Source organism: Abramis brama, assembly GCF_963993115.1.
Source record: "Abramis brama genome assembly, chromosome: 2".
Lineage (NCBI taxonomy): Eukaryota > Metazoa > Chordata > Actinopteri > Cypriniformes > Leuciscidae > Abramis > Abramis brama.
This window is the reverse complement of record NC_139964.1, coordinates 68,989,168-69,061,256: the sequence shown is the minus strand read 5'-3', so window position 1 is coordinate 69,061,256 and position 72,089 is coordinate 68,989,168. Positions and strand designations below refer to the sequence as shown.

The window sequence follows — 72,089 nt, the reverse complement described above, 5'->3', positions numbered from 1 at the left end:
AATGGGACTTTTTTGGCCGCTTTTTCGTCCGCTGTGCGAACATCGTACACCCGATCGCTTAGAAAAGTCATAGCACACCTCTCCTCAATGAGGCGGTCGATTTGACACCTCACTCAGGGGTCTGAGACAAACGATGCGGGGCGCATTACGCGCCAAACTTTGTCCAGAATAATAAGAAGAAGAATAACTAGAATGTACATTTCCTGAAGAAAATGTGAAGTGGTGCTTGCAGTGGCAAAACTCGCCACTCGGTTGCTAGGGTGTTGTACATGATTGCATACGAGCCAACAACCATGTCTGTACGATGTTGTGGAGCTGAAATATGGCTTCTATATGTTGCAATATGGTTGCTAGGTGGCTCTAAACGGTTGCTAGGGTGTGAATTCAGTTACCATGGTGATAGTTACAGACTGTTTCCCAACCAAAACAAAAGAGCCAACCCCCATCTCTATACGATGTTCTGATGCAGAGACATGGGTCTTGATAAACGGTTGTTAGGGTCCTCTGTTTGGTTGCTAAGGAGTGGCTTGGCAGCTGCCAATCATGAAACTCCAAAGGCTGCTTGTCAGTATGAATGATTCAAACCAAATCCCATGCCTCTGTGACATTCAGAATGGAAGATATCCCTCTTTGGATTTTGGTTGCTAGGGTACTCTTTTTGGTTGCCATGGAGTTGCTTGGCAGCTGCCAATGATGAAACTGCAAAGGCTTCTTGTCACTGTGAATAATATAAACCAACTCCCATGCCTCTGTGACATTCAGAATGGAAGATATCCCTCTTTGGATTTTGGTTGCTAGGGTTCTCTGTTTGGTTGCTATGGATTTGCTTGACAGCTGCCAATGATGAAACTGCAAAGGCTTCTTGTCACTATGAATGATATAAACCAACTCCCATGCCTCTGTGACTTTCAGAATGGAAGATATCCCTCTTTGTATTTTGGTTGCTAGGGTTCTCTGTTTGGTTGCTATGGATTTGCTTGACAGCTGCCAATGATGAAACTGCAAAGTCTGCTTGTCAGTATGAATGATATAAACCAACTCCCAGGCCTCTGTGACATTCAGAATGGAAGATATCCCTCTATGGTTTTGGTTGCTAAGGTGATCGACAATGGTTGCTAGGGAGTGGCTTGGCAGCTGCCAATGATGAAACTGCAAAGGCTTATTGTCACTATGAATGATATAATCCAACTCCCATGCCTCTGTGACATTCAGAATGGAAGATATCCCTCTTTGGATTTTGGTTGCTAGGGTACTCTGTTTGGTTGCTATGGAGTTGATTGGCAGCTGCTAATGATGAAACTGCAAAGGCTTCTTGTCAGTATTAATGATATAAACCAACCCCCATCTCTATAAGATGTTCTGATGCAGAGATATAGGTCTTGCAAAACGGTTGCTAGGGAACTCTGTTTGGTTGCTAGGGAATGGCTTGGCAGCTGCCAATCATGAAACTCCAAAGGCTGCTTGTCAGTATGAATGATATAAACCAACTCCAATCTCTATACGATGTTCTGATACAGAGATATTCGTTTTGCTAAACGGTTGCTAGGGTACTCTGTTTGGTTGCTAGGGAGTGGCTTGGCAGTTGCCAATAATGAATCTGCAAAGGCTTCTTGTCACTATGAATGATATAAACCAACTCCCATTTCTCTGTGACATTCAGAATGGCAGATATCCCTCTTTGGATTTTGGTTGCTAAGGTACTCTGTTTGGTTGCTATGGAGTGGCTTGGCAGATGCCAATGATGAAACTGCAAAAGCTTCTTGTCACTATGAATGATATAAACCAACTCCCATGCCTCTGTGACATTCATAATGGAAGATATCCCTCTTTGGATTTTGGTTGCTAAGGTGTTCGACAATGGTTGCTAGGGAGGGGCTAGGAAGTGTTGAGGTGATTCATGATTGGCTGTTTGCTGCCCCGAGTCAAATGAGACCACCCCCATGTTTCTATGACAATTCAGTCCGGAGATATCTCTTTGAACTCTTTCAATGGAAGTCTATGGAACTTGTTGCTAAGGGGCTCTAAATGGTTGCTAGGGCGTGGCTTGATAGCTTCACAATGATCCTGAGAGACTGATTGGTCGTCTGAGTAAAATGAGCCCACCCCCTTGTCTCTATGACACTGTGATCAGGAGCTATGTTCAATACAAAATCCCTATGCAATTTACCATAGTAGGAAAAGCATGTGTGTTTCACAGGACGTTCCTTCCCCATAGTAAGTCAATGGGGCAACTTTGGGCAGCTTCTGCCCCCCAGGGGGGCAACTTTTACCCCATTGTGAGGTATGTTCTTACAGAGCCTGTCAGCCTCTCCAAATGTGGCAAATCACACGTTTCTGCGAAATCCTCGCTCAGAGCTACGTGTGGTCAAAGTTCGTCGCAATGTTAAGTCAATGGGACTTTTTTGGCCGCTTTTTTGCCCCTGGGGCGAACACCGCACCCCCGATCGCTTATAAAAGTCATAGCACACCTCTCCTCAATGAGCCGGTCGATTTGACACCTCACTCAGGGGTCTGAGACAAACGGTGCGGGACGAGTTACGCGCCAAACTTTGTCCAGAATAAAAATAAGAATAATAACTAGAATGTACATTTCCTGAAGAAAATGTGAAGTGGTGCTTGCAGTGGCAAAACTCGCCACTCGGTTGCTAGGGTGTTATACATGATTGCATACGAGCCAACAACCATGTCTGTACGATGTTCTGGTGCTGAGATATGGCTTATTCATGTTGTTCAGGTGGTTGCTAGGGTGTTCTGTGTGGTTGCTAGGGCTTTGCTAGGTGGTTGCTAGGGTGTTCTGGGTGGTTGCTATGGTGTTCTGGGTGGTTGCTATGGTGTTGCTAGGCGGTTGCTAGGGTATTCTGGGTGGTTGCTAGGCGGTTGCTAGGGTATTATTGGTGGTTGCTAGGGCGTTGCTAGGCAGTTGCTTGAGTATTCTGGGTGGTTGCTATGGTGTTGCTAGGCGGTTGCTAGGGTATTCTGGGTGGTTGCTAGGCGGTTGCTAGGGTATTATTGGTGGTTGCTAGGCAGTTGCTAGGGTGTTCTGGGTGGTTGCTATGGTGTTGCTAGGCGGGTGCTAGGGTATTCTGGGTGGTTGCTACGGCGTTGCTAGGCAGTTGCTAGGGTGTTCTGGGTGGTTGCTATGGTGTTGCTAGGCGGTTGCTAGGGTATTCTGGGTGGTTGCTAGGGCGTTGCTAGGCAGTTGCTAGGGTATTCAGGGTGGTTGCTAGGCGGTTGCTAGGGTATTCTTGGTGGTTGCTAGGGCGTTGCTAGGCAGTTGCTAGGGTGTTCTGGGTGGTTGCTATGGTGTTGCTAGGCGGTTGCTAGGGTATTCTGGGTTGTTGCTAGGGCGTTGCTAGGCAGTTGCTAGGGTGTTCTGGGTGGTTGTTATGGTGTTGCTAGGCGGTTGCTAGGGTATTCTGGGTGTTTGCTAGGGCGTTGCTAGGCAGTTGCTAGGGTATTCTGGGTGGTTGCTATGGTGTTGCTAGGCGGTTGCTAGGGTATTCTGGGTGGTTGCTATGGTGTTGCTAGGTGGTTGCTAGGGTATTCTGGGTGGTTGCTAGGCGGTTGCTAGGGTATTCTTGGTGGTTGCTATGCAGTTGCTAGGGTATTCTGGGTGGTTGCTAGGTCGTTGCTAGGCAGTTGCTAGGGTGTTCTGGGTGGTTGCTATGGTGTTGCTAGGCAGTTGCTATGGTATTCTGGGTGGATGCTAGGGCGTTGCTAGGGTGTTCTGGGTGGTTGCTAGGCAGTTGCTAGGTGTTCTGGGTGGTTACTAGGCAGTTGCTAGGTGTTCTGGGTGGTTGCTAGGCAGTTGCTAGGATGTTCTGGGTGGTTGCTAGAGTTTTTTGGTGGTTACTAGAGCATTTCTAGACGTTGCTAGGGTGTTCAGGGTGGTTGCTAAGGTATTTTTGTTAGTTGCTATGGTGTTACTAGGTGGTTGGTAGTTGTCAAATATGGTTACTATGGAGTTTTTATAGAGTTGTTAAAATCTTGAATAACGAGTGCCTTCAGTACGGCACTCGGCCTGCGGCCTCGTGCCTATGGCCGAATAGGCACAAGCATGGAGCGATATCGCAAGGCCACGAGAGTAAAATTGCTTTAAAAAATAAAATTTTTTTAAAAAAATGGTTTTTTTTGGTTTAGGGTGGTTGCTAGGGAGCTCTTAGTGGTTGCTAGGGTGCTGAAACTGGTTGCTAGGGTGTGGCTATGAAGATTTTAGGCCATTACTTATTGGCTGCTTGATAATATAAATCCTCTGAGGGAGAGAGAGAGGGAGAGACGCAGGGCTGTCAGGCCCTTTGGAGTCTGTGTGTGTGAAAACGTCGGTTGGGATTCAAATATTTTTAGAACTCCCAATGTAAAGTCAATGGGACTTTTTTGGCCGCTTTTTCGTCCGCTGTGCGAACATCGTACACCCGATCGCTTAGAAAAGTCATAGCACACCTCTCCTCAATGAGCCGCTCGATTTGACGCCTCACTCAGGGGTCTGTGACAAACGGTGCGGGGCGCATTACGCGCCAAACTTTTGTCCAGAATAATAAAAAGAAGTAAAAGAATAATAATAAGTATGAGCAATAACAATAGTGATGCTTTCAAAAAAGCACCACTAATAATAAGTATGCAAGAGAACACTAATGATGCCTTGCTTTCAGCAAGCACCATTAATAAGTATGAGCAATAACAATAGTGATGCTTTTAAAAAAGCACCACTAATAAGTATGAGCAATAACAATAGTGATGCCTTGCTTTCAGCAAGCACCACTAATTACCTGGGTGATGTACTAATTATCGCGAGATTCGGACTTAAGTGCGTCCGAATATGCCTACTTTCCTACTATATAGTAGGTGAAAACAGTACGTGAAGGAAGCAGTACGTTCGAAACATCAGTATTCATAAAAGAGTAGGCGAGAAGTTCCCGGATGGTTTACTGCTTCCGGACAGATTTTCGAGTGCTCAACCGATGGATACTCTTCTATCCCAGGAGGCCACGCGAGAGCATACGTCATTATCAAACATCGCAGAGATCAGCGACGCGGGTGCTTTCAAATGTGAGTAAACACGGTTCCTTGTGTTAAAATCGCATGTGTTGAACTACTGTAGAGTAAACTGTTGAATTGTTGAAGGTGTAAAGATGCTACACAGTATAGTATAGTTGTGATTTTGCTGTAAAAACACGTTTTATTATGTATAACGTTAGCTAACAGGGGAGCTCCAGTAAGGACACGTAAGTTACGTTTTACATAAACCATACATCTTAAAGACGCTTATTTTAAATGTCTATTTACATCTGACAGGAAAATCTTGAAATATCACAACATGAAATGGACATCTGAGAGATGAATGTGTGCTATTATGTAGAACAAATCTATAAAGTAATAAACATAAGTAGTTGATAAATTGAGGAACATTTATGTTGGATAAAAAGTTAAAACAACCTCAACATGTAAATGTAGTGTTGAGTTCATAAATCACAGAGGTAATGTGAGTCTGGTCTGGATGTTACAGGGACAGATGAACAGATGTGTGTGTTTATCCGGTGGAGAGTGGCTCATGAAGCTGAATGCTGCCATCAAAGGCTTTGAGTGAGTATACTACAGAAATGAATAACAACAACTATTTAAATATTAAGTTTATTTTAATTATTGTAATTTCAAACAGAGATATTACAGCACTTTTCTGATTCTTGATTTCTGTGCTTTTGCTGCAGATCTGTTGTGGTGGAGCAGGACCTGCAAGGAAAGATGATGGCGGCATTTGTGGAAAAAAAGCGTTTTTGTCTTCTAAATAATACTGAAATCAAATGACATTATGCGGTTGAAATTACTGCTTTTGTGTTATGTATTGTAGGATCTGAAATGTCAGCAGGCTGGTGTGAGCACTGAGGATGATGAGCCCAGAGCTGAATCCTGGAGATGGTCCCTCCATCACTCCACCTGCCCGTACGAGACCCTCCATCACTCCACCTGCCCGTACGAGACCCTCCATCACTCCACCTGCCCTTACGAGACCCTCCATCACTCCACCCGCCCTTACGAGACCCACCATCACTCCACCCGCCCGTACGAGACCCTCCATCACTCCACCCGCCCGTACGAGACCCTCCATCACTCCACCCGCCCTTACGAGACCCTCCATCACTCCACCCGCCCTTACGAGACCCTCCATCACTCCACCTGCCCGTACGAGACCCTCCATCACTCCACCTGCCCTTACGAGACCCTCCATCACTCCACCTGCCCTTACGAGACCCTCCATCACTCCACCTGCCCTTATGAGACCCTCCATCACTCCACCTGCCCTTACGAGACCCTCCATCACCTGCTCTTACGAGACCCTCCATCACTCCACCTGCCCTTACGAGACCCTCCATCACTCCACCTGCCCTTACGAGATCCTCCATCACTCCACCTGCTCTTACGAGACCCTCCATCACCTGCCCTTACGAGACCCTCCATCACTCCTCCTGCCCTTACGAGACCCTCCATCACTCCACCCGCCCTTACGAGACCCTCCATCACTCCACCCGCCCTTACGAGACCCTCCATCACTCCACCCGCCCTTACGAGACCCTCCATCACCTGCTCTTACGAGACCCTCCATCACTCCACCCGCCCTTACGAGACCCTCCATCACCTGCTCTTACGAGACCCTCCATCACTCCACCTGCCCTTACGAGACCCTCCATCACTCCACCTGCCCTTACGAGACCCTCCATCACCTGCTCTTACGAGACCCTCCATCACTCCACCTGCCCTTACGAGACCCTCCATCACTCCACCTGCCCTTACGAGACCCTCCATCACTCCACCTGCCCTTACGAGACCCTCCATCACTCCACCTGCCCTTACGAGACCCTCCATCACCTGCTCTTACGAGACCCTCCATCACTCCACCTGCCCTTACGAGACCCTCCATCACTCCACCTGCCCTTACGAGACCCTCCATCACTCCACCTGCCCTTACGAGATCCTCCATCACTCCACCTGCTCTTACGAGACCCTCCATCACCTGCCCTTACGAGACCCTCCATCACTCCTCCTGCCCTTACGAGACCCTCCATCACCTGCTCTTACGAGAACCTCCATCACTCCACCTGCCCTTAGAAGACCCTCCATCACTCCACCTGCTCTTACGAGACCCTCCATCACCTGCCCTTACGAGACCCTCCATCACTCCACCTGCCCTTACGAGACCCTCCATCACCTGCTCTTACGAGAACCTCCATCACTCCACCTGCCCTTAGAAGACCCTCCATCACTCCACCTGCCCTTACGAGACCCTCCATCACTCCACCTGCCCTTACGAGATCCTCCATCACTCCACCTGCTCTTACGAGACCCTCCATCACCTGCTCTTACGAGACCCTCCATCACTCCTCCTGCCCTTACGAGACCCTCCATCACCTGCTCTTACGAGACCCTCCATCACCTGCCCTTACGAGACCCTCCATCACTCCTCCTGCCCTTACGAGACCCTCCATCACTCCACCTGCCCTTACGAGACCCTCCATCACCTGCTCTTACGAGACCGTCCATCACTCCTCCTGCCCTTACGAGACCCTCCATCACTCCACCTGCCCTTACGAGACCCTCCATCACCTGCTCTTACGAGACCCTCCATCACTCCACCTGCTCTTACGAGACCCTCCATCACTCCACCTGCTCTAATTGCCTCAGATTGTGAAGCACAACACATCACGCAACAACCTCCGGCACGAGGGAACGGCTCACCTCTGGCGGTCAGCTGAGTCATCAGAATAAAGCTGCAGAATGGGAACCGCTGTGTTGAGATGGCAGAAGGATGTGGGGTTCAGCGCCTGTAGCCTACATACATGACTGTAGTTTGAATAAAGCTTTGCTTCATGTGTTGACTTGTATATGCATTTATTTATGAATAAATTGAAATATTAATAAATTAGTAAAAGAATGAGTGAAAGTCACCATCACACGGTGACTTTCATTCATTCTTTTACTAATTTATTAATATTTCTCATAGTGGTCAGTAAATAAAATATAATTATTTAATTAATGAATCTTCGCACAGCTGCCCTTTGTGCAGACATTACAAACGCTGAGGAAACCCGTTCTAGGTAGGGCTGTCGAGTTACTGATGTTATGAGGTATACATATATATGGGTGATTCTGCAACTACGGGCACTTTTGACTATCCCAATTTGAAAAAATCAACCTCTATGAATTTCAATTTTAACCATCACAGTCTGTAATACATATAAAAATGTCTTACTCGTTAAGATTTTAATCTGGAACATGTTTATTTTTTTTGTTTTTCGGGTCATCTTCTTAAAAAGTGTCCTTACCGCAACGTTACAATAACGTTCATTTTATACATTTTTCTTTAGTAATTTCTATAAAAAATGTAATATATTTAAATAGCTTTTTCAAATTTGATGCAGTTTTGTAAATACTGATATAAAAAAAATAATATACAAAATAGGGAATTTCATGTTTTTTTCTAAGCCATGTAAAAAATGTACAGTAACCTTAGATGTCAATTGTTTCCATACACACAAAATATAACATAATTAACTTTTTTGACAGATGTTGCAATTTCAATGTTTTAATCATCTCAACTTAAGTGTAAAAATATTTTTTTTGCAAATGAAAATGTGAAAAAAATGAAAATAGAGCAGTGCTGCGGTAATGACATTTTGTGTCGGTAAGGACAAAATTTAAAAAAATTACATAAAAAATGGCATGTTTATATATATATACTAATATATATACTAATATATACTTCAGTACTAATAATATACTGAATATTTGTAATTTAATATACAGTAAACCTTGAATTTGTCTCTACCGCAACACAAGGTCTTTACCGCAACACCTAAATTTGCTGCGGTAAAGACATGTTGCGGAAATGACATTTTTGCTAATATTTTAGCTAATTGGCAGCTAGCAAGGCCTACCACATTAGTTTTGACTCTTAGCACCTTAATATACATGAATTCAACAGTAATATACATTTATTTTTAAAATGTTAAAAAATACACAATTATTAAGCTGAATGGTAAGGACGCACAATAAATACTAGAGCAGAAAAGATGATGTTTACCTTATTTTTTTGGTATCTTGTGAGTGAGGTAGTGTGGTGGCCCAGTCTGTCAGCAATGTGCTCAAGTGATAATTTCTGTTTCCTTAGAAACTAGACTTCTTTGTGTTCGATAAAATTTCATAAAATTTAAAATTTCATTTATTCATAATAAAAGCTTTTTTTCATTGTTGCGGTAAGGACTCAAAAGTGTGGGACAGGCACGTTTAGTTAAAAAAATCATAAAAATGATCAGTAAATAATACAAAGAATTTTAAGTTGCTGTAAATTAATCTGAATATTAAACAATTCCATTTGAAATAATGTCATATTGTAAAAGAATGAGCTAATTTTAAGTATCTCAACATTGAAACCACGGGTGTGGGACATGAGCAAAAATGGTGTTTGGACCTATAAATGCTTCATAATTTTACATTAAATCATATTATTTATTCATAATTTTTTATGTCAAGGTGTGTATTGACACTACGTTTATATTTATGAAACATCAAATGACAAATTTTAACATAAATCTAAAATTTCACTCCTGGGAAAGTGCCTGTAGTTGCAGAAACACCCATATATATATATATATATATATTATGGGTATGCATACATATGAGATTTTTTACACAGGAAAAAAGAACCTACAAGGTTGAATATCTTAATATATATTTTCTTAAATAATTCATTATAATACATTTAAAAAAAAAAAAGCATTTTTTTTGTTGTTATTTATAGGCCTAGGCCTGAGGGATGAAATGAGAGTTAAATTCAACAAGAAAAAGAGGAAAACATAAAGCAGTAAGCCACTTTTGCTTGTGGATGAAAATGTTTGGATATTAAAATAAAATTAACAACATATTCAAGAGATGACAATTTTGGGATTTCGTAATAAAAATAAATAATATCGTTAAGGATAAAACGGTGGGTCACATTAGTAGGGTTAAATATAAGAACTTATACTACAGGGCCGTTGAATGCTTGAATCTGATTGGTTGACGAACGTTCTAAGGTGTGCATTATTTTCAGGGAAACGCACGGCTAAAGTAGTTCCAGGCAGGTCTTGACCGCATTACAGTTCCATATCACTTCGCGTAGTCAACTGTAATAACGGAAAGTAGGTTACTAGGTTACTAGGTTACAATTCATAACAAGAAACAAAAATGACATGCATGTTTGATTTTCCGGAAGTAAATTTTAATATTTATGGTGAATATGAAAATTTTGACAACTGGGAGTCGGCAGTATTTGATAACCCAGATGAAAAAACTAATAAACGGAAGAGGACATCAAAAGTAGCAGACAACAAAAGACATAAAACAATCAGCGAAGCACAGCTAGACAGACTCGAGGGCGAAAAACATGAAGAAAACACCAAAAAAACAACAGCTTGGGCTGTCAATGTGTTTAACGACTGGCTTAAGACCAAAAATACGTCTGTGGACAAAGTAGAGAGAGACGGGGCAGACGCTTTAAATACCCAGCTGCGGATTTTCTATGCCACTGTCCGAAACGCATCCGGCGCAGAGTATTCAGTGTCAAGTTTACTCTCCCTACGAGCTGGACTGAACCGCTATATATCCAAATACAACATCATTGGGCAGTCAGAATTCACATCATCCAACGACGTATTCAAGGCCGTCATCAAAAAGTTTCGCAAGGCTGGGAAAGACTCCAGTTCTCATCATCCTCCCATTTTGACCGCTGAAATAGAGCGCATTCGTAACTCTGCGTATCTGTCACCAGACACAGCAGCCGGGCTGGTTCGCAAGGTCTGGTTTGACATTCAGCTGAACCTGGCAAGGAGGGGGCGTGAAGGAAATCGAGAATTAAGAAAGCATTCATTCGTCATTAAAAAAGACGAAAATGATGATGAATATATATGCTTGTCTTATAATGCAGAAACAAAAAACCACAAAAAGCCCAGTGATCCCAACAAAGACTGCTACCGTGGATTCATGTTTGCCAATCCAGGCGACCCCCTTTGCCCTGTTAAAAGTTTCAGGAAGTACATCGCCAAATGCCCACCTGATGCCATATCCTTTTATCTTCATCCACTGAAAGCCCCACAGGAGGAGCTTGACAGGAGAGATTGCTGGTATTCCCACGAACCAATGGGTGTGAACTATCTTGGAAACATGCTTCCGCGCATCAGCGGGGCAGTCGGGTTATCCAAAAGATACACCAACCATTCACTAAGAAGCACTGCAGTTCAAATGCTGTCAGAGGCAGGGCTAGAGAGCAGGCAGATCATGTCTGTCACAGGGCACAAGTGTGAAACAAGCCTGAGAAGCTACTGGGCACCTTCCGCTACAGAAAGAAAGAAATGGAGCTTGATCCTCTCAGGAAACAAAAGTACAAACGAAAATCAAGCCAAGGATCACCAGGAAAAAAACCCCTCTGCTAACATACAGCCCTGTGCGCTTGATCTGCCATTTTCGATGTCTAACTTTACAATAAATGGAAATGTGCAGTTTAATTTGAATAAATAAAGTAGGCTATATAGTCCTATCTATAATCAATAGAAAATTTAACTGAATATACATAAATAGATAGTCCTGCTGCACGGGTTTTCGTTAGGCCTACAGCCTACTGTCAATAAAATAAAAATAAAATTAACAAATTAATTAAAACTAATGAATTAATAAATAAATTAAATATTGACGCACATGCTTTTCTGTCTCATTATTGCAACCTCTCTCTGTCTCAACTGCACTAATAACTGCATTAGTCTGCTCAGTGGCTCAAACCTCCGTTACTAACTCTAAAATGACGTTTTGGAATTAGCAACGGAGGCACTGGATTACATGCGTAAGAAATTAGTCCTACATACAAGAGCGTTTTAATGACAAAAACTTTACAAACGTCTTGAAATACATAATCTGAACAATGTTTCGAGGTGTGGTAACTGTAGTATAAGCGGAATAATTGACTTCAGGCCGTTGAATTATTCGAAAAATAATGCACACCCGAGGTGAACGGCCACTCCGCTTCGCGTCGTGACCGCATTACCACCTCGGGTGTGCATTATTTTTCTAATAATTCAACGGCCTGTCGTCAATTATTCCTTACTTAAATCAACCCTAAATGTATTCACAAAATAAATGGGCAGCAGTTTCTTCAAAAAGACCACAAAATGAGCAAGTTTAATCAATATCAAGATATTTACAGATAGATGAATTAAACGTGTCGTTCAAATCTTTAAAGTTGTTGCGCGTGTGATAACGCGTCGTAGGTCACATGATAACGTCAACATGGCAGATTTCCGGTTCGCATTCATACTCAACGAGATCTGGCTATAAAGTACCTACTCTTTTAGCGCTCGTTAAGTAAGTACTCATTGAGTATGCGGTTTCGCACGCAGCCCTCATCTTTAGAATAACTGAACAGGGCGCCGACATGTTTGTTTTTGTTGCAATGCATTATGGGAAGTGAAGTTTTTTCTGTCAACATCGACAGTAGCGCGGTACAAGCTAAGACGTCATATCCCAGAGTGCTTTGTAAAAAAAAAAAACATGGCCGCGCCCTCACAAGACCGCAATAACACACACATATCTCGGTGAAAACTCAACGGATTTGGCGAGCACCGAGCTCGTTGGAATCGTTTTGACGAACTGAAAAGAATTATATAAGTTTCATGATTTTGAGTGGTGTTTTCGCGTAGATCAGTGGGCGCGCGGTGACGTCACGATCGTCCATTCATTCAATAGGCTTGTTTGAGATGAGCAAAATCTGCGCAGAATCGATCACCGGTGATCAGCGCGAGATGCATGCCGGTTAGAAATGTGTCCGAGTGCGGTCCGCCTTGCTCTGATGTCATGCTGACGTATGTCAAAAAACTCTCGCGACCGCAAGGCGCACGTGTATGGCAAGGGTCCGTGTACTTTTTGATCATTCCATTTCCTGTTTGGAATGGAATAACGAGAAATGAAAACAAGCTCGTTTATTCGTTTTTTAGTTTAGTTTAAAAAACGAAAAATTCGATTTTGGCTCGATTTTTCATTTTTCGTTTGTGGTTTACAAATAGGTTTATGGGTTCGATATTTCATTCGGCTTGTTTAGGCTTGTTTGAGATGCGCCTTGCCTCGCCTGAAATGTACGCGAGAGTAGGGGCTGCAGTGAGGGGAGGAGCAACTTCTGCTGTTAGGTGTGTTCGACATCGGCTGCGGCTGGATGCAACCATAGACAGTATATAAACTGGACACAGCGACCCCATAGGTTTCAACGGAGAGAAAGTGAAGCACATTAGAAGCCCTCATTTCCTGATTGCCGAGCGTACTGCGCAGACTCAAACTGAGCTTGACGACGTGGATGTGACGTGAGCAGCCTGCCTGACAGTTGTAAGTTTTCTAGTAGCTGTGCCAAACGAAATCTGAACCATTCCCTTCCGAATCTCGCAGAGACGGAGAGTGTGAGTAGGATCTGTCCATGAGCTAGGAGCAGGAGCAACGTCATGACTCTCTATGGCCTTCTCCCTTGACTTTATCGGACTTTATGCCTCCACGTCCCCCCGATTGCATGCGAGCTTCTCTTCCTGTCTCTACGGTAATTTCCAGAGAGTCGCGTGGTTATGACGCAATCGTTAGCCTACTTTTACAAAAACTGCTTCTACGGGGGCATAACGTAAGATACAAGGTAATGGAGCCTTTTATACATTGTCGTGTTTCTTTAGAAATAAACCATGGACAAATGGAGTCTTTAAACGCCTCAGATGTAAAGTTATTCGCTGTCAAAGTGACGCCAAAATGAATGGGAGTCAATGGGATGCTAACAGCAGGTGAAGGCTTGTTAGCCAATGGCGGCTCCCGGGGGTACCTTCAAAGTAATATGAAACCCTTACCCACTGGATGCAACCGATCGGCGAGAGTAGCCGCGTGCCGGCGGGGAGGAGCTGCAAACGGAGACGTGAAGTCGGACACTTTCTGGTTCCCGTAGTGACCGCTCACGTGGTGTTTGCATACTTTACCACAGCTGCAGTGAAATAAATGCAATATTTGCCAAATAATACACAGATGTTTCAGAGACATTTTCATTCAATACTTTATTTATACAGCGTCTGTTTGAACAAGAATAAAGTTCAACATAAGCTACTATCAATGAAGTGGAGTCTACGTTTTTTAAGCAGTTTTAATTTGATAAACATGACACAATATAACATGACAACGACACGAAAAGAGTTTTCACTGTTATAATAAACTGATTTGAGAGCTTTAGAGGAACTAAAGGTGTTCGAATAAACATGAAACACACGTGATCGTTGTCATGCGGTGAATCCGGCCAATCGTGGAACAGCTGTGTCGTCATCAGCCAATCGTGGAACAGCTGTGTCGTCATCAGCCAATCGTGGAACAGCTGTGTCGTCATCAGCCAATCGTGGAACAGCTGTGTCGTCATCAGCCCTCGTGCAGCCGCTCTTGAGAAGCTGCGCTGGCTGAGTTCTCCGGCTACTCTCGAATTGCTCTCGCGGTACTTTGATGGCATACGTCACAGTCATGTGGCGTCGGTGCTGTATCAAGTCGGACAAAATTTCTAACCGGCATGCACTGCTTCAAGTCAGCCGCCGATCGGTCTGCGCAGAGCTGCATGAAGTCGAACAAGCCTGTTATCTTGATCGAGCACAAAGCTGTGCCATCTCTGAACCAATCAGTCTTTTCAAAACTATCAAACGCTGACAACGTTCTTCCTTCAGCTGATTCAGAGTTAAAGGGGTGGTAAAAAATTTTTTTCGAAGGCTCGATTGTGTTTGTGGGGTGCATTGTAACGTGTTCATGCTTCGTTTTTAAAAATTCGCATTATTTTTCACATATTTAACCATTATTCTACACTGCTCTGTCCCTAAAAACGGTCGAATGATTTCCGGGTTCTATGAAGGCCCCCCCCCCACCCCACCCCACCCCACCCCACCACTCCCCCACTAACACTCCCACTCCCACTGCCCACTCGTTTACTTCCTTGCTACAACGTACAATCAACAATACGAACTATTACAGGAAAACACATCAACGAAAAAATCATACTTACAGGTTGTGGCTCATAAACAACAGCTTCTGTTTTTAAAGTTGGAACTGCTCCATCTTTCAGGACAAGCCATTGTGCGAATCCTGCATTGAACACGCGTAGATTGAGGAAGCTTTCCTCCAGAAATTGTGCAGCACAGAGAGCGACATTTGGATTATAATTATGAGGGACCAAGTTAAAACTAAATTGTAACCATTGCTCCCTAACTCCACCGTCCTTGGGAAGACTGAACAAAGTGGACCTGCACTCGGGGTGAAAATAACAGCGTTTCGACGGCATGGCGGCAACGACACTCCACTACCACAGCAACTCTTCTCCAAAGCAACATAAAATGGCCTCGCCCCCTTTATTTATTGTGTTCCCAGAGGAGGGGTTTATGTAAATGTTGGGGTTAGTGATGTCACTAACCCTGGAGGAATGTCTTGTAGTCCCTACCGGCCATTTGCTGTAGTTCTTAGAAACTGATTTCTTTAAAAGCAGATATCTCCCTTTGTATTGAACTTTGAGCGTTGTAACTTTGCAGATTTTCTTTACGCTCAAACTGCAACATTACACACTAGCTAAAGTTAAAAAAGTGAAACCTCATTCAACCACCCCTTTAATCACAATCTCTAGATCAAACCTGAATGGACAGAGAGCGTTTATAACGAAATTTCACTTTGGATTTCTAGTTCCCAGCATGCTTTGCTTTGAACTGTACAAGGTAAGAAAATGTTTTTGGGTGAGATCATGTTCCATTGAGTCATTTCTCGAGAACTTTAAGGACTGGCCGCAGAAGAACAAGATTGTAAAAAGCAGTAATGGCACACACCAACACACTGATGCTTTGCTAGGTACTTTTGCATGTGTTAATGCTTACTAGTTCTACTAGTTCTTGCAAAAGATAGTTAACTTGATCTTTCTTATTTTAATGGGTTTGAAGTTTTAATTACACCATGGTTTAGTGTATACATGGTTTAAGTCAATTGGTGAAGTATTTTATGGAAGTAAAATAATGACAAATGTTTTTGAAACAAAAAAGCTTGTTGAATTGCTCTAGAAAATATGCAGTGCATTAACCGTGCTTGCATTTTAATGCATTGTATTTTTAGGGCTTGCATTTTTATGGGCTGAAATTTGACATGGTCGTATTTCAATTCAAAATATTTCACGCACATTTTCATTATTAAAAAATAAATAATCCATATTCACCTTTCATATTTCACTTCCAAAATATTCATTCTGTTTAAAAATTCAACCTATAATATCGTCACCTTCCTAAAATAATTGCCTAAGTCATTTTTTGACAAAAATGATTTTTTTGTATAAGTCATCTCCTCATGATGCTGGCCACCTCTGGTAAAATCCCCACATCCTCAGTTGAACAGATCATGCAGTTCTACCCCTGTAGTGTAATGGCCTATGTCAAGAGTGTGACTTAGGCCGTTTTATTTGGCCTAAGTCAAAAGATTTTACAAGCAATTTTAAAATTTTAAAAGGCAATTTTACAAGCTTTTCAAGATGGGAGCTGCATCAAGAAGAACGAACCTCTGAAGTTATTTTTCATTTTTTTGTGTGTTTTCTGAGAAACCTGAAAAATGACTTAGGCAATTATTTTAGGAAGGTGACGATATTCGACAGGCAATATTCGATCCATTTTATTTTGCTTTACAAATTCACTTCCTCAAAATTCAAAAGAAAATTCAACATTTCACATCGGGGAACTGCAGGAATAGCAGTAGAGTACCGATTCATATTATCCATCTGCTGTTAGTCTATCTCACCAGCTGTTGAAGAAGACCAGAGCAACAGGTGAGAGAGTCATTCATATATGTACATTTCTGAAATACTTAACTTAGACAATCACCTCTGATATCTGATCACTCTAAATTGTTATGTGGACTCATGCTTTTTCTGTAAAGCTGCTTTGAAACGATGTGTATTGTGGAAAGAGCTATACAAATAAATGTGAATTGAATTGAATTTATAGGAATGGAGCAAGCAGCTTTCTCTATTGTGAACGAGATTATAACGTTATTACCCAAAGCTGATGTACAGATCAAACGTTAAATCTAAGGTAAACGTATATTTCTCTCGGTTGTTTAGTTTCCTTAAAGGCAGGGTAGGTAGGAATGGTCTAAAAAACTTCTTTTTCAAATTTGTTTAAAATTTATGTACATATCAATACATAATTAAAATGTAAGTACTCTGAAAAAGAAAGTATAAAAATCGAGTGTCTGTAGACCTCTCAGGACTGTTTTAAAGACAGTTCATTATTTCCATTCACTCCCACCCCCTCCCTTCTGGGCTCCTTCCAAAGCCACGCCCCCAAAACACATGAACGCGCGACTCCAACCGCTGAGCTGAAGACGCATTATTTACCTGAGAGAAGCAGAGAGGAAGGAGCACAGTGCATGTAGTGACATCATGTCAGAATCACATGTAATAAAAAAATCTAACGCTAATTGCTTATGAATATAAACAAATAAGATGTATTTTAGTACTCACTATCAAGCTAGCATATTGATATTGGTAAATTTAAAATATATATTTTTTGATTCGCTAACGAGCTAGTTATATAAGCTAAAAACAGGTTGCATTGATACACTTTTTTACATTACCATCAGTTATATTGTGATGAAGATGAATTTCGTGTAAGATTCATAACATATATGGTGTTCTGCATGTAGGGGTGGGAGATATTGACAAAAATGAATATCTCGATATTTTTTTCCAATATCTAGATATAGATATTCAGGCGATATTTTTGCCATCCTTCAAAGAAATGTGAGCAAACTGGCAAAGAAGGTCCAGTTGGTCTTTTGACTTGCTGCATTTGACCTATATTATTCTAGGCTATAGAAAAAACAATAAAGGAGCTAACTAAACATAATCTGTGGCAGCCCCTACTTTTTCCACTTACAAAAAAAAAAAAAAAAAAAAAAAACTTAACTAGGCACTTCTTGCAACAGTGATTATTAAATCAAACAACAATATTGTTGATGATCAATTCAAAGTAAAAAAAAATTAACATTTTCAAAACGGTATAAATCCATTCATTTTTCCCCCAAAACGCTATAAATCCATCTTTTTTTTTTTTTTTCTAAATTTATGGTTTGTCTTTTTAAAAAAGTTTTTGTCTTTTATTTTTCGTGTTTGCATTTATGAGGAAAAAACAATATTACTTGACAGTTCTCCATTATGGACGCGAGCGCTCTGAAAGCTGCACTGAGACTTTCAAACTTTAACAGAGACCTCAAAACAGAAAGCACAAAGCCTTTCTTTAAAACGAATTTCGTTTTGTATTAATTGTATCTTAATTTTAATATATTTTTTTTTCATTAATTCATTAATATTTTCATTCCTGCATTAAATACATAAAGTAAATATAGGCTATCAATCACAACATAAGGTGCTTGAACTGGAGATTATATCATCGTGAACCGAACCGTAGCCTCGCCTCACAGGCCTAAAAAATGTGGAATATATTTACAGAAATCTGGTTCTAAACAAAACCATCCAAAACAAAATAAAACTATGTAGCCTAAATGTGCATTTCTCCGGTGCATGCGTTCACTAGCCTACTGCGAAGATCGCGAGTCAAATATCGTCAACTTCATCTTTGCAGCCGACACAGAAATTAATAAACAATTAAAATGTCTTATTGCAATATTTTACACATTCATAATCATTACTTTTGCTGGTTCTTTGAGGCAGCTTTTTAGGTTTATGGCGTTTTGGAAAAGAGCTCTTCACGTACAAACACCGTTTCACCAAGGCACAGCAGCCCTTCAGCACATAAGAACAAAAAGAGAAAAAGCACGGACTTACTAATTACGAAACTTTGATGTGGTTGAACAGCTGAAACAGTCACAAATTCCTCTGCAACTCAAACATTCGAAGGAAGAGAACAGCATTACAGTTTTCAGCGCGTCCTCCTTTGATTGCTGTGTTGTGACTGGAAAAGTGCATGCAGGAGCACATGCGCAAAATGTAGGTTTGTAAAATGTCCTTTTGTAAAATAAAAATAATTTTAGGGCGAAGCAGAGGAGGTCGTGCAAGAGGCCGTGGCGTGCAACTAGGGTCCGAGGAAGTAGAGGCTGAGGACGGGGTGGTCGCTGGAAAGCTACGCCGATATTGACACGCGTTTTATTTCTTTGTTTATCCAAAGACTTTTTGTTCATTACCTTTTCTTGTACTGTCTTCTTTTTTTTGCCTTGTTTGCCTTCACTAACTGCATGCCGGTAATGTGAATTTTGATTGCTCTTTCTCTGCCATTGTTTTGCTATTCCTAGGTTCAGTGCCTCTCGAATTCCTCAAATCAAACGTGCGCGCGTCCGCGCGCAAGTGGGCAGATCCCGTGGCAAAAGGGTTGTTGCCATGGTTGCGAGAGAGAGTGACAGTCACCTAAGCCAATCCTTTGATTCGTCCCGAATCGAAATAATGAGCTGTGTTTAATACAGATTAAACGGTCTAGAGTCACTTGCTTTTTATACTCTTTTTTTCAGAGTACTTACATTTTAATTATGTATTGATATATATAGAAAGTTTTAACAAATTTGGATCTTTTTTTTTTTTTATAGTCCTACCTACCCTGCCTTTAACTTTATATCGTGGCACTGTTCCCTCAATACGTCATACTCCAGGATTCCCCTGCCGTTCTTAAATAGATTGTGTCGCATACATTTGTACAAAAACTATATATTATATCTGACTTAAAGGTCCAATATGTAACAATTTTGTAATAAAATGTCTTACACAGTGCGATATATTTCCTGCAGATGTGTACTTACAATATCTCAGAAGTCTCCAAAGATTTTTTATTTTAGAGAAATTCCGATTTCAAATAATTGTCCGTCCCGGAAAAGAAATGTCGCCTCTCAGTGACGCAATGTCCGCACTATCTTTGTTTTCCGGAATATCACATGGACAAATGCGGAAGTGGTGGTTATAGCGTTATAGCTGTTATGGATCACGATTACTCTTTGGCGAGTATTGAAGTGCCAACAAAACGCAAGCGTCCATATTCGGATACATGCAGACTTTGTGACAAACGGAGGAATAAAACCAGGGTAAATCTCAGCGTTGCGTTTTCGAGATGGAGAGAGCTGCGTGATAAACTTGGACTTGACAGAGACTCTGCTCTCGCGAGTGTATTCAGGGGCGTAGCACAAGATCCCGGGCCCTATGCATAGGCAGTCCTGATGGGCCCCCATGTTCCTCAAAAAAATAAATAATAATAATAATATGGCCTCTGCACACATGAATCTGTAGACCTAGATATTTATAGCATAATAACTATTAACTGTAATGCTTAGAGTAGCCTGATAATTTGGCATGTGCACACACATTTCAAACCTCCTTTCAACATTATCTAGCCTACTTTACTGTGGTTACTAAGTTTAAGCTAAATGATATTACAATATTTTTTTGTATATAACACCCAACGTAGGCTATATAATTGCTTTAGATATTCTAGCCTATTAATTTAAAATTAAACAAGTTTCAATTTAGGCTAAATAATGGTGTTTTTTATGCAAACAGCATTGTTAGTGCACAGTTTATTTATTTAGCCTTTACCTCAGATTACATGTATAACCAAATTATCATCTGAAAGTGTATGTTCTGCTCTTTCAGTGGGTCGCCTCAGTTCGTGCTCTAGATTGTGCTCACCTTTCTTTGAAAATAAGTCAGTTACCAATTGTTTCCCCTCATTTTGTTTTCTTTTCTTCTAATGTCGTTCCTTTCATTTTGGGGGCCTGATTTATCTTGCTTTGAGAAAGACTTTTCTACAGCAGAAGTTTGCGCTCCTCCAGATGCTCAACTAACTCACATAAACAAAATGCGTGCAGATGGACTAAACCATTTGGCGCATTAGCAAGGGGTGGGACCAGTCAGTCAATCAACCAAGTTATTCAGCCAATACACCAACTTTACATTTCATCTGACATTCATTATGAAATTTAATTAGGAAATGAAAATATCCAGGTAACATAAAATATATTCCAGACTTTTCAAGGGCCCTCTCTCCCCTTGGGGCCCTGGTAATCAGTACTGGTTTTACCCCCAGTCCGACGCCCCTGAGTGTATTAATAGACAGGTAAGCAAATCTATGTTTTTTTTTGTACAAGTAATGTAATAGTTACAGTAAAGATGATATTAATAGACATGAATTACACCACATTCCTGTACATTCTGTCACTTTAGCATTTTTATCAATAACGTTACCTGTGAGAAAATAACATGACGTGGCAAATGGATTGTTTCAGTTTCCAAAAAGGTGGACCAACTTTAACGTAAACTGCACAGCATTAACCCAACAAATCATGACAAATAGCTGCAAGTTGTAACGGGATAATATAGCATAATATTTCACGTTCATTGCAGTTAATTCATTATGATGACATAAAATAATGCGATCAGACGTACAGGTACATACAAAAACGAATAAATTACCTCATCCGTGATCATGATTCATTCATTCAATTTCCATACATCGCTAGATGGTGAAAACGAATAGAAAACGACATCTCCAATCATTACACTCTCCTTCATAGCGTCATCAAGCTTCGCATTTGTTATTGTTGGGAACTGCGCCCTCTTGTGGCGAAAAATTCTTACATATTGTATCTTTAATGTCACTATCACTGATCATCACTGAAATCAATCCAAGGAGACTCAAGTTGATGGCGAAACCTTTATTAACACACACACAAACAGTGAAGCATGAGTTTAGCGCTTGCCACCGACGCGAGGAGCGTTGACCTTCATGGGCTTGGCGATCTTCTGCTTCGGTGCGTTCTTCGCCGGGGCCTGAACACAAGACAACACGTTACTGACTGCATGAAGAGGACTCTCAGTCATTACTGTAGATGGTAATAAAGTGTAGGACTATAAATGACACTGAGCACCCATTCAGAGAGCGCTAGGTGTAGACACAGCCCTTCTGCTCTATGCCACCTCACGACACAGACGTGACAGAATCAGTCACACTGCAACGCCTCAAGGGGCAAAACATGATCACATGACCAGGTGTCTCTGAGCTGAAGCCTGGAGGATGAAGAGCTCACCTTGGTGCTCTGAGCCGACGGCTTCTTCGTCGCTTGCTTCGCCTTCTTGGCCTCTTTAGCCGCCCTGAAACATCAGATCGAGATCACAGTGAGAAGAGGAACACTAGGTTAGGTCTCAGTCACAGCTCAGCTTATAGACTTGCACTATAAACACACTTTACTGTCCTCTGTTCACTGTGTGCGAGTCAGTTCAGGACAATCTGTTCACACTGGAATCTAATACTGGCAATGTGAATCAGCAGTTATATCCAGAGATCAGATCCGAGCAGTTAATGGGGATTGAGCACTAAAGCTTCGAGATCTGGAGTCTAGAGTCTAAAACACTAACAGCCACTAACAGACTCATGCGGAACTACACAATGAAGCGACGTCTGAGTCCGTCGCCACAAAATCAACTTGCAACAAATTATTAAATTTGAAATTTGAAGCATTTAATGGCAACAAAAGCTCAGCCGTTAGACCGGTTACATCATCGCCCAGCTGTGGCACCCTCGCATCGCTTCCATCTTTTTAAATCATTTTATTTGCATACGAAGAACAAACCACAGGCTGCACCTACACTAGCGGAAGCACTGGTGCGCGTTTGACTGGCTAAACATGTCAGATCTGCATCTTAACATTAACAGAGCAGTCTGCGTGTTCTTCTCTAAGAGGTCCACAAGTGTACAGCAGGAGAGAAACTCATGGTTGTGTCCAATTTTAAATACCTCAGCATTATTTTAGACTCTAATTTAACTTAAAAAGCATGTTAAAAGGGTGGCTAATCCCATCAGATATAATCTGGCTAACTTCAGACTGGGGTGTCGCAATATACCGGTATTGGCGATAAACACAATGTTGGGACTCCTATGATAACATGACCCGTAGATACTCCAGCGCCAGTGCCTGGCTGACCTCTCAGGCGTCTGTATCGCACCCGCGGACGCCTATCGAACAAGACGACGACCGCACGCCCGCACAGCTGCAGTGAAACACTGTCCACACCCGAAGTAAAGAAAGCTCGCCAGTGTGGAGTTCTTCGGCTTCAGAGAAAACAGCACCTTAAAGGGGGTCGCACACCGGACGAGAAGCGCAGCGCCATGTCTTTAAAATACGAACACACTATTCTCTGTGAGTGTACACACACCGGCGGCGCTGTTCGGCCCTGTCCGCGGCGCCCAGCTACGGCTCGTGTTCAAAACCCTGCCACACAGAGCGCCATTTACATCGTTTTATATTAAATTTACATTATATTTGTCTCAAATCATCGTAAATGACTTCACCCTGTGCTGCAATATACATTTCATACAATACAACCGTTTCAATATACAGTTCATTCACAGAAATCAGCTGCTTGGATGAAAACTGCTGATGTTGTCGGATTTACAGGTGATATTCTCAATTCATTCAGTTAACGGACGCTCTGAGGTAAAGTGTTCAGATCACAGACTCAGCAACGACTGTATTCAATTGTACAGTACAATCATAACATAGTACAGGCATTATCTTAATTTCATAATGTCCTTAAACATAAGAATATTGCTGGCACTGAGAAAGTGCGCGTCTGGTGTGCGATACCTCGAGTTGTCCTAGACGTGATGCGGCGCTGCAGAATGTGTGTCCATCACCCTTTACCCATCTCCTGTCCATCACCCTTTACCCATCTCCTGTCCATCACCCTTTACCCATCTCCTGTCCATCACCCTTTACCCATCTCCTGTCCATCACCCTTTACCCATCTCCTGTCCATCACCCTTTACCCATCTCCTGTCCATCACCCTTTACCCATCTCCTGTCCATCACCCTTTACCCATCTCCTGTCCATCACCCTTTACCCATCTCCTGTCCACCACCCTTTACCCATCTCCTGTCCACCACCCTTTACCCATCTCCTGTCCATCACCCTTTACCCATCTCCTGTCCATCACCCTTTACCCATCTCCTGTCCATCACCCTTTACCCATCTCCTGTCCACCACCCTTTACCCATCTCCTGTCCACCACCCTTTACCCATCTCCTGTCCACCACCCTTTACCCATCTCCTGTCCACCACCCTTTACCCATCTCCTGTCCATCACCCTTTACCCATCTCCTGTCCATCACCCTTTACCCATCTCCTGTCCATCACCCTTTACCCATCTCCTGTCCATCACCCTTTACCCATCTCCTGTCCATCACCCTTTACCCATCTCCTGTCCATCACCCTTTACCCATCTCCTGTCCATCACCCTTTACCCATCTCCTGTCCATCACCCTTTACCCATCTCCTGTCCATCACCCTTTACCCATCTCCTGTCCATCACCCTTTACCCATCTCCTGTCCATCACCCTTTACCCATCTCCTGTCCATCACCCTTTACCCATCTCCTGTCCATCACCCTTTACCCATCTCCTGTCCATCACCCTTTACCCATCTCCTGTCCATCACCCTTTACCCATCTCCTGGGTACTAGTAATTGCTATTATTTTACTAGTCATGGAATGGGAAACGTGACATTAACCGTTAACAGGGGGTTTCTGTGTATATTTAATAAAGGGTGATATTAAGAACCCCGTTTTCTTTACTCATCTTATTTTTGTATTTGCACTTGATTTTTTTGTTTAAATCTGCATGACTGAGACTCGTCAGTAAATGCCCATTTACATCGGCGCAACAACAGGTTTAAGAGCTCTTCAGTTCTTCAGGAAACCTTCAGACAGTGTTAGTTAGGGTTACAACACTGAACTAACCCTTCAGACAGTGTTAGTTAGGGTTAGGGTTAGAACACTGAACTAACCCTTCAGACAGTGTTAGTTAGGGTTAGGGTTAGAACACTGAACTAACCCTTCAGACAGTGTTAGTTAGGGTTAGGGTTAGAACACTGAACTAACCCTTCAGACAGTGTTAGTTAGGGTTAGGGTAAGAACACTGAACTAACCCTTCAGACAGTGTTAGTTAGGGTTAGAACACTGAACTAACCCTTCAGACAGTGTTAGTTAGGGTTAGGGTAAGAACACTGAACTAACCCTTCAGACAGTGTTTTGCTTCAGTTTGAAACCAGATAAACTTCACATGCTTGTCTTCCTTCACAACAATTTGCCATAGATTGAGTACGCAAGAAGTAAAAGTGCATTATCAGGATCCTTATGTTTGTTGGGTAAATAAAGTAAAAATTAACTTGACTGATAACCAACCCTTGACTGATTTAGAGAGTTTCTTACAGTTTCAAGATGCCTGCCTCAGAATATTACAGGGCTCGCCCCTCCACCACCAAATCCCATCATTCAAGCAACTGACGTCCCCGAATTGCCACCAAGTCGAAAGCAAAATGCGTCGTCATAGCGATTAACCGGTCACATCCCTAATCCCAACACACCTCAAGCTCTTCTGGACTACAATATTTATTTGAACATTAATTTTGACCGGTCAACATACAGTACATGTTTGTAAGAGCAATGAACGTGCAGAACTGCAGTCAGACCAGTTTAGTTCAGTCATAGATCATGAGTGTGTGTGAAGCGTGAGGGTCGTCACCTGATCGCTTGCTCTCGCTGAGCTTTACGCACTTCAGGCTTCTGGTTCCTCTTGGCCAGGATCTCAGCCAGAGACGCACCGGTGATCGCCCGCTGGAACTTCACCGCGCGCCGCGTGCGCTTCTTAGACACCTCTTCCTGAAGGGGCAAACACACACACACACACGAACATTAGAGACCTCTTCCTGAAGGGGCAAACACACACACACACACACACGAACATTAGAGACCTCTTCCTGACGGGGCAAACACACACACGTGAACATTAGACACCTCTTCCTGAAGGGGCAAACACACACACACACGTGAACATTAGAGACCTCTTCCTGACGGGGCAAACACACACACACACACACACACACACGTGAACATTAGACACCTCTTCCTGAAGGGGCAAACACACACACGTGAACATTAGACGCCTCTTCCTGAAGGGGCAAACACACACACACACACACACACGTACGTGAACATTAGACACCTCTTCCTGAAGGAGCAAACACACACACACACACACACACACACGTGAACATTAGACACCTCTTCCTGAAGGGGCAAACACACACACACACACACACGTGAACATTAGACACCTCTTCCTGAAGGGGCAAACACACACACACGTGAACATTAGAGACCTCTTCCTGAAGGGGCAAACACACACACACACACACACACACGTGAACATTAGACACCTCTTCCTGAAGGGGCAAACACACACACACGTGAACATTAGACACCTCTTCCTGAAGGGGCAAACACACACACACACACGTGAACATTAGACACCTCTTCCTGAAGGGGCAAACACAAACACACACACACACACACACACACACACGTGAACATTAGACACCTCTTCCTGAAGGGGCAAACACAAACACACACACACACACACACGTGAACATTAGACACCTCTTCCTGAAGGGGCAAACACAAACACACACACACACACACACACACACACACGTGAACATTAGACGCCTCTTCCTGAAGGGGCAAACACACACACACACACACGTGAACATTAGACACCTCTTCCTGAAGGGGCAAACACACACACACACACACACGTGAACATTAGACGCCTCTTCCTGAAGGGGCAAACACACACACACACACACACACACACGTGAACATTAGAGACCTCTTCCTGAAGGGGCAAACACACACACACACACACGTGAACATTAGACACCTCTTCCTGAAGGGGCAAACACAAACACACACACACACACACACACACACACACACACACACGTGAACATTAGACGCCTCTTCCTGAAGGGGCAAACACACACACACACGTGAACATTAGACGCCTCTTCCTGAAGGGGCAAACACAAACACACACACACACACACACGAACATTAGACGCCTCTTCCTGAAGGGGCAAACACACACACACACACGTGAACATTAGACGCCTCTTCCTGAAGGGGCAAACACAAACACACACACACACACACACACACACGTGAACATTAGACGCCTCTTCCTGAAGGGGCAAACACACACACACACACACACACACGTGAACATTAGACACCTCTTCCTGACGGGGCAAACACACACACACACACGAACATTAGAGACCTCTTCCTGAAGGGGCAAACACACACACACACACGAACATTAGAGACCTCTTCCTGACGGGGCAAACACACACACGTGAACATTAGACACCTCTTCCTGAAGGGGCAAACACACACACACACGTGAACATTAGAGACCTCTTCCTGACGGGGCAAACACACACACACACACACACACACGTGAACATTAGACACCTCTTCCTGAAGGGGCAAACACACACACGTGAACATTAGACGCCTCTTCCTGAAGGGGCAAACACACACACACACACACACACACGTACGTGAACATTAGACACCTCTTCCTGAAGGGGCAAACACACACACACACACACACACACGTGAACATTAGACACCTCTTCCTGAAGGGGCAAACACACACACACACACACACGTGAACATTAGACACCTCTTCCTGAAGGGGCAAACACACACACACGTGAACATTAGAGACCTCTTCCTGAAGGGGCAAACACACACACACACACACACACACACGTGAACATTAGACACCTCTTCCTGAAGGGGCAAACACACACACGTGAACATTAGACACCTCTTCCTGAAGGGGCAAACACACACACACACACGTGAACATTAGACACCTCTTCCTGAAGGGGCAAACACAAACACACACACACACACACACGTGAACATTAGACACCTCTTCCTGAAGGGGCAAACACAAACACACACACACACACACACGTGAACATTAGACACCTCTTCCTGAAGGGGCAAACACAAACACACACACACACACACACACACACACGTGAACATTAGACGCCTCTTCCTGAAGGGGCAAACACACACACACACACACGTGAACATTAGACACCTCTTCCTGAAGGGGCAAACACACACACACACACACACGTGAACATTAGACGCCTCTTCCTGAAGGGGCAAACACACACACACACACACACACACACACACACACACACACACACACACACACACACACACACACGTGAACATTAGAGACCTCTTCCTGAAGGGGCAAACACACACACACACACACGTGAACATTAGACACCTCTTCCTGAAGGGGCAAACACACACACACACGTGAACATTAGACGCCTCTTCCTGAAGGGGCAAACACACACACACGTGAACATTCAAGCTTCATTTCCAACGTAGGCGCACTATTGGCCGACGCCGAGAAACCTGTAGTGGGTAAACTGAAAAACAACACTGCGTTTTCCATTAAATCGAGTCGGGAATCTCGGCGTGTCACTAGAGCCGGACCCAGAGGTGTGTGTGTGTGATGCTGTATAGATAAACCTGCCCACGCCAACAGCGTAGGAGAATGACATGGAGATTGTTGAATCAAGTCGTTATTTTAGTTTTTTTTGGCGCACAAAAAGTATTCTCATCGCTTTATAACATTAAGGTTGAACAACTGTCGTCACATGGAGTGTTTTAACGATGTCTAGTTGCAGTGACGCGGCTGTCAACGGAGGGACAAAACTCAGATTTCATCAAAAATCTTAATCTGTGTTCTGAAGATAAACGTAAGTCTGACGGGTCAGGGATGACATGAGGGCGAGTGATTACTGACAGAATCTTCATGTTTGGGTGAACTAACCCTTTAATACTCTCACTTTGACAAGAGTTTAGTTAGAGAGAAACCCTAACCCATCACAGAAGCTGCTCTATAGGCCAGCCGTCAAGATAAGAGTTCTGATTCACTTAAACAGCAATAGAGATATATTACTCTTGTACAGTATAATATACACCTTAACGTAACTATTAAATACTACTAATAATACATTAAAATAATTTCTCTCAATGTTATAATTTTAACAGTAAGCCTCTGCTGTGGGCTTAAAGGGCTCGCTTAACTTTCATTTGAATAAAAGATAAATGAATGTTTTATGCCTTCATTTGATTACCAAAAATTGAATACACCAAAAAAAAAAAAAAAAGTCATAAGGCCGTGTTATTATACCCAACTCAATAAACTAAAGCCCTATTCGCACTGGGTTAGTATTATCTGGGGACATCGTGTCATTTAGAAATTACCCCCCCACATCTGGATATGGTGTGGCGCATTCGCACGGGATCAGCGAAGCCTGAGAGTTTACTGACGTATCTCCCGGATATGAGGAGGCTATTGCTTGGAAGTGTCTTGTTGTTATTATAGGTCTGGCTGTATGATATATCATAAACAGAAGAATGCTCCTCACCGCACGCTAATCATTCTGTGTGTTCGCTCTTCTGATGATGTTCAGCTTTCTCTTTCTGCAAACTGTATAGTTGTATGGAGTACAGCGATATGACCCAGCACACAAAATACTATCAAAACACTCCAACGCCGCCTTTATTTCTTCACCAAAGATGGATTAAAATTAAAATAAGATTTGAAATAATTATTTTTAATTACATTTGTGCTCATAAAATTAGCATCTACTAAAGTACCATTCAGACACCTGTATCGAAGTTATGTTATCAGAATCAATGTTTCTAACGATAACAGCCCTAGGTCCAGTTACACAGATAAACGCGTTGGGGATATTGGGTTCTGTGGCTCTACGGAGAGCTGGAGGTGTCAAACTCACAGACTGGCCCTTCTTGTGTTTGCGCCGGTACAGGACGGTCCAGTTGATCTGTCTGGGGTTCCTCTTGGACAGGAACGCAGACTCACACTTAGCATTCAGGAACTGGAAAACCTGCGGGAAAGAGTTTTACAGGAGCATGACATCACTAATACTGACGTCACACAGTACTGAGTTCAGACCAAAACTACTTATAACAGACGATATTCCCACAGCATTAGGAAACATTTAGTCCTGAAGCCTGTTAAAACCAGCTTTCTCACACACACACACACACACACACACTCACAGTGTTCACAGTTACTACCCGATCATTAGCTCTGGCTAGCACTGAAGCTAGCTAACCGGCCAGTGTTAGTCTGAATAAACTAATTGCAGACTGCCGGACTTGCATGCATACATGTTCACATCACAGAATGCTAAAATCACTCATCGATCAACACTGAATAACACCAAATTCTCGTAGTTTGTGCTTTTACCTTTCCATCGATCCTGGCGTAGCGCCGGCCATGACCGGGATAGATTTTATATCCACTAAAACTGCACAGCTCGACCCTGCAAATCAGAAATAAGAGTTATTACAGATTAATCATATTTACTACTAACTTATGAACCATTTTATATGCGAGTTCACTCGATAATCTTTAAGATGTTAAAGGATTAACACAGACTGTACTCACTTCATGGCGGCGTTTCAGATAGGGAAGAGGAAAAGGAATTGTGGGTAAGCGGTTTATAAAGGAGCGTATTTCACAAACGTAAACTATTTTTTAAAAGTAAACATACATTTGATATATAAATACAACCAGATACCCTATAAAAATACTTAAAATTATTATTATTTCCAGATTCGTTTATCCAATCAAATAGAGTATCGGTTGCCTGGCTGACTCAAGCGGGAAGTATGGCGGCGAGTGACGAGGAGATACGCGATCCGCGGGAGCAAATGGCTAATTACCAAGGTATGCGAAATTAAAAAAGATTAATCGGCACTGTTGATTAGATGGTTATTATATTGTATTTCCACTGTACATGCGGCACATGTTTAACATGCAGCGTGTGGCGCTCGTGATGAACTTGACGTCTGACCAGTTTTTGTCATAATGTGCAGAAATCTGAAATCTGCTGTTTTTACACTGACAGGATTTCATCCACATATCTTATGTTTATAACACATCTGATAGGATGGGGTTTATTTAAATTATCATCCACATATCTTATGTTTATAACACATCTGATAGGATGGGGTTTATTTAAATTATCATCCACATATCTTATGTTTATAACACATCTGATAGGATGGGGTTTATTTAAATTATCATCCACATATCTTATGTTTATAACACATCTGATAGGATGGGGTTTATTTAAATTATCATCCACATATCTTATGTTTATAACACATCTGATAGGATGGGGTTTATTTAAATTGTTTGCACTGGATGTAGCGTTTTTTGTCGATTATTGTTGTGGACATAAGCTTCAGATTTCAGTCATCTCTTTAATCAATAAACTTGATTCTATTTGAACTTTACATTGAAACTGTGTTGTTAGAACAGACAGAGCTTCATTGTTTTGTTCTGTTATTATTAAGGTCCTGGTTTATTAGACCTTTCTAATCAGAACCTCCACAAACTGGATCCGAAGATGTTCAGTGGAGAGACTCACACTCTTATCCTGGACCAGAACCACATCATCAAGCTGGAGCACCTGGAGCACAGCGAGCTCCTGCAGCAGGTGTGTGTGTGTGTGTGTGTTTACACTGAAGCTCCTGTCAGTGGGTCAGGTGTGTGTGTGTGTGTTTGACCTCCTGTGTGTGTGTGTGTGTGTGTGTGTGTGTGTGTGTGTGTGTGTGTTCACAGCTGTCTGTGGCCTCCAACCGGCTGGTGCGCATGATGGGCGTCTCGAAGCTCAGGAACTTGCGCGTCCTCCACCTCCCGCACAACAGCATCGGCTACATCGAGGGCCTGAGGGAGCTGCCGCTGCTCCAGTGGCTCAACCTCGCCGGGAACAACATCAAGGTTAGTTAGTTCTCAGACTACCATGTAAGTGGTTGAAAATGAGGCTTCGTGTCCTCGTCAGAATCAGGATCTGTGTGTGTGTGTGTGTGTGTGCAGGTCATCGAGCAGCTTCACAGCTGTGCTTCTCTTCAGCATCTGGATCTGTCAGACAACAACATCTCTCACATCGGAGACCTCACCAAGCTCTCAGCGCTGAAGGTATGCGCCGTGTGTGTGTGTGTACAGTAGTGTGTGTGTGTGTGTACAGTAGTGTGTGTGTGTGTACAGTAGTGTGTGTGTGTGTGTGTGTGTGTGTGTGTGTGTGTGTGTGTGTACAGTAGGGCTGGATGATTAATCGAAAAGTAATCGAAACCGAAATTCAGAGCCTATAACCGACGTAATTTTACCAAGTCGGTTATTTCGGTTTTTTAATCCTATTAATATTTCCGCCTACTGTGTGTGTACTTTCCCCTTAAAACATATTACCGCGTGTGTAGTCACTTCCGCCCCGTCCCTGAACGCGCGTCTATTTCGCTTCAAACGCTCGCTTACGCGCGTCCTATTCGCTTTGGACGCGCGAATGGATTCAAAATGTTTAAGCGTAGAACTAGACGCGAATTTGACGCTCTATTCGCGTTTGGTGTGAACGCAGCATAATGAACAGGCTGCGATGTTGTGTGTGTGTGTCAGAGAGAGAGAGAGGCACGGGCGCGATCGAACAGTGGAAACATAAAAACATCATTCGTCATTATAACATCAACGTCAATTTGTTCATACAGGACATCATTAAAACTGCAAAGTGTTTAGCCTACTTATATTTGTGTAAAACATTGTGCTTTTGTCAAACTGTAAACTCTTGTCAAACTGTAACCTACAACTGTCACCCAACCAAAATCACACACACACACTGTGTACATTTTTTTTAATCAAATTATCAAAAAGCAAAAATGATCTCATCTTTTGGACATTCATCATGTTGCATTGGTTTTCATTTCTTGTCCTAAAACAGAGCACTAATCTTTTTATTTTTAAGTTACACATTCTACATTGATTAAAAAATAAAATCAAATGTGTTTTTAATGGTAGTATTATTTTATACAGAAATAAATTATAATTCAGATGAGAAGTTAAAGTTAATTTAAATTTTAAGCAAACAAATATATTGATCTGAAATATGGCAAATTAATTTTAAATTCATTCTGGTTACCAAACATATCTCAAGGTCTTTAGAATAAAGGCTGGCAGTCCTTCATTATCAGCTGTTGATGTGGATATACTGGAGAAGTATTTGTTCTCCATTTGAGTGAGATGCTTTTATGTGGCTAATTGAGGAAAGTGCTTCCATATATTTTATTATTAGTAGTATTAGTTCAAGAATAAAATAAAGATATCGGATTGATATCGGTATCGGCAAATAGCCAAAGCTGCGGCATCGGTATCGTATCGGAAGTGAAAAAGTGGTATCGGGACATCCCTAACTCTTTCATTAGAAAAAATAACCGTGAACGTATTTACAGTATAAGCCTTGCCAGTGACATAGGAACGATTTTTAAATAATCGTTCAATAATCGTAATCGAGGTAACTTGTTTGATTAATTGCGATTATGATTTTAGCCAAAATCGTCCAGCCCTAGTGTACAGTAGTGTGTACAGTAGTGTGTACAGTAGTGTGTGTACAGTAGTGTGTACAGTAGTGTGTGTACAGTAGTGTGTGTGTACAGTAGTGTGTGTGTGTGTGTGTGTGTGTGTGTGTGTGTGTGTGCAGTAGTGTGTGTACAGTAGTGTGTGTGTGTGTGTGTGTGTGTGTGTGTGTGTGTGTGCAGTAGTGTGTGTGTGTACAGTAGCGTGTACAATAGTGTGTGTGTGTGTGTGTACAGTAGTGTGTGTGTGTGTGTGTGTGTGTGTGTGTACAGTAGTGTGTGTACAGTAGTGTGTGTACAGTAGTGTGTGTGTGTGTGTGTGTGTGTGTGTGTGTACAGTAGTGTACAGTAGTGTGTGTGTGTGTGTGTGTGTGTGTGTGTGCAGTAGTGTGTGTGTGTACAGTAGCGTGTACAGTAGCGTGTACAATAGTGTGTGTGTGTGTGTGTGTACAGTAGTGTGTGTGTGTGTGTGTGTACAGTAGTGTGTACAGTAGTGTGTGTGTGTACAGTAGTGTGTGTACAGTAGTGTGTGTACAGTAGTGTGTGTACAGTAGTGTGTGTGTGTGTGTGTGTGTGTGTACAGTAGTGTGTGTACAGTAGTGTGTGTGTGTGTGTGTGTGTGTACAGTAGTGTGTACAGTAGTGTGTGTGTGTGTACAGTAGTGTGTACAGTAGTGTGTGTACAGTAGTGTGTGTACAGTAGTTTAATGTGTTCTGCTGAGACTGATGTTTAAGACTGTGTGTTTCAGACTCTTCTTCTGCATGGAAACATCATCACGACTCTACGCTGCGTTCCTGCTCACCTTCCCTCGAACCTCACGGTGCTGTCGCTCGCGGAGAACGAGATCCGAGACCTCGCTGAGGTACACACACACTCACACTCACACACACACACACACACACACACACACACACACACACACACACACTACTGTACAGCACACACTACTGTACACACACTACTGTACACACACACACACACACACACACACTACTGTACAGCACACACTACTGTACACACACTACTGTACACACACACACACACACACACACACACACACTACTGTACACACTACTGTACACACACACACACACACTATTGTACACGCTACTGTACACGCTACTGTACACACACACACACACACACACACACACTACTGTATACACACTACTGTACACACACACACACACACACACACACACTACTGTACACACACACACTCACACACACACTACTGTACACACACAGACACTACTGTACACACTACTGTACACACACTACTGCGCACACGCGCACACACACTACTGTACACACACACACACACACTACTGTACACACACTACTGCACGCATGCACGCACGCACGCACACACACACACACACACACACACTACTGTACATACACTACTGCGTACACACACTACTGTACACACACACACACACACACACACACTACTGTACACACTACTGCACACACGCGCACACACACTACTGTACACACACTACTGTACACACACTACTGTACACACACACACACTACTGTACACACACTACTGTACACACACACACACACACTACTGTACACACACTACTGTACACACACACACACACACTACTGTACACACTACTGTACACACATACACACACACACTATTGTACACACTACTGTACACGTTACTGCACACACACACACACACACACACACACACTACTGTATACACACTACTGCACACACACACACACACACACACACACTACTGTACACACACACACACACACTACTGTACACACACAGATACTACTGTACACACACTACTGCGCACACGCGCACACACACACTACTGTACACACACACACTCACACACACACACACACACACACTACTGTACACACACTACTGCACGCATGCACGCACGCACACACACACACACACACACACTACTGCGTACACACACTACTGTACACACACACACACACACACACACACACTACTGTACACACTACTGCACACACGCGCACACACACTACTGTACACACACACACACACTACTGTACACACTACTGCACACACGCGCACACACACTACTGTACACACACTACTGCACGCACGCACACATACAAACTACTGTACACGCTACTGTACACACACACACTACTGTACACACACTGCTGCACACACACACACACACAGTACTGTACACCAAACTACTGTACACACTACTGTACACTCTCTCACACACACACACACACTACTGTACACACACACACACACACACACACACTACTGTACACACACACACACACACACACACTACTGTACACACACTACTGTACAGCACACACACACACACACACACACACTACTGTACACCACACACACTACTGTACACACACACACACACACACACACACTACTGTACACACACACACACACACACACAGTACTGTACACACTACTGTACACTCTCTCTCACACACACACTACTGTACAGCACACACACTACTGTACACACACACACACTACTGTACACACACACACACTACTGTATACACACACACACACACACACTACTGTACACACACACACTACTGTACAGCACACACAGGTGTCGAATAGCCTGGGTTAGTGTGTGTGTGTGTGTGTGTGTGTGTGTGTGTGTGTGTGTGTGTGTCGTATAGCCTGAGTTAGTGTGTGTGTGTGTGTGTGTCGTATAGCCTGGATTAGTGTGTGTGTGTGTGTGTGTGTGTCGTATAGCCTGAGTTAGTGTGTGTGTGTGTGTGTGTGTGTGTGTGTCGATTGCAGGTGTCGTATAGCCTGGGTAAGTGAGTGTATGTATGTGTGTGTGTGTGTGTGTGTCGTATAGCCTGAGTTAGTGTGTGTGTGTGTGTGTCATATAGCCTGGGTTAGTGTGTGTGTGTGTGTGTGTCGTATAGCCTGAGTTAGTGTGTGTGTGTGTGTGTGTGTCGTATAGCCTGGGTTAGTGTGTGTGTGTGTGTGTGTGTGTGTGTCGATTGCAGGTGTCGTATAGCCTGGGTAAGTGAGTGTGTGTGTGTGTGTGTGTGTGTGTGTCGTATAGCCTGAGTTAGTGTGTGTGTGTGTGTGTGTGTCGTATAGCCTGAGTTAGTGTGTTTGTGTGTGTCGTATAGCCTGGGTTAATGTGTGTGTGTGTTGTATAGCCTGGGTTAGTGTGTGTGTGCGTGTGTGTCGATTGTAGGTGTCGTATAGTCTGGATCAGTGTGCCTGTGTGTGTGTGTCGTATAGCCTGGGTTACTTTATCCTCTACAGTAAAAGACCTGGGTGTTATACTAGACTGTAACCTGTCTTTTGAAAATCATATTTCGTATGTTACAAAAACAGCCTTTTTCCACCTTAGAAACATTGCTAAGCTACGTAACATGCTATCAGTTTCTGATGCAGAAAGGTTAGTTCATGCATTCATGACCTCGAGACTAGATTACTGTAATGCTTTATTAGCTGGTTGTCCTGCATCCTCATTAAACAAGCTACAGTTGGTCCAAAATGCAGCTGCTAGAGTTCTTACTAGATCAAGAAAATATGATCATATAACACCGATTTTATCATCACTACATTGGCTACCTATAAAGTTCCGTATTAATTACAAGGTATTGCTACTGACTTATAAAGCCCTAAACGGCTTAGCTCCAGTCTATTTAACGGATCTTCTATCGCCCTATAATCCATCGCGCTCTTTAAGATCAATAAATTCGAGGCTTTTGGTCATACCTAGGATATCCAGATCAACCAAAGGAGGGAGAGCATTTTCACATTTAGCTCCAAAACTCTGGAATAGTCTTCCTGATACTGTTCGTTGCTCAGACTCACTCTCCCAGTTTAAAACTAGATTAAAGACGCATCTCTTCAGCCAGGCATTCATATAATATTGTTAATCTCACAGTTAAATCCGGTCTCTAGTTCATAAATGCCAGAGGAGAACTGGCCCCCGACTGAGCCTGGGTTAGTGTGTGTGTGTGTGTGTGTGTGTGTCGTATAGCCTGGGTTAGTGTGTGTGTGTGTGTGTCGTATAGCCTGGGTTAGTGTGTGTGAGTGTGTGTGTGTCGATTGCAGGTGTCGTATAGCCTGGATCAGTGTGTGCGTGTGTGCGTGTGTGTGTGTGTGTGTGTGTGTCGTATAGCCTGGGTTAGTGTGTGTGAGTGTGTGTGTGTCGATTGCAGGTGTCGTATAGCCTGGATCAGTGTGTGCGTGTGTGCGTGTGTGTGTGTGTGTGTGTGTGTGTCGTATAGCCTGGGTTAGTGTGTGTGAGTGTGTGTGTGTCGATTGCAGGTGTCGTATAGCCTGGATCAGTGTGCCTGTGTGTGTGTGTGTGTGTGTTAGGGCTGTACTCAACCAAAGAAAATCTTGGTCGACTGAAGTCCTGAAATTTTCGACTAAAAATCGACTAAAATCGACTAAAAATGACGTTCAAAAAAAAACGTTAAATTAATTAGATGCGCACTGTGCGCAGTACTTGGTAGCCTTGTTGTCCGCCTAAATGAATTATAAATAAACATAAACAACTAGTAGGCTATTTGCAGTATATTAAATCGTTTTTGACCTAATTATTTTGCACTGAAATGAGTCTGACACTTGAGTCTGTCGGCTCTGACAGCGCTGCATCACGTGCTCCTGCGCAATATCATAGCTTATGATTTCCGAAAATAGTACTATGTTGTCAACTAGTGATATCATCACAAGAACTGTTGAGGAATATGCAACATAATTTAGACAATTATTTTTGTCATATGTTATAATAATAAGTTATAACTGTCAGACACTATCATTTCACCGTGCATGTCCTCGCACCGAGCGAGGCTGAACATGAGCTCAGCTTCGCAGCTGAGACACGAATAGACTATTAACTAAAGCTTTTACTCTTAATAAACACAAAAGGCACGTCCACTTTAATAAAAAAAGAATATTTATTAAACAAACCAGATCAAGAGCAGAAACGAAATAAAGTGCATAACTGAAAAATAAAGCATCCTAGGCTCAAAACTAACACAACCAACAGCACAGCGCAATTGCGCATTAGGCTCCAAATAAAAAATAAAAAAGTTAGGTTATCACACTAAAACATTGAAATATGCAAATTCTGATATGTTCATATAGCCTACTCTAAACACACAGGGCAAGCTAACGCAGACAAGTGAGCTTACCACTTTTAGATGATATGTCATGTTTGTCGTCGAGCTGTGGAAAACTGTTGCTTGCAAACTTTGCATTCGACCTTTTTCCTGTTATCAATTTTAACAAAATGCTGCCACACTGTCGATTTCTTTGTTGTTGACATGTTAGAAGAGGACTGACTATTAAACGCTCTCACAACTAAATAAATAATATTCAGCATCAAACCTTCTACGCTCGACGCTCTCTCTTGGGTTGGGCTAATCCAAAAAAGGTGAAAACAAGGGGGGTGTTTTGAAGATAGACTGTTACAGTGAAACAAGGGTACTCTGAAAACACCCCCATTAGCAGTTAGTGCTTTCCACCTGATGAAATGAGCGCGCCTCAGCGCGGCTAAACTGGTGAAATAAACGCGGCAGAAAATCGACCAATCAGAATTTTGGTCGAACCAGAACGTATCGACCAATTAATCGACTAATCGACTAGGACAGTACAGCCCTAGTGTGTGTGTCGTATAGCCTGGGTTAGTGTGTGTGAGTGTGTGTGTGTGTGTCGATTGCAGGTGTCATATAGCCCGAGTTAGTGTGTGTGTGTGTGTGTGTGTGTGTGTCGTATAACCTGGGTCAGTGAGTGTGTGTGTGTGGATTGCAGGTGTCGTATCTAGCGCCGCTACACACCCTGGAACAGCTCTCCATCGCGAGTAACCCGTGTGTGATGCCCACGCCAGCTCTGCCCGCCTGTGACTATCGCCCGTACGTGGTCAGCTGGTGTCTGCGCCTCAGGGTGCTGGACGGGTGCAGCGTCTCACAGAAAGAGGGGTTAGTCTGTCTCACACCACTGTAGACCCTAGTGTCTGTCTCACACCACTGTAGACCCTAGTGTCTGTCTCACACCACTGTAGACCCTAGTGTCTGTCTGTCTCACACCACTGTGGACCCTAGTGTCTGTCTCACACCACTGTGGACCCTAGTGTCTGTCTGTCTCACACCACTGTAGACCCTAGTGTCTGTCTGTCTCACACCACTGTAGACCCTAGTGTCTGTCTCACACCACTGTGGACCCTAGTGTCTGTCTGTCTCACACCACTGTGGACCCTAGTGTCTGTCTCACACCACTGTGGACCCTAGTGTCTGTCTCACACCACTGTGGACCCTAGTGTCTGTCTGTCTCACACCACTGTGGACCCTAGTGTCTGTCTCACACCACTGTAGACCCTAGTGTCTGTCTCACACCACTGTGGACCCTAGTGTCTGTCTGTCTCACACCACTGTGGACCCTAGTGTCTGTCTCACACCACTGTGGACCCTAGTGTCTGTCTCACACCACTGTGGACCCTAGTGTCTGTCTGTCTCACACCACTGTGGACCCTAGTGTCTGTCTCACACCACTGTAGACCCTAGTGTCTGTCTGTCTCACACCACTGTGGACCCTAGTGTCTGTCTCACACCACTGTGGACCCTAGTGTCTGTCTGTCTCACACCACTGTGGACCCTAGTGTCTGTCTCACACCACTGTGGACCCTAGTGTCTGTCTGTCTCACACCACTGTGGACCCTAGTGTCTGTCTGTCTCACACCACTGTAGACCCTAGTGTCTGTCTCACACCACTGTGGACCCTAGTGTCTGTCTGTCTCACACCACTGTGGACCCTAGTGTCTGTCTCACACCACTGTGGACCCTAGTGTCTGTCTCACACCACTGTGGACCCTAGTGTCTGTCTGTCTCACACCACTGTGGACCCTAGTGTCTGTCTCACACCACTGTAGACCCTAGTGTCTGTCTGTCTCACACCACTGTGGACCCTAGTGTCTGTCTCACACCACTGTGGACCCTAGTGTCTGTCTGTCTCACACCACTGTGGACCCTAGTGTCTGTCTCACACCACTGTGGACCCTAGTGTCTGTCTCACACCACTGTGGACCCTAGTGTCTGTCTCACACCACTGTGGACCCTAGTGTCTGTCTCACACCACTGTGGACCCTAGTGTCTGTCTGTCTCACACCACTGTGGACCCTAGTGTCTGTCTGTCTCACACCACTGTAGACCCTAGTGTCTGTCTCACACCACTGTGGACCCTAGTGTCTGTCTCACACCACTGTGGACCCTAGTGTCTGTCTCACACCACTGTGGACCCTAGTGTCTGTCTGTCTCACACCACTGTGGACCCTAGTGTCTGTCTCACACCACTGTAGACCCTAGTGTCTGTCTCACACCACTGTGGACCCTAGTGTCTGTCTCACACCACTGTGGACCCTAGTGTCTGTCTCACACCACTGTGGACCCTAGTGTCTGTCTCACACCACTGTGGACCCTAGTGTCTGTCTCACACCACTGTGGACCCTAGTGTCTGTCTGTCTCACACCACTGTGGACCCTAGTGTCTGTCTGTCTCACACCACTGTAGACCCTAGTGTCTGTCTGTCTCACACCACTGTAGACCCTAGTGTCTGTCTCACACCACTGTGGACCCTAGTGTCTGTCTCACACCACTGTGGACCCTAGTGTCTGTCTCACACCACTGTGGACCCTAGTGTCTGTCTGTCTCACACCACTGTGGACCCTAGTGTCTGTCTCACACCACTGTGGACCCTAGTGTCTGTCTCACACCACTGTGGACCCTAGTGTCTGTCTCACACCACTGTAGACCCTAGTGTCTGTCTGTCTCACACCACTGTGGACCCTAGTGTCTGTCTGTCTCACACCACTGTGGACCCTAGTGTCTGTCTGTCTCATACCACTGTGGACCCTAGTGTCTGTCTGTCTCACACCACTGTGGACCCTAGTGTCTGTCTCACACCACTGTGGACCCTAGTGTCTGTCTCACACCACTGTGGACCCTAGTGTCTGTCTGTCTCACACCACTGTGGACCCTAGTGTCTGTCTCACACCACTGTGAACCCTAGTGTCTGTCTCACACCACTGTGGACCCTAGTGTCTGTCTCACACCACTGTGGACCCTAGTGTCTGTCTCACACCACTGTGGACCCTAGTGTCTGTCTCACACCACTGTAGACCCTAGTGTCTGTCTGTCTCACACCACTGTGGACCCTAGTGTCTGTCTGTCTCACACCACTGTAGACCCTAGTGTCTGTCTCACACCACTGTGGACCCTAGTGTCTGTCTCACACCACTGTAGACCCTAGTGTCTGTCTCACACCACTGTGGACCGTAGTGTCTGTCTGTCTCACACCACTGTGGACCCTAGTGTCTGTCTCACACCACTGTAGACCCTAGTGTCTGTCTGTCTCACACCACTGTGGACCCTAGTGTCTGTCTCACACCACTGTGGACCCTAGTGTCTGTCTGTCTCACACCACTGTGGACCCTAGTGTCTGTCTCACACCACTGTGGACCCTAGTGTCTGTCTCACACCACTGTGGACCCTAGTGTCTGTCTGTCTCACACCACTGTGGACCCTAGTGTCTGTCTCACACCACTGTAGACCCTAGTGTCTGTCTGTCTCACACCACTGTAGACCCTAGTGTCTGTCTCACACCACTGTAGACCCTAGTGTCTGTCTCACACCACTGTAGACCCTAGTGTCTGTCTCACACCACTGTAGACCCTAGTGTCTGTCTCACACCACTGTGGACCCTAGTGTCTGTCTGTCTCACACCACTGTAGACCCTAGTGTCTGTCTGTCTCACACCACTGTAGACCCTAGTGTCTGTCTCACACCACTGTGGACCCTAGTGTCTGTCTCACACCACTGTGGACCCTAGTGTCTGTCTCACACCACTGTGGACCCTAGTGTCTGTCTGTCTCACACCACTGTAGACCCTAGTGTCTGTCTGTCTCACACCACTGTGGACCCTAGTGTCTGTCTGTCTCACACCACTGTGGACCCTAGTGTCTGTCTCACACCACTGTGGACCCTAGTGTCTGTCTCACACCACTGTGGACCCTAGTGTCTGTCTCACACCACTGTAGACCCTAGTGTCTGTCTGTCTCACACCACTGTGGACCCTAGTGTCTGTCTGTCTCACACCACTGTGGACCCTAGTGTCTGTCTCACACCACTGTGGACCCTAGTGTCTGTCTGTCTCACACCACTGTGGACCCTAGTGTCTGTCTGTCTCACACCACTGTGGACCCTAGTGTCTGTCTCACACCACTGTGGACCCTAGTGTCCGTCTCACACCACTGTAGACCCTAGTGTCTGTCTGTCTCACACCACTGTGGACCCTAGTGTCTGTCTCACACCACTGTAGACCCTAGTGTCTGTCTCACACCACTGTGGACCCTAGTGTCTGTCTCACACCACTGTGGACCCTAGTGTCTGTCTCACACCACTGTGGACCCTAGTGTCTGTCTCACACCACTGTAGACCCTAGTGTCTGTCTGTCTCACACCACTGTGGACCCTAGTGTCTGTCTGTCTCACACCACTGTGGACCCTAGTGTCTGTCTCACACCACTGTGGACCCTAGTGTCTGTCTCTCACACCACTGTGGACCCTAGTGTCTGTCTCACACCACTGTGGACCCTAGTGTCTGTCTCACACCACTGTGGACCCTAGTGTCTGTCTCACACCACTGTAGACCCTAGTGTCTGTCTGTCTCACACCACTGTGGACCCTAGTGTCTGTCTCACACCACTGTGGACCCTAGTGTCTGTCTCACACCACTGTAGACCCTAGTGTCTGTCTCACACCACTGTGGACCCTAGTGTCTGTCTCACACCACTGTGGACCCTAGTGTCTGTCTCACACCACTGTGGACCCTAGTGTCTGTCTCACACCACTGTGGACCCTAGTGTCTGTCTCACACCACTGTGGACCCTAGTGTCTGTCTGTCTCACACCACTGTAGACCCTAGTGTCTGTCTCACACCACTGTGGACCCTAGTGTCTGTCTCACACCACTGTGGACCCTAGTGTCTGTCTCACACCACTGTGGACCCTAGTGTCTGTCTCACACCACTGTGGACCCTAGTGTCTGTCTGTCTCATACCACTGTGGACCCTAGTGTCTGTCTCACACCACTGTGGACCCTAGTGTCTGTCTCACACCACTGTGGACCCTAGTGTCTGTCTCACACCACTGTGGACCCTAGTGTCTGTCTCACACCACTGTAGACCCTAGTGTCTGTCTGTCTCACACCACTGTGGACCCTAGTGTCTGTCTGTCTCACACCACTGTGGACCCTAGTGTCTGTCTGTCTCACACCACTGTGGACCCTAGTGTCTGTCTCACACCACTGTGGACCCTAGTGTCTGTCTCACACCACTGTGGACCCTAGTGTCTGTCTGTCTCACACCACTGTGGACCCTAGTGTCTGTCTCACACCACTGTGAACCCTAGTGTCTGTCTCACACCACTGTGGACCCTAGTGTCTGTCTCACACCACTGTGGACCCTAGTGTCTGTCTCACACCACTGTGGACCCTAGTGTCTGTCTCACACCACTGTGGACCCTAGTGTCTGTCTCACACCACTGTGGACCCTAGTGTCTGTCTGTCTCACACCACTGTGGACCCTAGTGTCTGTCTCACACCACTGTGGACCCTAGTGTCTGTCTGTCTCACACCACTGTGGACCCTAGTGTCTGTCTCACACCACTGTGGACCCTAGTGTCTGTCTCACACCACTGTGGACCCTAGTGTCTGTCTCACACCACTGTGGACCCTAGTGTCTGTCTGTCTCACACCACTGTGGACCCTAGTGTCTGTCTCACACCACTGTGAACCCTAGTGTCTGTCTCACACCACTGTGGACCCTAGTGTCTGTCTCACACCACTGTGGACCCTAGTGTCTGTCTCACACCACTGTGGACCCTAGTGTCTGTCTCACACCACTGTGGACCCTAGTGTCTGTCTCACACCACTGTAGACCCTAGTGTCTGTCTGTCTCACACCACTGTGGACCCTAGTGTCTGTCTGTCTCACACCACTGTAGACCCTAGTGTCTGTCTCACACCACTGTGGACCCTAGTGTCTGTCTCACACCACTGTGGACCCTAGTGTCTGTCTCACACCACTGTGGACCCTAGTGTCTGTCTCACACCACTGTAGACCCTAGTGTCTGTCTCACACCACTGTAGACCCTAGTGTCTGTCTGTCTCACACCACTGTGGACCCTAGTGTCTGTCTGTCTCACACCACTGTAGACCCTAGTGTCTGTCTCACACCACTGTGGACCCTAGTGTCTGTCTCACACCACTGTGGACGCTAGTGTCTGTCTCACACCACTGTGGACCCTAGTGTCTGTCTCACACCACTGTAGACCCTAGTGTCTGTCTCACACCACTGTAGACCCTAGTGTCTGTCTCACACCACTGTAGACCCTAGTGTCTGTCTCACACCACTGTGGACCCTAGTGTCTGTCTCACACCACTGTAGACCCCAGTGTCCGTCTCACATCACTGTGGACCCTAGTGTCTGTCTCACACCCTTCCTCATTAAAGCACAGACCATCAACTCCCAGTATGAGGAGATTCAGGGGTTCCCAGTGCTGGTCCTGGCACTCCATCGCTTCCATGTTCATTCCGTATGTCTCACTTATTTAACACACTTGATTGAGATCATCCGCCCAATAAGGAAAGAGCTCCGTGAACTGTGTGTGACTCGAGCACCAGGACTGAACACCACTGGCCTGAACAGTTATCCAGCGCTGATGCTGAAAGGTTATATCTGAATAAAAGCCTAAATTAACTCTGTTCATCATATAAGGCGATCGTGTCTCTTCAGAACATGTGCTCAATTCATGTAGATTAGTTTTACGATCTCTTCATGCGTAGACTGTCAATGGAGCGACAGAAAGCTCTCAGGTTTCAATAAAAATATCTTTATTTGAGTTCTGAAGATGAAGGAAAGACTTGCGGGTCTGGAACGACATGAGGGAGAGTGATTACTGACAGAATCTTCACCCTTCGAGAAAGCGTTACTCATGACTACATCCCTCACTGTTTGCAGACTGAAAGGAGAATGGCTGTACAGTCAGGGCAAAGGTCGCGTGTTTCGCCCCGGTCAGCATGAGGAGCTGGTCCAGTACCTGTCCAACACCTGTCCCGCCACAGCCACATCTGCACTACAGTCTGCAGAGGACGCCAAACTGGAGAAGATCCTCAACAAGCAGAGGTAGCATCCAAAACACTGCATGTAGTCCACAGCAAACCTGATCTTCAGTGTGTGTGTGTGTGTGTGTGTGTGTCTGCAGACAGCATCAGAAACAGCTGCAGAAAACACGTCTCGGCTGTTCCCAGAATCCCTCTCGGCCCACACATCTACACGTGCATCAGTGCCGGGACCACAGGAGCCGAGATGAGGATGACGATGAGGATGATGATGATGATGATGATGTCATTCCTCAGACAGGTCAGATCAGTCACAGACTCAGGGAGGAAGACACTAAACGGTTGTGCCACTTTTCTAAGCCCTAATCTCTCGTCTTCTCCAGCCCCTGTAATCCAGTTTAGCCGATTAAATAATGCGATATCATACAGCAGTAGAAATATAGGGTTAGGGGTTAGGGTTTATTAAAAAAAAAAAAGAAAAAAAAAAAAATATATATATATATGTATATATATATATATGTATATGTGTGTGTATGTGTGTGTGTGTACAATTGTTTTAAAGCTGCATTCCGTAACTTTTTTGGGTTAAAATTGATCCAAAATAAATTTGAACAAGTACATCACCAGCCAGTGTTCAAAACTCTTTCCGGATATCTGTGGGAAATTCGAGCATGTCTTTGCGACATTAAGTCACATCTGTCCACACCATACCTGTCAACCCTCCTGTTCATCCCGGGATTCTCCCTTATTTTACCTTGCTATCCCGCTATCATCCAGTCTAAATATTTTCCTGTATTTCTCCCGTATTTTTAATCTTTCTATAAATAAAATAAAAAAAAACACTGGGCGCAAACCAGTTAGCAGAAACCCCGCCCTGCAGCTTCATTGGCTAGGGTTACGATGACGGGTTAGGGATCAGTGTTTGGTGTCGGCAGTCAGTACTGGGATTCACATGACCAATAAAACCTCTAGAATCGGCTGCAGGGCGGGAGTAGGGTTAGGGTTCTCCGAAGAAGAACAGCAGCATCCCGAGGATGGACGAACATGAGAGAGATGGCATTGGAGACCTATGTATGTAATGTATTATGTATGTTATACATAGATTATGTATTTATGTTCATATCTGCGCAAATAATGTGTATTTAGCCTGCCTCTGCCATCCCGTATTTTGATCTCCCGTACTTTCGTATCCAAATGTTGACAGGTATGGTCCACATAAAGAAGAGTCTGAGCTAGTCGGCTATGAGTGTGAGGATGCTGGAGATTTATAGCCCTTTCTCACAGCCCTTTATATAATTAAACTTAGCAATTTGATGGCGGATCCAGAAAGGTTCAAACGACAATCACCGACTGGAGACTCACCCGCTGTAAAACGCAGAAGACTTCGGAGTGGCTACAGAAACAGAGACTGACACCGGCTCATGCGAAAACAAGGATAATATCGGAAGGGCGTTAAATGTAGTCACGCAATCCTGATGTTACTAACATTAACAATTTGAGAACAAAGTATAATTTGCACGGTTTGACGTGAAATGATGAGCGATCGTTAGATTTAATCAGCGAGATTTACTGCAGTGCTTTTTCCCCTTAGTGTGTCAGAACAGAAGTGGATGTTACTTGTTCAGATTTTCACATTTTCCGATGAAAATTCTTATGTTGCTCATACTTCCAAAAAGTATAATCTGTGCTTGCGAATGCCAGGATCCACACCGGCGACTGACAGCCGCACATTCTCCTCAAAACAGTAAATCATCTGTGCCATGCCGAGACACAACCCACGTAAAGTTGATCATTCCGCGAATAACTGCAATTGCAGATTTCGAACAGAGATGACGACAAAGAGGAAAAACTACGGACTGCAGCTTTAATGACTGTACAGATATGTTATTTACAAGTAGTGATGGGGACGAGACCGCCTATACCGAGTCCGAGTCGAGACCGAGTCTTTAGGAGTCGAGACCAAGACCATAAAAACATGTCAGTTTTAATATTCATGATTTAATATCACCCCAGTTAATAATCAACAGTTAGGCCTACAGACTAAGCTAGATTGTGAAATGTTTAGAGGAGCAGTCTTAACGTCTTAATATGGACTATGCTGAAGTGAAGTCACTGACACTCACCGGCAGCAGAGCCATAAGGGGGTCGCACACCGGACACGCAGCGCCACGTCTTTTAAATTCGAACACATTATTCTCTATGAGAGTACACACACCGGCGGCACCTTTCGGCGTCTGTCCGCGCCGCCCAGCAACGGCTCAGGACCGTGTTCAAAATCCTGCCGCGCCACAGAGCGCCATTTACATAGTTTTACATTAAATGTACATTTATTTGTCTCAAATCATCATTAATGTATATACTGACTTCACCCTGTGCTGCAATATACATTTAGTTTTACATTCATTCACAGAAATCAGCTGCTTGAATGAAAATTGCTGATGTTATCGGATTTTCAGGTGATATTCTCAATTCATTCAGTTAACGGACGCTCTGAGGTAAAGTGAATTCAGACTGCAGACTTAGCAACGATTGTATTTAATTGTACTGTACAATCATAACATAGTACAGGCATTATCTTAATTTCATAATGTCCTTAAACATAACAATATTGCTGGCCATAAACTGAGAAAGTGCGCGTCCGGTGTGCGATACCTCGAGTTGTCCTAGACGTGTCCGGTGTGCGACCCCCCATAGAGATAAATAAACGGCTCTGACGGCAGTATCTTTGCATTGCACCATGGGATGTCATTTTCAAATAATGCCCGTCAACATTGCATTTTATTATTATTGTTGTCATGTGTTGTGTGGTTTTTTTTTTTTATATGAACATAAAAAAATGCGTTGGAAAAAAAAATCTCGAGGACTCGAATTACGAGTCCTTCTCCTCCCACTGTGGTCCGAGACCGAGTCAAGACCGAGTCTTTGAAGGAACGAGTCCGAGAAAGCAGAAATCGGTCTCGAGACCGGACTCGAGTACTACATCACTATTTACAAGTGTACAGTTATGGTAGATCAAGGGCTTCACGCCTGCTTAGCCCTGCGGTTTCGTCTTCATTACACTTCATCACACTACACTCGTTACATTTCAACACGGTAGAAACTAGCGGGCCAGACGCTCGTCGACATTACCAGACTGACAACACAACTGCTTAGCTAACTAGCTCGGGTGAGGGGAATTAGATATTAGTTGTATTATGTATTAGTTCATATGATCATGAAAAAACCTGGAAAAGTCATGGAATTTTAAAATGGCAATTTCCTAAGTTTTGGAATAAACCCAGAAAGTTTTGGAAAAGTCATGGAAATTTGTTTCAAAATATGTATATAATAGAATATGTTTAAGTGACAATATTGGTTAAACAAACTACAATACTTAACGTTCATTCGATCCGCCCGACTGCGGCATTAATCATGAATTTTTAAGTTAAATGAGACAAAATTATCTCATTATGTCATTTGCCCGGTGCAAGTTGATATCAGTGCTAGTTTTATGGGCATGCTTGCGTTATTGACTGATCTACATGATTCTTTTTGTGATTCAGGTGCTAAATATGCATGACAACACTGGGCTTTTAGCGACCACAGCTCGTTCTCCATGAATCTGCTCTTCAGAGTCTTCAGAGTCATTTCTCCTGTCGTGATTCTTCCTCCATTATGATTGCAGATGTGGATCCAGGTGTTCAGGTGAACTCGTGGATGTGCGCTGAGTCTTCTTCACCTGTGGTCTCTGCGGTCCGGCTTCCACTCGCTGATGAGGACCGGATGATTGTGGAGGATGTGACGGATGAAGAGATGCATCATGGGAGTCTGCTGTCCTCTGAGTCTGCCTTCTTACCCTTTAACCCTGTGGTTCATCATCCAGCATCAGCTCCTGACAGTGGGGAGGAGGAGTTTGAGGATTCCCTGGCTCCTCCCACATCAGCTCAGCCCCGCCTGCCGGGGGAGGAGTCAGGGGGCGGAGCTATCCTCGCCTCTCGCACACATGGATTGGCTGGTTTGGAGCAGCTCAGTCACACAGACGCGCAGTTTAACGGGGATGCTGTGTTCCAGAACGGGTCTGTGGTTGATTGTGGGAAGACTGTGGAGGATTGTGGGAGGACTGGGACTGGGATGCAATGTAAAGCACATGACGCCGCTGTGAGGATCCAGGCCTGGTGGAGGGGTCACCACACACGCCACTGTCACACACAGGCCAGAGAAGTGCGAGCCGAGATACGCCTGCGGAGAATGCAGGATCACATCGTCCACCTGACCGCAGAACTGGACAGGTGAAACTCTTCACCATTAAACACTTCATATGTCAAACAATTCCAAAAGTCATCAAGACTTTGTCAAAACGATTTACTGAATAAAGACTAAGGGAAAGATTTGAAAAGTTTTATCTTATAGATCCTGAATCATTCTTGTATTTCTGTGAATCGCTGATTAGTTCAAACACTGAAACTGCTTCAACTATAACGTAAGCTCAAACAGTGTAAAGTATTTCCAAGTAACTATTATGCTTTGCAGGGTGCGTAAGCAACAAGAAGAAGACCGACTGCAGAGACGTGTGCAAGAAGAAGCGGTGAAGTTCCTGTGGAAGCAGGTCAGTATCATGATGGAGACTCGCACTATCTCAGCCATCTGGGGAATAGATAGTCTCAGCCTCAGACGTCATGCCCACGGAACGTTGGCTAAACGTCTGATGCATATGGTACACTTAACTGGAAACACTTCAGGAATGTCGAAGTCGTCATCTGATTGGTTGAATTTTATCGGATTTCCGGGGGGAGCGAGTGTCGCGTTTATTTTCGGTCCGCCGGGAAACAAAGCGCAGACGTCTGATTGCGGAAGAAAAACTGTTGTGTTTACATGAGTGACAATGAGCATTTATCAAGATCAGCTAAAAGATGTGGTAATGCAGACGCCATTGTTATACGTGCACGAACAGATCAATGACTTACTGCTTGTTTTCTTCTCCTTCTTTGATTTTCTATGCTGACTGACTTGTTGCACGCCGGTGTGTTGTTGTGGGGACATTTCCACGCCCCGAAACGTGACGCTGAACGAAACGAACTGTAATTGGTTGTTTGACATGTCGGTCAAACGGCCTTATGGGCGGGCCTTGGCCAAAGAAAGCTGCTATGAATTCCAGACCTTCAGCCGTCAGTCTGAAGGTCTGGCTACGCGAGACTAGGGAATAGACGATGACCAAGAGAATCTGGCCAGAATATGTGAAGTATCGTCACAGATTTTGGTCACATTTGACATTTGCCCTACATGACAGGGTTAGAGATCAGAGAAACACAAACTACTGGACGAGTGAGAACTTGAAATGGAAGAGGACGCATTATGTTAAAGCTAAATATATTAGCTAGTCCATAGAAAATATCAATTTATAAATAAATATTGTCAGAGTGTTTGTCTTGACTGTTTTTCATTAAGGAAGCTTTAATCTGGTCTAAAAGGAGGGTAGTAACTATTTAAACTCAGAACAGTATGTCATGTTGTGTGATAAGTGGGATAATGTACAGTAATCTGTTCATTATTGTAAAATAAACCGTAAAGTCCTAATTACCCTGGGCTTATTTTGTGATCATCTGCCCTTACAGGATCTTGAGAAAAGACTTGACTTGCAGTGTGTTATTTCTCAAAGTCGTTGCTGAACATTGTTGACATTTGAAATCGACCCAAAGAAACACACCCCTCTCTTCATGGCTCCGCCTCCAAAGGTCAATCCTCCAATAATAAACTCTGAGTCTCGAACCCAGATACCCTAAACAGTAAACACCTCATTCTCCAGCTCGACTCTCACTAGTTTATACACGAGTGGATGTCTGTTTATCATAGCAGAAGCACAACAGAATAATGCTTCACGAAAAATAAAGCAGAGATGATAAACGAATGACAAGCACAAAAAATAACATATATACACAAAAGTAAATACAAACAAGAGTTGGTTGTTAGTTGCCAGCCGCACAGCAGCTCCAGACACACACTGACACTCAAACCCAGTGTAATCCAGTGTAACCCAGTGTTACTCAATTTTTGTTTTGTTTTTTTGTTTTTTGTAACCCAGTGTTACTCAATGTAACCCAGTGTTACTCAGTGTTACTCAATGTAACCCAGTGTTACTCAGTGTTACTCAATGTAACCCAGTGTAACTCAATGTAACCCAGTGTAACTCAGTGTAACCCAGTGTAACTCAGCGTTACTCAGTGTTACTCAATGTAACCCAGTGTTACTCAATGTAACCCAGTGTAACTCAGTGTTACTCAGTGTAACCCAGTGTTACTCAGTGTAACCCAGTGTTACCTAGTGTTACTCAATTTTTGTTTTGTTTTTTTTGTTTTTTGTAACTCAGTGTTACTCAATGTAACCCAGTGTAACTCAATGTAACCCAGTGTAACTCAGTGTAACCCAGTGTAACTCAGTGTTACTCAATGTAACCCAGTGTTACTCAGTGTAACTCAGTGTTACTCAATGTAACCCAGTGTTACTCAATGTAACCCAGTGTAACTCAGTGTAACTCAGTGTTACTCAATGTAACCCAGTGTTACTCAGTGTTACTCAATGTAACCCAGTGTAACTCAATGTAACCCAGTGTAACTCAGTGTTACTCAGTGTTACTCAATGTAACCCAGTGTTACTCAGTGTAACCCAGTGTTACTCAGTGTAATCCAGTGTAACCCAGTGTTACTCAATTTTTGTTTTGTTTTTTTGTTTTTTGTAACCCAGTGTTACTCAGTGTAACTCAGTGTTACTCAATGTAACCCAGTGTAACTCAGTGTAACCCAGTGTAACCCAGTGTAACTCAGTGTTACTCAGTGTTACTCAATGTAACCCAGTGTTACTCAATGTAACCCAGTGTAACTCAGTGTTACTCAATGTTACTCAATGTAACCCAGTGTTACTCAGTGTTACCTAGTGTTACTCAATGTAACCCAGTGTTACTCAATATAACCCAGTTACCTAGTGTTACTCAGTGTTACTCATGTGTTACTCAGTGTTACCCAGTATTACTCAGTGTAACCCAGTGTTTCTCAGTGTAACCCAGTGTTTCTCAGTGTAACCCAGTGTTACTCAGTGTTACTCAATGTAACCCAGTGTTACTCAGTGTAACCCAGTATTACTCAGTGTTACCTAGTGTTACTCAATGTAACCCAGTGTTACTCAATATAACCCAGTGTTACCTAGTGTTACTCATGTGTTACTCAGTGTAACCCAGTATTACTCAGTGTAACCCAGTACAGGATCTTGAGAAAAGACTTGACTTGCAGTGTGTTATTTCTCAAAGTCGTTGCTGAACATTGTTGACATTTGAAATCGACCCAAAGAAACACACCCCTCTCTTCATGGCTCCGCCTCCAAAGGTCAATCCTCCAATCATAAACTCTGAGTCTCGAACCCAGATACCCTAAACAGTAAACACCTCATTCTCCAGCTCGACTCTCACTAGTTTATACACGAGTGGATGTCTGTTTATCATAGCAGAAGCACAACAGAATAATGCTTCACGAAAAATAAAGCAGAGATGATAAACGAACGACAAGCACAAAAAATAACATATATACACAAAAGTAAATACAAACAAGAGTTGGTTGTTAGTTGCCAGCCGCACAGCAGCTCCAGACACACACTGACACTCAAACCCAGTGTAATCCAGTGTAACCCAGTGTTACTCAATTTTTGTTTTGTTTTTTTGTTTTTTGTAACCCAGTGTTACTCAATGTAACCCAGTGTTACTCAGTGTTACTCAATGTAACCCAGTGTTACTCAGTGTTACTCAATGTAACCCAGTGTAACTCAATGTAACCCAGTGTAACTCAGTGTAACCCAGTGTAACTCAGCGTTACTCAGTGTTACTCAATGTAACCCAGTGTTACTCAATGTAACCCAGTGTAACTCAGTGTTACTCAGTGTAACCCAGTGTTACTCAGTGTAACCCAGTGTTACCTAGTGTTACTCAATTTTTGTTTTGTTTTTTTGTTTTTTTGTAACTCAGTGTTACTCAATGTAACCCAGTGTAACTCAATGTAACCCAGTGTAACTCAGTGTAACTCAGTGTTACTCAGTGTTACTCAATGTAACCCAGTGTTACTCAGTGTAACTCAGTGTTACTCAATGTAACCCAGTGTTACTCAATGTAACCCAGTGTAACTCAGTGTTACTCAATGTAACCCAGTGTTACTCAGTGTTACTCAATGTAACCCAGTGTAACTCAATGTAACCCAGTGTAACTCAGTGTTACTCAATGTAACCCAGTGTTACTCAGTGTAACCCAGTGTTACTCAGTGTAATCCAGTGTAACCCAGTGTTACTCAATTTTTGTTTTGTTTTTTTGTTTTTTGTAACCCAGTGTTACTCAGTGTAACTCAGTGTTACTCAATGTAACCCAGTGTAACTCAGTGTAACCCAGTGTAACTCAGTGTTACTCAGTGTTACTCAATGTAACCCAGTGTTACTCAATGTAACCCAGTGTAACTCAGTGTTACTCAGTGTTACTCAATGTAACCCAGTGTTACTCAGTGTTACCTAGTGTTACTCAATGTAACCCAGTGTTACTCAATATAACCCAGTTACCTAGTGTTACTCAGTGTTACTCATGTGTTACTCAGTGTTACCCAGTATTACTCAGTGTAACCCAGTGTTTCTCAGTGTAACCCAGTGTTTCTCAGTGTAACCCAGTGTTACTCAGTGTTACTCAATGTAACCCAGTGTTACTCAGTGTAACCCAGTATTACTCAGTGTTACCTAGTGTTACTCAATGTAACCCAGTGTTACTCAATATAACCCAGTGTTACCTAGTGTTACTCATGTGTTACTCAGTGTAACCCAGTATTACTCAGTGTAACCCAGTATTACTCAGTGTAACCCGGTGTTTCTCAGTGTAACCCAGTATTACTCAGTGTAACCCAGTGTTTCTCAGTGTAACCCAGTGTTACTCACGTGTGGAGCGAATCAAAGAAACCTTTCGTCTGTTTTCAGGCCTTCCAGCGCGGGAAAGCTGTTCTAATATTAATTCGTGTCCTAAAGCTCTTTCCTGATTAATCTGAGAATCGCATGCATATTGAACCGAGGTTGTTGGTCAACTATAATCCTTTCCTTGACATCGTGATATTGAATATATTGTGCAGCCCTAGAGACGAAACTACAGAATCTCTACCGATTGCCAAATTTCTACCGTATATCGACTCGCCCTTAGTCGTAGGGATAACAAGGGGTTTTGTTTTTGTTTTTTTGCAAAATACACTTTATGGCAGATAATTAATATTTCTGACTGTGTTTATCCAACAGCTTCAGGTTGTGCTGGAGTGGCAGTCGTCTGTGAACGAGAGCTCTGCATTCAAGCCCAGCATTCCTGCTATCGCTCCGGTCAGCACTGAGATCTCCATTCCGGAGTCCGGTTTCCATTCCCTGGGAGAGAGACAGGCAGTGCCGGACACCAGCCGGATCAGAGCCGGATCCCCAGCACCGGTTCTCAGCCGGATCTCAGCCGGACCCCCAGCGCCGGACACCAGCCGGATCTCAGCCGGATCCCCAGCACCGGACACCAGCCGGATCTCACCCGGACCCCCAGCACCAGACACCAGCCGGATCTCAGCCGGATCCCCAGCGCCGGACACCAGCCGGATCTCAGCCGGATCCCCGGTTCTCTCGCTCGGGTCGGGGACTCGGGCCGCTGGAGACAGTCTGTTACAGCAGTATCTCTCATCCGTACAGCAACTGCAGGAGGAGGAGGAGGGAGACACAACATCTGATCTCTCTCCTCAGGGAAAACAGGAGCGCTTTTCCTGACCGGAGCTGGACGTTTGGGCATCACAGGACATAGACTTGTCTTTTATTTCCATATTACATTAATGTCATCCGTCAAACACTCTGATTGAACAAGGTTGTGTGTTTAACTCAACAATGACTTTTATATGACTGGCCACTGCTGCCTTTTCTCTCTCTAACAGTGTGGAATATGCATTTACACGGTTGGAATATCAGTATAAAGCTTTCTGTCAGAAGTCTTTGACGTACTTCACATATTCACTTACCCAGAGTGCCGAGCTCTTTCAGTCCACGTACCAGTCGACTGGTTCCCTTAAACGTAAAGTCTGGACGACACAACCAGAAATAGCCTTGAACTGTAGAGGAGCATGTAGGTGTGTGGAATAAATGTGAATTTATGTGATAGTTTGAACCTGTTGAGAGTTTAATAGCCTTTATCATAAATATTCGTATGTGTGCATCTGGATATTTACAGTATGTGCTGCAACAGCTGTTCTGTGTGGCATATGCAATAAGTGTTAATTTATTTCACATTTTAATTATTTTTTTCTATGTCATATATTTACCAAAACCTTTTTGAAAATAAAGTTTTACTTTCCTTCACCATTGTGGTCATTCCCATCAACAGGTTAGAAAGAAAACATGTTTTGTCCTGCAACCAAAAGATTGATTAATAACATCACAGACGTTACAGTGAATAAACCGGCTGTGAACACTGCTGACTCTACAGGACCAGCTCTATGATTCTACACTCGTCTCCCGTGGCTGATGCAGAGGTCAGAGGTCACACACTCTCCATCTCTAACCCGATCCTGATCCTTCCGGCTCCTGAAACCCGACAGGCTGCGGGTCCGATGGCGTTTCAGGCTGAGTATTCGGAGCATGTGTGGACCAATCAGTGGAGGTTAGTGTCTTCTGAAGGGGTGATTCTGGACTCCACTGCTGTTTCAGTGTATATCTAATGAGGGATTATAATCAAGGTATTAATCAATATTTTTCTTTCTAAATATCACATGAGTTGAATGACTCCTCTAGACTTGTGAGATTTCACTTAGTTCTAGGGGCCAGTTTCACAACGCTATTTTAGACCGGTCTATAGTGTTAGACAAGTCTAAAGTTTGCTCATAGGCTAGTCTAATGCAAGTTAGACTGTTTCACAAAAATAAAGAGAGACTTAATTTAGACCAAAAAAATTAGACGCCTTACCCCCAGGCTAACTTAGGTCTAAAGGGGGACCAGTGTTGCCAGATGTACGACAATTATCGTATTTGTACGATAATTTTGACCTCTGTACGATGTACGATCAATAATGGAAAAAATCCTATAATGTACGATAATTTCAGAACTGTGTGACACTTCAAATGATGGTCGTTGTAATCATAGGGCTTCTCATTGATCTAGCTGTGGATTCTACGTCTACCGGGATAAGAACGAGAGAGGGAGCGAGAGACCTTGCGTGTGTGTGCTAGTGTGCCTCACGAAGCGCATGTAAGGACCCAACCAATCAAATGTAAGTGCGGGCGGGCTTTTATCTATAGCTACTCCCGAACCGAATCAGAATCGAACAACCCCCCCCCCCCCCCCCCCCCCCCCCCCCGTTGGAGATTTCTTGACTCCCAGAAATGACTTTGTGCAGGTTGGGATGTCTGTCATTTTCATGTCGTTGACTCGTGTACGATAATTTTTTTCCAAATACGATAATTTTGAGCTTCTGGTACGATACTTGGACATTTCCAATCTGGCAACACTGAGGGGGACGCAGACCGGACGAGAAGAGCAGCGTCGCGTCGCATCTAGGACAACTCGAGGTATCGCACACCGGACGTGCGTTTTCTCAGTTTATGGCCGATTTCTGTAAATGAATGTAAAACTAAATGTATATTGCAGGACAGGGTGAAGTCAGTATATACATTAACAATGATTTGAGACAAATATGAGACAAAAATGTAAATGGCGCTCTGTGGCGTGGCAGGATTTTGAACACGGTCCTGAGCCGTTGCTGGGCGCGCGGACAGACGCCGAATGGCGCCGCCGGTTTGCACTGCGTTGAGATTTTATGCAACAGGAACTTTTCTGAATGCTGTTGGTGACACAGTGGGTCTCAGCAAAGCTTCTGTGTCACGGGTGGTATACACAGTGTTGGGGAAAGTTACTTTGAAAAGTAATTGCATTACGATATTGCGTTACTCCCTTAAAAAGTAACTCATTTCGTTACTTAGTTACTTTTTTAGAAAAGTAATGCGTTACGTTACTTTTGCGTTACTTTTTTCCAGCTGGGCTGGGCTTGTTTTTTTATAACAAAAAAGTTATATTTTTGGGCAAATGTACAGACCCTTTCAGACCAAGGGCCCTATTTTAACGATCTGAAACGCAAGTGTCAAAGCGCAAAGCGCAAGTAACTTTGTGGGCGGGTCTTGGGCGCTGTTGCTATTATACCGGCGGGATAAATGACTCTTGCGCCAGGCGCAAATCTAAAATGGGTTGGTCTGAAGTAGCTTCATTATTCATAGGTGTGGTTTGGGCGTAACGTGAAATAAACCAATCAGAGCGACATCTCACATTCCCTTTAAGAGCAGACAAGCTTTTTCCTTGGCGTATTGCTATTATAACGGCGGATTTGCCAGGCGCGCACCAGGAGCGGTTCACAGCTGAGGAGAGCAACGCTCTCGTCACGGCCGTAAAAGAGAGAGAAGTGACATTGGGGATGGAGAAACACACCCAAATTAGCTTCGGTTAAACAGGTATATAATAATGTGGGTAAATGTGTAAGCTAGATGTATGCTTTTATAATAAATTGTCTATCTATCTATCTAGCTAATCTATCTATCTATCTATCTATCTATCTATCTATCGTTTGTAATAATATGATTTGCAAAAATGAAAACTGCTGCTTCTGTGTAGATTAGAGAATCAAAGTGTATGCGCGTTGTGCACGCTATACATTATGGTCAAGCATTCGCCCTTAAAATAGCATAATGAACAACGCGCCACTGACTTTAGACTAGGTTTTTTCTGGCCAGTGGCGCTATTGTTTTATGGAACAGTAAAATAGCACCAGGGAGCGCAAGTTCATTCCCTAGTTTAGCAACGTGCTTCTGTGGAGGGAAAAGCGCGCTTTGCGCGGGTGCAAAATAGGAATGAAACATGCGTCGGTGTACAAAGTCAATTGCGCTGGGTGCAAGATAGGGCCCAAAAAGTGCAATAATAATCCTCAGGATGAAGGAAATGCAGATTCACAAGTGTCCACTAGAGGGCGCCGCTCAAACAAACCTTTCAGCTGCTGCTGTTCTGGATAACAGAAGAAGAGGATGCAGGAGAGAAAAGTTTAACATTTTACCAATAAAAACAAAAAAATCTATAGTTTTGTCTAAATCTAAATCTGCTTATGGTTTAACTGAATCATCGAAGGTCAGAAGCAAGTACAATGGTCACTTAAAGTGAGATAAAATGCAAAAAAAAAAAAAAAAAAGTATGTTTGATTTAACATATTTAGTTATTAGAGGTTTACATAGTATTCTGATTCTGCATTTCACTGATTATATTCATTTTGAGGAATATTGAATCTTTTTGTGCAAGTGAGATGAGTAAATGCTCATATTTAGTCTAGAACTACAATAACCATCATGTTTACACACACACACACACACACACACACACACACACACACACACACACACCTCTGCACTTTGATTTGTCTCAACATGGGGACAAGAGAGCTGTCAGTCAATAAATGGGAAAACAAAGTAACTTACGTTACTTATTTGAAAAAGTAACTCAGATATTTTGTTGTAAATTTTAAAAGTAATGCGTTACTTTACTAGTTACTTGAAAAAGTAATCTGATTACGTAACTCAAGTTACTTGTAATGAGTTACCCCCAACACTGGGTATACAGGGTATCTTGTACCATCTTTTTGTATCTTTTCTGTACGTCTTTAACGCTGCGCTCAACGATCGGATTAACGCTGCTAACTGTCGTAGCAATCTTCTTCCAAATTAAACATTTCTTCTTGTTACTACATTCTCCGCTAAATTTCCCAAGCAAAATGTCCTTGTAACTGTTATACTCCAACAAACACATATTTTCCGCTGGGGTAAACTGCACTGAGCGAATGAATGCGCTTACACGATCCGCCATGTTTTTTGTTTTGAAAAGTGTCTTATTTTACCCAGAATGCATTGCAGTGTAGTCCTACTTGAGATAGTCAGAGTCTTCAGTGCTTTGTGCAACGGTCTGATTTAGATGTCTATCTGAAGAGGAGAGAAGAGCACAGTTATGGAACGAAACTGGAACAACAATTTTCATCAAGCAGCTCAAGATCAATATGGAAAAATCTTAAGGACATGACAGACTACAAAAAACGCCCCATATCCCCCCTTAACAGTGATCCAAGTCTCCCACACATATTAAATAACTTTTATGCAAGATTTGAAAAACCTACCTCACCAGTCATTCCCCCCGACCCCATTCCAACACCACCCTTCTGTATCCAGGAGGATGAGGTGAGAACTACATTTAAGAGGCTTAAGATCAGGAAAGCAGCAGGGCCGGATGGGATCAGTCCTGCTTTGCTTAGCCATTGTGCAGCTCAATTGGCGCCTGTTTTTTCCACCATTTTTAACATCTCATTAAGCCAATGTACAGTCCCACAATGCTTTAAATGCTCCATCATTATTCCTGTGCCAAAGCCCTCTAAGATCACCTGCCTCAATGACTTCAGACCAGTTGCCCTAATATCTGTGGTAATGAAAGCATTTGAACGGATTATTCTGGCATACCTGAAATCCTGCCCTTCCTTGCTGATGGACTCATATCAGTTCGCCTACCAAGCCAACCGGTCCGTTGAGGATGCGATCAGCATAGCACTCCACCATACCTTGCAACATCTGGAATCACCAAACACGCATCCTGTTCATAGACTTTAGTTCCGCTTTTAACACTATTAACCCATTTAAACTCTTCACCACACTCTTGGACATGAACACTGACCCAGCCATATGCCACTGGATAAGGAGCGTCCTGTGGAATAGATCACAGAGGGTGAAAGTTAATAACACACCCTCTCACCCTCAGTACAGGAGCTCCTCAGGGCTGTGTTCTCTCCCCTTGGCTCTTTTCCCTTTATACAGCATACACTACATCCATGGACACTTCAGTGAAAACAATAAAGTATGCGGACGACACAACCATTGTAGGCCTCATCTCAGACAATGATGAAACACAGTACCGCATGGTGGTGGACCAAGCTGTAAATTGGTGTCCGAACAATGACCTCCAGCTCAACACAGCCAAAACCCAGGAACTCATTGCTGACTTTAGACGCAGGCCATTTCCCAAAACACCCATTCAAATAAATGGCAATTCAATCACCATCACTGACTCCTTTAAATTCCTAGGAACACACATTAGCAATAACCTGAAGTGGACAACTAACACTAATCACATCATTGCAAAAGCTCAACAAAGACTTTACTTCCTCAGGCAGCTTAAAAAATACCGGATCAAACATCAGCTCCTTGTTCTGTTCTATTCCGCTATCATCGAGTCCATCATTACATCATCAATAACAGTATGGTATGGTAGCACAGACAGCCAAACAAAGAAAAAACTACAGCAGTCTGTCAACAAAGCATCCAAGACCATAGGGAAACCACTGCCTTCAGTCGATTCCCTCTATACACATCGGACTGTAAAGCGAGCAAAGAAACTCATCTCCGACCCTCACATCCGCATCTTCCCTCAGGGAGGCGCTATAGGCCACTCTCTACCAAGACCAAACGCTTCACAAACAGCTTTTTCCCCATAGCCATCAGGACTCTGAACTCCTTTCTTTTGTTTAGTTTGTCCTCTCATACACTACGCATGGTCATTTACCCACTGTATCTTGTATTTTTACATGTTGTGAAGTCTATTGTCTATTTGTTGTTTGTAATGTATGATGATGTAGAGCTTAAACATACTGTACCGAAAACAAATTCCACCGGCATTGTCGTGTGGCTAAATAAACAATAAAAAAAAAAAAAATTGAAGTCTGACTATCTACTATATCTAAGCCAGGAGTGCAGTGACAGTGCTTGCTCATTTAGCCCGGCTTCCAGAGATGACATATGGACTTCTTCAACATGTGTCAATATATACGTCTGTTCTTCTGGGGTTCCCTGACAGCTGTGGTCACAGGGGTCACAGGGGTCACAGGGGTCACAGGGGTCATTGATGTCTATAGTTTAAGGGACCATTTCTCAGCTAAAGCTTTACTGCGTTAGATTAAAGTGTCTCTCCTTGAGAGAAAGAACGTATTATCTTGATGTTGTGAGACGACTCTCCTGTTTATAGTTAGAGCCTGACCAAATCCAAATGTGTGTGTGTCTGTGTCGGTGTGTGTGTGTCGGTGTGTGTGGTGAAGGGTATAACTGCTGTGTGTGTGTGTGTGTGTCGGTGTGTGTGGTGAAGGGTATAACTGCTGTGTGTGTGTGTGTGTGTGTGTGTCGGTGTGTGTGTGTCGGTGTGTGTGGTGAAGGGTATAACTGCTGTGTGTGTGTGTGTGTGTGTGTGTGTGTGTGTGTGTCGGTGTGTGTGGTGAAGGGTATAACTGCTGTGTGTGTGTGTGTGTGTGTGTGTCGGTGTGTATGGTGAAGGGTATAACTGCTGTGGGTGTGTGTGTCGGTGTGTGTGTGTGTGTGTGTCGGTGTGTGTGGTGAAGGGTATAACTGCTGTGTGTGTGTGTGTGTGTGTGTGTGTCGGTGTGTGTGGTGAAGGGTATAACTGCTGTGTGTGTGTGTGTGTGTGTGTCGGTGTGTGTGGTGAAGGGTATAACTGCTGTGTGTGTGTGTGTGTGTGTGTGTGTGTGTCGGTGTGTATGGTGAAGGGTATAACTGCTGTGTGTGTGTGTGTGTGTGTGTGTGTGTCGGTGTGTGTGGTGAAGGGTATAACTGCTGTGTGTGTGTGTGTGTGTGTGTGTGTGTGTCGGTGTGTGTGGTGAAGGGTATAACTGCTGTGTGTGTGTGTGTCGGTGTGTGTGGTGAAGGGTATAACTGCTGTGTGTGTGTGTGTGTGTGTCGGTGTGTGTGTCGGTGTGTGTGTCGGTGTGTGTGGTGAAGGGTATAACTGCTGTGTGTGTGTGTGTGTGTGTGTGTCGGTGTGTGTGGTGAAGGGTATAACTGCTGTGTGTGTGTGTGTGTGTGTGTCGGTGTGTGTGGTGAAGGGTATAACTGCTGTGTGTGTGTGTGTCGGTGTGTGTGGTGAAGGGTATAACTGCTGTGTGTGTGTGTGTGTGTGTGTGTCGGTGTGTGTGTCGGTGTGTGTGGTGAAGGGTATAACTGCTGTGTGTGTGTGTGTGTGTGTGTGTCGGTGTGTATGGTGAAGGGTATAACTGCTGTGGGTGTGTGTGGCGGTGTGTGTGTGTGTGTGTGTCGGTGTGTGTGGTGAAGGGTATAACTGCTGTGTGTGTGTGTGTGTGTGTGTGTGTGTGTCGGTGTGTGTGGTGAAGGGTATAACTGCTGTGTGTGTGTGTGTGTGTGTGTGTGTGTGTCGGTGTGTGTGGTGAAGGGTATAACTGCTGTGTGTGTGTGTGTGTGTGTGTGTGTGTGTGTCGGTGTGTGTGGTGAAGGGTATAACTGCTGTGTGTGTGTGTGTGTGTGTCGGTGTGTGTGGTGAAGGGTATAACTGCTGTGTGTGTGTGTGTGTGTGTGTGTGTGTGTGTGTGTGTCGGTGTGTGTGGTGAAGGGTATAACTGCTGTGTGTGTGTGTGTGTGTGTGTGTGTGTCGGTGTGTGTGGTGAAGGGTATAACTGCTGTGTGTGTGTGTGTGTGTGTGTCGGTGTGTGTGGTGAAGGGTATAACTGCTGTGTGTGTGTGTGTGTGTGTGTCGGTGTGTATGGTGAAGGGTATAACTGCTGTGGGTGTGTGTGTCGGTGTGTGTGTGTGTGTGTGTCGGTGTGTGTGGTGAAGGGTATAACTGCTGTGTGTGTGTGTGTGTGTGTGTGTGTGTGTGTGTGTGTGTGTGTGTCGGTGTGTGTGGTGAAGGGTATAACTGCTGTGTGTGTGTGTGTGTGTGTGTGTGTCGGTGTGTGTGGTGAAGGGTATAACTGCTGTGTGTGTGTGTGTTTGTGTGTGTGTGTCGGTGTGTGTGGTGAAGGGTATAACTGCTGTGTCGGTGTGTGTGTGTGTCGGTGTGTGTGTGTGTCGGTGTGTGTGTGTGTCGGTGTGTGTGTGTGTGTGTGTCGGTGTGTGTGGTGAAGGGTATAACTGCTGTGTGTGTGTGTGTGTGTCGGTGTGTGTGGTGAAGGGTATAACTGCTGTGTGTGTGTGTGTGTGTGGTGAAGGGTATAACTGCTGTGTGTGTGTGTGTGTCGGTGTGTGTGGTGAAGGGTATAACTGCTGTGTGTGTGTGTGTGTGTCGGTGTGTGTGGTGAAGGGTATAACTGCTGTGTGTGTGTGTGTGTGTGTGTGTGTGTGTGTCGGTGTGTGTGGTGAAGGGTATAACTGCTGTGTGTGTGTGTGTGTGTGTGTGTGTGTCGGTGTGTGTGGTGAAGGGTATAACTGCTGTGTGTGTGTGTGTGTGTGTGTGTGTGTCGGTGTGTGTGGTGAAGGGTATAACTGCTGTGTGTGTGTGTGTGTGTGTGTGTGTGTCGGTGTGTGTGGTGAAGGGTATAACTGCTGTGTGTGTGTGTGTGTGTGTGTGTGTGTCGGTGTGTGTGGTGAAGGGTATAACTGCTGTGTGTGTGTGTGTGTGTGTGTGTGTGTGTCGGTGTGTGTGGTGAAGGGTATAACTGCTGTGTGTGTGTGTGTGTGTGTGTGTGTGTGTGTGTGTGTCGGTGTGTGTGGTGAAGGGTATAACTGCTGTGTGTGTGTGTGTGTGTGTGTGTGTCGGTGTGTGTGGTGAAGGGTATAACTGCTGTGTGTGTGTGTGTGTGTGTGTGTGTGTGTGTGTCGGTGTGTGTGGTGAAGGGTATAACTGCTGTGTGTGTGTGTGTGTGTGTGTGTGTGTGTGTCGGTGTGTGTGGTGAAGGGTATAACTGCTGTGTGTGTGTGTGTGTGTGTGTCGGTGTGTGTGGTGAAGGGTATAACTGCTGTGTGTGTGTGTGTGTGTGTGTGTGTGTGTGTCGGTGTGTGTGGTGAAGGGTATAACTGCTGTGTGTGTGTGTGTGTGTGTGTGTGTGTGTCGGTGTGTGTGGTGAAGGGTATAACTGCTGTGTGTGTGTGTGTGTGTGTGTGTGTGTCGGTGTGTGTGGTGAAGGGTATAACTGCTGTGTGTGTGTGTGTGTGTGTGTGTCGGTGTGTGTGGTGAAGGGTATAACTGCTGTGTGTGTGTGTGTGTGTGTGTGTGTGTCGGTGTGTGTGGTGAAGGGTATAACTGCTGTGTGTGTGTGTGTGTGTGTGTGTGTGTGTCGGTGTGTGTGGTGAAGGGTATAACTGCTGTGTGTGTGTGTGTGTGTGTGTGTGTGTCGGTGTGTGTGGTGAAGGGTATAACTGCTGTGTGTGTGTGTGTGTGTGTGTGTGTGTGTCGGTGTGTGTGGTGAAGGGTATAACTGCTGTGTGTGTGTGTGTGTGTGTGTGTGTGTGTCGGTGTGTGTGGTGAAGGGTATAACTGCTGTGTGTGTGTGTGTGTGTGTGTGTGTGTCGGTGTGTGTGGTGAAGGGTATAACTGCTGTGTGTGTGTGTGTGTCGGTGTGTGTGGTGAAGGGTATAACTGCTGTGTGTGTGTGTGTGTGTGTGTGTCGGTGTGTGTGGTGAAGGGTATAACTGCTGTGTGTGTGTGTGTGTGTGTGTGTGTGTCGGTGTGTGTGGTGAAGGGTATAACTGCTGTGTGTGTGTGTGTGTGTGTGTGTGTGTGTCGGTGTGTGTGGTGAAGGGTATAACTGCTGTGTGTGTGTGTGTGTGTGTGTGTGTGTCGGTGTGTGTGGTGAAGGGTATAACTGCTGTGTGCCAATTAAGTAGCAGTGCTTCCCCCTAATATAGTCCCAGGTCAGTATCTGCCTAGATAATCGCCTAGTGTTAATCTGCATCGCTATTTGTACTCGCTGTGAATACGCAGGCCACAAGAAGTAATTAGGTGGGGGGGGGGGGTTTAATCACTTTTATTCAGGACATGCTAGCTGGCAACAAAAGATTCCATTCATTATGCTAAGCTAAGCTAGCGCCGACCCTGTCAAACTAAAACAATGCATGCACTGAGACAAAAATGCATTTGCCCACCTGTCTAAATGTGGGAAAGAAGGTGAATAAGCCCTATTTCAAAAAACGGTGGAGTGTTCCTTTAAAAATGGGATCTTCTGCAGTCCCTGCAATAATAAATAAAGAATTTGTGAATTCAGGATGATATTTATTTGTGTGTGCAAATTTTAATTATCAGAGGTTTACTGTGTATATAATGTACTTGGTACATCAGTCTATATTTGAAATCCCATCAGTTTTCTAATGTTAAATAATGTTAAAAGGTGGTTTAACTCCCTCTTGTGGTCATTGTGCTGAAGCTCGGGGGGGAGAAAAATAAATGAACTGTACCGTGTGTTACAGTTTACCAATCTGTCCACCTGGATGTAAATTGACAATCTGTACCCACAGTTTAAAATCCGTCCCCCAACACAAACACTGGCACTAACACTAACTCTAGCACTAGTACTAACACTAACACTAACAACACAAACACTGACACTAACACTAACACTAACTCTAGTACTAACACTAACACTAACACTAACTCTAGTACTAACACTAACACTAACAACACAAACACTGACACTAACACTAACTCTAGCACTAGTACTAACACTAACACTAACAACACAAACACTGGCACTAACACTAACACTAACTCTAGTACTAACACTAACACTAACAACACAAACACTGGCACTAACACTAACACTAACTCTAGTACTAACACTAACACTAACAACACAAACACTGGCACTAACACTAACACTAACTCTAGCACTAGTACTAACACTAACACTAACAACACAAACACTGGCACTAACACTAACACTAACTCTAGTACTAACACTAACACTAACAACACAAACACTGGCACTAACACTAACACTAACTCTAGTACTAACACTAACACTAACAACACAAACACTGACACTAACACTAACTCTAGTACTAACACTAACACTAACAACACAAACACTGGCACTAACACTAACACTAACTCTAGTACTAACACTAACACTAACAACACAAACACTGGCACTAACACTAACACTAACTCTAGTACTAACACTAACACTAACAACACAAACACTGACACTAACACTAACACTAACTCTAGCACTAGTACTAACACTAACACTAACAACACAAACACTGGCACTAACACTAACACTAACTCTAGCACTAGTACTAACACTAACACTAACAACACAAACACTGGCACTAACACTAACACTAACTCTAGTACTAACACTAACACTAACAACACAAACACTGGCACTAACACTAACACTAACTCTAGCACTAGTACTAACACTAACACTAACAACACAAACACTGGCACTAACACTAACACTAACTCTAGTACTAACACTAACACTAACAACACAAACACTGGCACTAACACTAACACTAACTCTAGTACTAACACTAACACTAACAACACAAACACTGGCACTAACACTAACACTAACTCTAGTACTAACACTAACACTAACAACACAAACACTGGCACTAACACTAACTCTAGTACTAACACTAACACTAACAACACAAACACTGACACTAACACTAACTCTAGCACTAGTACTAACACTAACACTAACAACACAAACACTGACACTAACACTAACTCTAGCACTAGTACTAACACTAACACTAACAACACAAACACTGGCACTAACACTAACACTAACTCTAGTACTAACACTAACACTAACAACACAAACACTGACACTAACACTAACTCTAGCACTAGTACTAACACTAACACTAACAACACAAACACTGACACTAACACTAACTCTAGTACTAACACTAACACTAACAACACAAACACTGACACTAACTCTAGCACTAGTACTAACACTAACACTAACAACACAAACACTGACACTAACACTAACACTAACTCTAGTACTAACACTAACACTAACAACACAAACACTGACACTAACACTAACTCTAGCACTAGTACTAACACTAACACTAACAACACAAACACTGGCACTAACACTAACACTAACTCTAGTACTAACACTAACACTAACAACACAAACACTGGCACTAACACTAACACTAACTCTAGCACTAGTACTAACACTAACACTAACACTAACTCTAGTACTAACACTAACACTAACAACACAAACACTGGCACTAACACTAACTCTAGCACTAGTACTAACACTAACACTAACAACACAAACACTGACACTAACACTAACTCTAGTACTAACACTAACACTAACACTAACTCTAGTACTAACACTAACACTAACAACACAAACACTGGCACTAACACTAACACTAACTCTAGTACTAACACTAACACTAACAACACAAACACTGGCACTAACACTAACACTAACTCTAGTACTAACACTAACACTAACAACACAAACACTGGCACTAACACTAACTCTAGTACTAACACTAACACTAACAACACAAACACTGACACTAACACTAACTCTAGCACTAGTACTAACACTAACACTAACAACACAAACACTGACACTAACACTAACTCTAGCACTAGTACTAACACTAACACTAACAACACAAACACTGGCACTAACACTAACACTAACTCTAGTACTAACACTAACACTAACAACACAAACACTGACACTAACACTAACTCTAGCACTAGTACTAACACTAACACTAACAACACAAACACTGACACTAACACTAACTCTAGTACTAACACTAACACTAACAACACAAACACTGACACTAACTCTAGCACTAGTACTAACACTAACACTAACAACACAAACACTGACACTAACACTAACACTAACTCTAGTACTAACACTAACACTAACAACACAAACACTGACACTAACACTAACTCTAGCACTAGTACTAACACTAACACTAACAACACAAACACTGGCACTAACACTAACACTAACTCTAGTACTAACACTAACACTAACAACACAAACACTGGCACTAACACTAACACTAACTCTAGCACTAGTACTAACACTAACACTAACTCTAGTACTAACACTAACACTAACAACACAAACACTGGCACTAACACTAACTCTAGCACTAGTACTAACACTAACACTAACAACACAAACACTGACACTAACACTAACTCTAGCACTAGTACTAACACTAACACTAACAACACAAACACTGGCACTAACACTAACACTAACTCTAGTACTAACACTAACACTAACAACACAAACACTGACACTAACACTAACTCTAGCACTAGTACTAACACTAACACTAACAACACAAACACTGACACTAACACTAACTCTAGCACTAGTACTAACACTAACACTAACAACACAAACACTGGCACTAACACTAACTCTAGCACTAGTACTAACACTAACACTAACAACACAAACACTGGCACTAACACTAACTCTAGTACTAACACTAACACTAACAACACAAACACTGGCACTAACACTAACACTAACTCTAGTACTAACACTAACACTAACAACACAAACACTGACACTAACACTAACTCTAGCACTAGTACTAACACTAACACTAACAACACAAACACTGGCACTAACACTAACTCTAGTACTAACACTAACACTAACAACACAAACACTGACACTAACACTAACTCTAGCACTAGTACTAACACTAACACTAACAACACAAACACTGACACTAACACTAACACTAACTCTAGTACTAACACTAACACTAACAACACAAACACTGACACTAACACTAACTCTAGCACTAGTACTAACACTAACACTAACAACACAAACACTGGCACTAACACTAACTCTAGTACTAACACTAACACTAACAACACAAACACTGACACTAACACTAACTCTAGCACTAGTACTAACACTAACACTAACAACACAAACACTGGCACTAACACTAACTCTAGTACTAACACTAACACTAACAACACAAACACTGGCACTAACACTAACACTAACTCTAGTACTAACACTAACACTAACAACACAAACACTGACACTAACACTAACTCTAGCACTAGTACTAACACTAACACTAACAACACAAACACTGGCACTAACACTAACTCTAGTACTAACACAAACACTGGCACTAACACTAACACTAACTCTAGTACTAACACTAACAACACAAACACTGGCACTAACACTAACTCTAACTCTAGTACTAACACTAACACTAACAACACAAACACTGGCACTAACACTAACTCTAGTACTAACACTAACACTAACAACACAAACACTGGCACTAACACTAACTCTAGTACTAACACTAACACTAACAACACAAACACTAACACTAACACTAACTCTAGTACTAACACTAACACTAACAACACAAACACTGGCACTAACACTAACACTAACTCTAGTACTAACACTAACACTAACAACACAAACACTGGCACTAACACTAACTCTAGTACTAACACTAACACTAACAACACAAACACTGGCACTAACACTAACTCTAGTACTAACACTAACACTAACAACACAAACACTAACACTAACACTAACTCTAGTACTAACACTAACACTAACAACACAAACACTGGCACTAACACTAACACTAACACTAACACTAACTCTAGTACTAACACTAACACTAACAACACAAACACTGGCACTAACACTAACACTAACACTAACTCTAGTACTAACACTAACACTAACAACACAAACACTGGCACTAACACTAACTCTAGTACTAACACTAACACTAACAACACAAACACTGGCACTAACACTAACACTAACTCTAGTACTAACACTAACACTAACAACACAAACACTGACACTAACACTAACACTAACTCTAGTACTAACACTAACACTAACACTAACTCTAGTACTAACACTAACACTAACAACACAAACACTAACACTAACACTAACTCTAGTACTAACACTAACACTAACAACACAAACACTGGCACTAACACTAACACTAACTCTAGTACTAACACTAACACTAACAACACAAACACTGACACTAACACTAACACTAACTCTAGTACTAACACTAACACTAACAACACAAACACTGACACTAACACTAACTCTAGCACTAGTACTAACACTAACACTAACAACACAAACACTGGCACTAGCACTAACACTAACACTAACACTAACAACACAAACACTGACACTAACACTAACACTAACAACACAAACACTGACACTGGCACTAACTCTAACCCACTAGGTGGAGCTCTTTGTCTACAGGGATCATATGAGTTTGTTCTTGTGATTCATGTAACATGAATAACCTGTTCTTCCTTTTGTGCTGTTTCTTCATATTTTATGTCAGACTAACTTTATTCGTTCGTTCATTCATTTACATTGTCTTGAATTGTAGATGTGGATTATCTGGTTCAGTTCTTTTCTAAATGGTGTTGTTGGATTGATTTGGATCAGTCAATAACAGTAACGGAACTGTTCAGTTTGTGAAGATCTTGATGGTCTGTTCCCTGATCAGCACATCTGAAAACAGGAGCCGAATCTCTCATAATGTTGTTTTAAATTATATTTTAATTACATAAATGATTTTGAATGCTGGTGCGTGTAATCCTGAAGTATTAATGAAGGCGTGTCCTGACGTCACGGCGCACGTCACGCGCTAATAAGTTCTTCAGAGAGTGTCGCGTCGCGTCATTCAGATCAAACGCTCAGACGCGCGTCGCAGCAAGAGAACATGATAATTGACGGAGTTTCTGAGGAATTCTCGGGTCTTCTGGACCGGGACACCGATGTTATGACCAGCCCGGTCCACCTGTGGTCGTTCTACGGTTGTTCTTCTCCCACAGAACCGAGCCTGTCCGCCGGGTCCCCGAACTCGGACTCGGACCAGAGCTGGAGCGATGCGGGAAGCCCGCGGAACTCCGTCAACGGTAGGAAATAACGAAGCACGATGTAATACCTATAATTAATAACGAAAAATGTAATTAAATCTTAATTTAGCGAACTGAATGGGAGTCAAGAAAACAATGTGTTGGTGAATAAAACCTATAGCGCAAACTGCTTAGACAAGTCATAAGTCAGTCATTTAATGTTTTTTCCCCCCAAAAATCATAACTGATCATAACTTATTTTTAAAACTATTTACATAAAAAGGTAGATTTGTCTCATTTAAATCTGAAAAGAAATTTAACTAACTGCTTGTTGGTCAAACTATTATTTAAGTTTGTGCAACTAGACTGTCAAAAGTGTGTTGTTCAGTGTTTCAGAGGACAGTAATTACAGGGATTAAAGCTAATTGTGTTTAATTGTTGAAGAGCGTAAGCGGAGTCCCTATCAAGGTGTCCGAGTGAAGAACACAGTCAAAGAGCTGATCCTGCAGAAGCGCCATCACGGCATACAGGTGCTTATATAACATATTACTTTTTTATGACGGGGTTTATAAATCCACAGTGCTGTATCTGTACTGTATTATTAATGGACATAATTATTTGCTTCTTCACAGGCTCAGCAATATCAGTTTGAAAGTGAATATCCGGGTAACTACAGTTATGAGTTCTGATTGTACAAGGAAGTTGTTTGTCAAAAATGACTGGAAAATTAATTTTCTGTTTTATTGCAGCCGTGACTCATTTGCTGCAGGGAACGAAGA

The 72,089-nt window shown here is 43.6% G+C and overlaps 3 protein-coding genes across 3 annotated transcripts in view; 2 read left to right on the top strand and 1 right to left on the bottom strand.

The window, feature by feature from the left end:
• Positions 1 to 21,732: 21,732 nt before the first annotated feature.
• Positions 21,733 to 30,533, bottom strand: rpl24 (ribosomal protein L24). The gene is made up of 6 exons (XM_084099315.1): positions 30,455 to 30,533; positions 30,254 to 30,329; positions 29,778 to 29,888; positions 25,613 to 25,749; positions 22,120 to 22,183; positions 21,733 to 21,862 (listed from the first exon to the last, which is right to left on the bottom strand). Exons 1-6 carry the CDS (start codon positions 30,457 to 30,459, stop codon positions 21,782 to 21,784), a joined length of 474 nt encoding a protein of 157 aa, XP_083955441.1. The 5' UTR covers positions 30,460 to 30,533; the 3' UTR covers positions 21,733 to 21,781.
• A 135-nt stretch (positions 30,534 to 30,668) lies between these two features.
• Positions 30,669 to 55,924, top strand: cep97 (centrosomal protein 97). Its single transcript, XM_084099298.1, has 11 exons — positions 30,669 to 30,736; positions 31,369 to 31,511; positions 31,637 to 31,795; positions 31,892 to 31,993; positions 34,163 to 34,276; positions 39,208 to 39,374; positions 45,464 to 45,628; positions 45,708 to 45,865; positions 49,229 to 49,832; positions 50,074 to 50,149; positions 54,841 to 55,924. The coding sequence occupies exons 1-11, from the start codon at positions 30,679 to 30,681 to the stop codon at positions 55,339 to 55,341; spliced, it is 2,247 nt and encodes a 748-aa protein (XP_083955424.1). The 5' UTR covers positions 30,669 to 30,678; the 3' UTR covers positions 55,342 to 55,924.
• Positions 55,925 to 70,814: 14,890 nt separating this feature from the next.
• nfkbiz (nuclear factor of kappa light polypeptide gene enhancer in B-cells inhibitor, zeta) overlaps positions 70,815 to 72,089 on the top strand; it is a 13,067-nt gene continuing 11,792 nt past the window's right edge. Inside the window, exons 1-4 of the mRNA XM_084103889.1 lie at positions 70,815 to 71,370; positions 71,755 to 71,840; positions 71,943 to 71,976; positions 72,060 to 72,089. The exon at positions 72,060 to 72,089 is cut by the window's right edge and continues 59 nt beyond it. Coding sequence (XP_083960015.1) covers positions 71,175 to 71,370; positions 71,755 to 71,840; positions 71,943 to 71,976; positions 72,060 to 72,089 — 346 coding nt within the window. The 5' untranslated portion in view covers positions 70,815 to 71,174. The remainder of the gene's footprint in view (positions 71,371 to 71,754; positions 71,841 to 71,942; positions 71,977 to 72,059) is intronic.

Bases quoted from the DNA above. Each gene is read 5' to 3' on its own strand.
- cep97 (XM_084099298.1), top strand. From the start codon at position 30,679: ATGGCGGCGAGTGACGAGGAGATACGCGATCCGCGGGAGCAAATGGCT. The intron at 49,833-50,073 runs GTGAAACTCTTC...TATGCTTTGCAG, and splicing joins CTGACCGCAGAACTGGACAG to GGTGCGTAAGCAACAAGAAG. The intron at 50,150-54,840 runs GTCAGTATCATG...TTTATCCAACAG, and splicing joins TGAAGTTCCTGTGGAAGCAG to CTTCAGGTTGTGCTGGAGTG.
- rpl24 (XM_084099315.1), bottom strand. The intron at 25,750-29,777 runs GTGAGTTTGACA...TTGCCCCTTCAG, and splicing joins AACACAAGAAGGGCCAGTCT to GAAGAGGTGTCTAAGAAGCG. The intron at 22,184-25,612 runs GTGACGACCCTC...CTGATGTTTCAG, and splicing joins CAGCGAGAGCAAGCGATCAG to GGCGGCTAAAGAGGCCAAGA.